Source organism: Prionailurus bengalensis, chromosome B2 (genome assembly GCF_016509475.1).
Source record: "Prionailurus bengalensis isolate Pbe53 chromosome B2, Fcat_Pben_1.1_paternal_pri, whole genome shotgun sequence".
NCBI lineage: Eukaryota > Metazoa > Chordata > Mammalia > Carnivora > Felidae > Prionailurus > Prionailurus bengalensis.
Window position 1 is genome coordinate 127,709,827 of NC_057349.1, and position 72,089 is coordinate 127,781,915.

General features: G+C 35.1%; 1 pseudogene; it reads right to left on the reverse strand.

The window, feature by feature from the left end:
* Window positions 1–36,427: 36,427 nt before the first annotated feature.
* LOC122490548 lies at window positions 36,428–37,226 on the reverse strand (annotated as a pseudogene).
* Window positions 37,227–72,089: the final 34,863 nt, after the last annotated feature.

Sequence of the window (72,089 nt, forward strand, 5' to 3'; positions counted from 1 at the left end):
GAGGCCGAGCAAAACAATTAGAGGGCTGGTGTCCCAGTTTAAAGTCAGACGAATGTTGGCTCAAAGTGTAAAAATAGAAAATGCTTTAGGACAGCAATGAAAGCATCCAAACACTGTCTCTCAAGGTGACTAGGAACTCTGTTTCTAAATACAGGATCCTATGAGAGAAGAATCATCTAAATGAGCTATGTGGATGAGAAATTTATCTCTCATGCTCATGACTCATTCAGTCCCTTTTTCAATTTCAAAGGGAACACCAGGCATCAGTTAACCTTTACCGGTGATACAAGGTTATCATTAATAAATAGCCACAGTGTAATAAATAATTACAATGCAGAATAACAGGGTTCAGAGCAAAGTATTTTGTACTCACTGGTTAAATTCTACCCATTCACAATTATAGAAAAAAATTGGAAGTTCTATTTTAATCTTCATTTATCTTCCCAGGATCTATAAAACACCCGATTCTTCTTTTTTTTTTCTTACTTGTCCTATAAGTAATTTTAATGTTATTAATGTGTCAATTTAGCCTAATGCTGTAATTTTTTAAGACAATTCATGAACACACACATATAAAAATCATGAAGCTCATACATGCAAAGAGCTGTAAAAAGTGCTGTCTTTACACTTTAACAAGTAGAACCTGGAGAAACTGCAAATGAATGACATATTAAAACTCACCAAAGAACTGAAGTGTCAGGGCAACCATGTAATCATAAATTTGAAGAAAGACAGCTACCTGCAGGGAGAAACAGGACCTGAACAGGAGTTTAAATGAGGAAGACCTCACTGGACTTCATATAAGCCAATGAAAGATACAGCTGAATCTTCTGAATTGAGCACTGAATGTGAAGCCCCTAGAAGGCTTTACAGAAGGGAATCTGCACTGTTGCAAGCTTTTTCCACATGAACCCCACCTATACTCACAGGGAACACGAGTGAGAATCTTTAGGGAGCTGCTTTTGTGGTGTTAGTTGAGAGGGAAGAACAGAAATCAGTAATGGTATCCCCAACAGATAGACCTTGCCCTATTTTGCCTGTGAACCAAATGCCTTCATCTGTAGGAGAAGGAAAAAAATGCCACTTTTGGACACTAGCAGAAATCAATTGCAGTGAGAGAAGGAAAGTGACCAAAAAAAAAAAAAAAATCACTAACCTGGGAGAGAAGCAGGAATACTTACTATGTCCAGCATTGCAGCTGGAGGAGAGCATGAGTGAATGTGTCCTGAGATCCAAAAACACAGTGCTTAACCAGGATTAAGCCTAATTAGAACACAGGAGTACATTCTGCACTGGCCCCCACCATTAGGCTAATAAGCATTGAGTAAAAATAATGACAGAATACAGCTAAGAGAGGTTAAAGATGCAGATTGTTTTTGGAGACCAGCACAAACAGAAGACCAAACCCAGGAGAGCAGACATTGGGAAAAGGACCTCTGGAAAACAAGGTCCCAAACGAAACACAAGTTATCAATAGAGGAACTTGAATCCTGTGGTACACTGAGGCTAAACATAGCAACAACACACTTCAATTCAGCCCAGCCACTAAAGGCCTGGCAGAAAGAATGAAATACTCATGTCTAGGCATAAAATTACATAATATCTCCAGCTTTCAACTGGAAGTTATGAGGCATAAAATTGCTAAGAAAAAGCACATGCTAAATAGATAAAGCAGTCATCAGAACCAGACTCAGATATGATCAAAAGGCAATTTAAAATAATTATGACTGTGAATATATATTACTTATAAATGTATACTGAAAACTCTAGGACAACCACTTAATTTTTTTTCAAGTACTACTATTATTCTAATAAAGGAGAGAAAGTATAATCATATAAAATACTCAAAACCCCAAAAGGCAGAAAAATGGTGGAATACAAGTTTTTTTTTAAATGAACAAGGGCAATAAATAAAAAACACTATGGGGCACCTGGGTGGTTCAGTTGGTCGAGTGTCCGACTTCGGCTCAGGTCATGATCTCACAGCTTGTGAGTTCGAGCCCTGCGTTGGGCTCTGTGCTGACAGCTCAGAGCCTAGAGCCTGCTTCTGCTTCTGTGTTTCCCTCTCCCTCTGCCCCTAACCCACTTGCATTTTGTCTCTGTCTCTCTCATAAAGAGATAAATAAATAAACAACATACAAACATTAAAAAAAATAATAAAGAAATAAAAATTAAAAACACTAAAAAATATGGTGGATGCTAATCCAACTATACCATTAAGCACTTCCAACATCAATGGTCAAAATACACTAATTAAAAGAAATTGTCACAGTTTGTCAACAACAACACCTGAATATATGTTGTCTACAAAGACTCACTTTAAATATAAAGACACCATGTAGATTAAAGGTAAATGGATGTAGAAAAATATACCATGTTAACACCAATAAAAAAAGAGCAGGAGTAGCTATACTAATTTCAGACTGAAGCAAGGAAAGTTATCAGGGATAAAGAAGAGCATTACATAATGATATAGGGCTCAATTCCCCAATAATATATGACAATCTTTAACGTGTCTGCCGAATAACACAAGATCAAACTATTTGAGGCAGAAATAAATAGAACTCCAAGGAAAAATAGATGAATTCACTATCATAGTTGGAGACGTCAACACTATTTTCTCAAAAATAGAACAACACAGTAGGCAGAAAATTAGTAAGGATAAAATTGAACTCACGGTCACCACAAATCAATTGGATATAATTGGCATCTATAGACTACTTCATCCAATGACAGGGAATACACATTCTACTCAAGTTCACATGGAGCATTTGCTGAGACATACCACATTCTGGGTCACAAAACATACCTTAACCAATATAAAAGAAGAGAAATAATTTGGATTTTCCTATTAAGTAGCGTGGTACCCACTGTAAGGTCTGGCCTACACAGAAGAGTGATCATGGAGCTCTTCAACTACACGGAGGCTTTCTCACAAATTTATTTCTCAAGTATGATGAGAAGTATGTCTAATGGGTCCTTCCAGTGTGGCTGAGTAGGTCTTAAATAACAAACTTACTCTTGTATTTCAATCTCCTTAAGCCTCTGAATCTCTTTAAGTTAAACCAAACGAGGCTGAGCATTTCTGGTTCACTCATGATAAGCCATCTGTTGGTCCATGTTTCAACGAACCAAATAAACTGTTAGAACCTTTTTGAACTACTCAAGTGGCAAGTTTAAATGAAGGATCTCTGCTTATTGGTCTCATATCAATAAATCTGACCTGATCCAACTTTATGTTCCTTCCACCATTATCTCAAACCCACCGATTCTCATACATGTTTCCCAGATTTTTGGTTATACAAATTAGAAAACTCAAGTAGTTCTTTGGAGTATAGAACACTTCAAGGGTCACACTTTGTACCTCATATTCAAGGGTCTGTTGTGACTTACCTCTAGCTACAGGTTTAGAAGCAAAGATACGTAAGTGTGGGTCTGGCTAGAGGCAGCATTATCTTACATGGCAACTGCCTCAGGGGAGGCCATTAACATCTCCTCAGGAAATTCAGGATTATCTCATCCAATGAGATGGAAAGTTCTTTCAATTGCATACATTCATACAATGTTTGCTCTAAGGCCACAACGGAATTAAATTAGAAATCAATAACAAAAGATAACAAGAAAATCCAAAAAATATTTGGTGATTTAACAAACACTTCTAAATAATAATGGATGAGTCAAAGAAGAAATTTCCAGAGCAATTAAAAAATATTTTAAACTGGGGCACCTGGGTGGCTCAGTCAGTTAAGCATCCTACTCTTGATGTAGGCTCAGGTCAGGATCTTGCAGTTCTTGGGATCAAGCTCCTCATCAAGCCCTGCATCAGGATCCATGCTATCAGCACAGAGCCTGCTTGGGATCCTCTCTCTGCCTCTCTCTCTGCCCCTTCCACGCTCATTCTCTCTCTTTCTCTCTCTCTCAAAATAAATAAACTTAAAAAAATTTAAACCAAGTGAAAATGAAAACACAATTTGTCAAAATTTCTGGTATCAGTGAAAGCAGGGCTTAGAGGAAAATCTGTAACATCAAGGCATATATTAGAAATGTCTAAAATCAGTAAGTTTCACCTTAGCAAACCAGAAAAAGAAGAGTGAAATAAATCCAAAGTAAGCAGAAGAAATGATAACAATTACATCAGAAGTCACTGAAATTAAAAACAGGAAATTGACAGAGAAAATTCAATAAAATCAAAAGCTTGTTCTTTGAAAAGTTCAGTAAGCTGATAAGCCTTTGGCCAAGCAAAGACAAAAAAAAAAAAAAACCACAAATTAGGTAAGATGGCATCACTACAGATCCCATGGACATTAAAAGAATAAAAAAAGAACACTATGAGCAACTCTATACCCACAAATTTAATAACCTAGGAGAAATGGACCAGTTCCCTGAAAGGCACAATATGTCAAAACACACAAGAAGGAAAAATGCAAATGGGCTTATAACTATTATATAGATAGAAACCGAATCTATAATTAATAACCTTCCAAAATAAATAACACGAGGCTCAGATGCATTCAATGGTGAATTCTACTAAACATTTAAGGAAGAAATGATTTTACACAATCCCCTTCACAGGATAGAAAGACTGAATGAAAGCTTCCTAATTCATAGGCCAACATTACCATAACACCAAACCCAGACAAGGACATTACAAGAAAACTATAGACCTGTATCTCTCTGGAACACATATTCAAAATTCTCAACAAAATATTAGCAAATTGAATCCAAAAATATATGAAAAGAATTGTATAGGAAGACTAAATGGGTTTTAACCCAGGTATGCAAGGCTGGTTCAGTATGTACAAACCCATTAATGGAATATATCACATCAACAGGCTAAAACTGAAAAATTAAATGATAATGTCAGTATATGCAGAAAAGGCATTTGGCAAAGTCCAATAACATTCATCGTAAAAGTTCTCAGTAAAGTAGGAACACAGGGGAAGTTGCTCAACTTGATAGAGAATATAAGCCATACCTCAAAGATACTGTGGTTTTGGTTCCAGACCGCTACAATAAAGACAATATTGCAAAAAAAGTGAGCTAAATATTTTTTTTTTCATTTCTGAGGGTTTTGTATATAAAAGTTATGTTTACTTTTACTGTAGTCTTTTAATGGTACAATTGCATTTTTTTTAAAAAATGTATATACCTTAATTTAAAACATATTATTGCTAACACATGCGAGCCATCATTTGAGATCTCAATGAGACATAATCTTTTTCTGGTCAAAGGTCTTGTCTCATTGTTGATGGCTGCTGACTGATTAGGTTGTTGGTTTCTGAAGGCTGTGGTAATTTCTCAAAGTAAGACAACAACAAAGTCTGCCACACTGATTGACAATTCCTTTCAATGATTTCTCTGCAGCATACTAAGTGTTTGATAGCATCATACCTACAATAGAACTTCTTTCAAAATTGGAGTCAATCCCAGCTATTGCCTTATCAACTAAGTTGATAAGCTATTGCCTTATCAACTAAGTTTATGTAGCATTATAAATCTTTTGTTGTCATTTCAACAATCTTCATGGCATCTTCACCAGGAGGAGACTCCAAGAAACTACTTTCTTTGCTTATCCAAGAGAAGCAACTCATCTGTTCAAGTTTAATCATGAGATCACAACAATCCAGTCACATCTTCATGCTCCACTTCTAATTCTAGTTCTTTTGCTATTTCCACCACTTCTGCACAGTTACTTCCTCCACTGAACACTTGAAACCCCCAGGGTCATCCAGGGTTGGAATCAACTTCTTCCAAATTCCTATTAATGTCGATATTCTGACCTCGTCCCATGAACCACAAATATTCTTAATGGCATGTAGAATGGTGAATCCTTTCCAGAAAGTTTTTAATTGACTTTTCTCGGATCCACCAGAGGAATCACTGTCTATGGCACTGTCTAGCTTCACAAAATGTGTTTTTCAAAAATAAGACTTGAAAGTCAAAATGAATCCTTGATACAAGGGCTTCAAAATGGATGTTGTGTTAGCAGGCATGAAAACAACATTAATCTCATTGTATATCACCACCCGAGCTCTTGGGTGACTAGGTATATTGTCAATGAACAGTAATATTTTGAAAGGAAGCTTTTTTTTTTTCCCCTAGGTCTCACAAAGGGCCACAATATTCTGTAAGCCATGTTGTAAATAGACATGCTGTCACCCAGGCTTCCTTGTTGTTCCATTTACGGAGCATGGGAAGAGTAGATTTAGCTTAATTCTTAAGAGCCCAATGATTTTGGGAATGGTAAATGAGCACTGACTTCAATTTAACATCACCATTAGCGTTAACCCCAGTAAGAGAGTCAGCCTGTCCTTTGAAGCCTTGAAGCCAGACATTGACTTCTCCTGTCTAGCTATGAGAATCCTACATAGCATCTTCTTCCAACAGAAGGTTGCTTTGTCTACATTGCAATTATGTTATTTGGTGTTGTTTAGTGAACCTTAGTTAACTGTCTTAGCTAGATCTTCTGGAAAACTTGCTGCAGCTTGGACATCAGCACTTGCTACTTCACCCTGCACTTTTATGTTGTGAAGATGGCTTCGTAAACCTCATGAACCAACCTCTGATAGCTTTAAATTTATTTCTGCAGCTTCCTCACCTCTCTAAACTTTCAAAGAATTCAAGAATTAGGGGCATTCTTTGGATGAGGTTTTGCCTTAAGGGAATGCTGTGGCTGGTTTAAGCTTTTATTTAGACCACTAAGATTTCTTCCCCATCAACAAACAGTAAGGCAGTTATGCTTATCATTTGTATGTTCACTGAAGTAGTACTTTTAATTCCCTTCAAGAACATTTCCTTTGCATTCACAACCTGGCTAACTGGTGCAAGAGGCCTAGCTTTCTGCCTGTCTCATCAATCAACATGCTCACTAAGCTTAATTATTTATAACTTCTGATTTAAACTAAGAGATGCACAACTCTTCCTTTCACTTGAACACTTAGAGTCCATTGTAGAGCTATTAACTGGCTTGATTTCAATATTGTTTTGTGTCAGGGAATATGGAGGCCTAAACAGAGGGAGAGAGACAGGGGAACAGCTAGCTGGTGGAATAGTCAGAACACACACAACATGTATGGGCTAAAAGTTTGCCATTTCATATAAGTGTGATTGGTGGTGCACCAAAACAATTACAATAGTAACACCAAAGATCATTGATCACAGATCACCATGAAAAATACAATAATGAAAACTTTGAAATATTAAGAGAATTATCAATATGCGACACAAAAACATGAAGTGACCAAATGCCATCAGAAAAACGGCACCAACAGATTTGAGAGAATTGCCACCAAACCTTTGATTTGTAAAACACGCAACTATCTATGAAGTGCGATAAAGCAAAGTGCAATAAAATGACATATGCCTGTATGTACAGAGATCCACTTGTTTTTGCAAATATTGCTGGAAGAACTATCTTATTTCTAGTTGACTTGCCATCTTTGTCAAAATTTGACTGACACAAATGTGGCTCAAGTATTGTAACAACATGGTAAATTTTGAAGCCAGACAACATATATCTTACAACTCTGGTCTTTTTATTTTTTAATATTATTATTATTTATTATTATTATTATTATTATTATTGATTTCACTATCCTAAAATATTTTCATTGTTACGTATATTTTAGAATCAGCTTATCAACTTCTACAAAGAAGTAACACCTGCTGAGATACTGATTTGGATTGTGTTGGATCTACAGATCAATCTGGATCAAATTACCATTTTAAAAATGTTGTGTCATCCAACACAGAAATATGGTAAAAATATCCATTTACTTAAGCCTTCCTTAATTGCTTTCAATATATTTTAGTTCCCATTACAAAATTATTAAACATATTTTATTAAACATATCCAAAAATGTATCAGGTTTGAGGCTTTTAATGTTATTGTTCAATTTAAATAATTGTATCTATTGCTAGTATATATACATATAATTTTTAAATATGCTCTGCTCTGTGGTTTTGCAAAAGTCAGTTATTTAGTAGCATTTATTAGATTCCATAGAATTTCTGAACATACAAATTGCTTTTTGCAAATAAAAGCAGAAAACTTTCAAGTTGTACATATATTTTTTATTTCATTACCAAAATATTGAATATAAATAATGAATAAAAATAGTGAAAGTGAAAATCCTTGCCTCTTCCTGATAATACAGGGAAGAATTAAGTTAGTTCCTCCTTGTATATTCCATTTCTCTTTCCTGTATTCATGCTTTTATTTAAATATTTATACAAAAACATAATCGTCTTTTAAAATTCTTGCTACTTCCATCATCTTTGACATTTCTGGGTGAATTTCTACTGAATGTAAAAAACTGAGTGTTTTTGAGTCACATTTTTCTGCTTCTTGGTATGGTTTGAGATTTCTGATTGGATGCTAACTCCATGAAAATTAAAATGCATATATATATATATATATATATATATATATATATATATATAAAATCTTTCTACAAAGAACATTAGGCATTGTTTTAGCAGGCAGTTATTGGTAGATTGCTTTTATTCTGTCCTGTCCAGGTCTGTTTTTAAAGCATTTCTAGGGAGGATATGGAATAGCCTCCACTATAGAAATATTTAACTCTACTACTAAGGTGTGAAGGTGTGACCCACTTGGAATCCCTTCTAAATTCTCTACCCTGGCTGACTGGAGCTACAAATGTTCCTCAACATTGTATCTTCTGAGAATAATGAACTTAAAACTCCTTGGTGGCTCCAGGCCCAAAGTGGAAAAATCATAGATCTATCTCATATGCTATCCTTCTCTTAAGGATCATAGTTCCATGTTACCTGTTTTTTTAAAATATCTGAAAATGATTTTTTCATGTATATTTTCTAATTTTAGCTTTTATGGTGGAGGTTATGTCTAGTATTTATTACTCTATCATGGCTGGGAGCAATATTCAACAGTTTGTCTTTTCTCACTAAATTTTTTAAAATATACTTTAGAGTAATTTTAGATTTACAGAAAAGTTGCAAGAATATCACAGAGAATTTGCACATATCCTACACTTAGTTTCCCCTATTGTTAACATTATAATGGCACATTTGTCACAACCAATAAGCCAATATTACTACATTCTTATTAAAGCTCATACTTTACTCAGATTTCACTAGTTTCCCTAATGTCCTTTTTCTATTCTGGGAACATGTCACATTTACGTGTCAGGTTCCCTTATGATCCTCTGGACTGACAGTTTCTCAGCTCTGTCCTGCTTTTGATGACCTCAACAATTTGCTCTTGTCTCCAATTTTCCTTAAACTTTTAAGGAAAGTTTAAAAAGTTTAAAAGTTAAAACTTTTGCATATTAATGAAATAAAGAGTACAATGTTATCCTTTTATCTACCAAACTAATGAAGTAATTTAAAAATTGTAGAATTTAATTTTGATGATTCCAGTATAAAACCACGTATACATTGTTTGACTCTTTAGAGTATCTTATATCTGTATTTTATATGCTCCATGCATAGCTTAATTTCTTTATTGTAGTATTTGCATTTATTACTATCTTATTTCATAAATATTATTGAAAAAAAAAGTTTATTTTTCAGATTTCAAAAAGAGCAGCAGTCGTCACGGATGGAGAAGAAAGGCAAAGTGGTAAAATATGCTGGAGTCATTTAGCTACAAGAGGGAAGATAATCAAGCTCAAAGGAATCTGATCATGTGGAGTTAAAGGTGTTATTGCAGCCTCAGGGCACAAGGTCCAGTCCAAAGAGCCCAATAAGCTCCATGCCTGCTAGCAATGGTACTTTACTAACAAAAGTGGTGGTGGTTAAATTTTATGTATCTATTTGGCTAGGCTATGGTGCCTAGGTGTTTCCTCAAACAGTGGTCTAGGTATGGCTGCGAAGGCCTTTTTTCTTCTTTTTTTTTTTTTTTTAGATGTGATTAACATTTACAATCAGTAGAATTTGTGTTAAAGCAGATTCCCCTCCTTAGTATGAGTGAGACTCATCCAATCAGTTGAACGCGTTAAGAGCAAAGAGTGAGAGGTCCCCTGAGGAGGAAGAAATCCTGTTTCCAGACTGCCTCTGGACTCAAGACTACAAATAAACTATTGCTAGAATTTTCAAACTGCTGTCCTTCCCTGTAGATTCTGGATTTCTAAAGCCCCACCATCATGTGGGCCAATTTCTAGAAATAAATCTTTCTCTTCCTCCCTCTTCAACCACCTCCCTTTCTCTATTCTTCCCCCTCTCTCTCTTTATAAATGTGTAAAAAACCTCCTTTGATTCTGTCTCCGATGAATCCTAATACACTATTTAACAAAATTAATTGTAGGGCAACAAATGATCCAGGTTTGGGAAGGAGATGTATTAAGACAGTGGAGAAATGTCCCTAAGAGGAAGCATATCACTTAAGATAAAAAAGTACAAACCTGTGTTCTTGAGAGAGTGTATTTTCTGCTTCCCTATGACTCCCCTCACTTATTTCACTCAAGTTATGCATAAACAACTTATATAACCAAATATCCTTATTTCTTTATTCTACTTATCATGAAATCCTGCTGGAATTCTAGCAACAGTAGCCCTGGACCTGGCCAGTGTCCAGGGTCCTGTTTCTTAGGTCAACCCTGAAGGAGGAATAAGGTATTAAATAGTGTCAACAAAAACAAAACAGAGAAGAGCTATAAATATCAAACAAAATGAATCTAAGGTTAAAAAAGATAAATCAGTAAACAGGACAAAGATGATCACTATTACTCATAAAGACTACAATCTGCATTAAAGCATTAAAGATTAATGTAATCTTGACTTTGCTCTTAATACGCTTTGAAATTATACTCTTCCAGGGCCATCTTAAGCTCTTTATATATACATTAATTTACTCCCAAGCAAACCCTTAAAGTTATGTGCTATTACAAAAACCATTTTTGTATTTAAAAAAGGAAGGCAGAAGGAGATGAAGTAATTTATTCAACTTTCAGAATTGGTAAGTAGAAGGGTTGAGTTTGAACCCAGATAATCTATATCCACAGGCCACACCCTTATTTATGATGCAGTACTGCTTACTTACTATGTTTCTTTATCATAACCTCAAATGTGTAAAGAAAAACTATAAAGACTACAAAGACAATTTGAGACAAATGTTATACTTGTTTGATATTGTTATAAACTTCATTTCTAAAAGAAACAAGAACCAAAAACAGCCAAATATACTACCTAAAGTATATAATAAGCAAAACTATATTTCTCTAGCTACCTAACCAACTAAGAGTACAAACAGATAAATTTAGACATGAGAACAAGTATATAATCAAGGCACAGAGAAAAAAATAATTACCAGATACATTATATAATCCTATACCTATAACTAAAATCTAGATAAAATAGCCGATTTTAAGAAAGTATGTAACGACAGAACTACATAAAATTGTGCTAATATAAACAGGACAATAATTGTGGAAGATATTGTTAAATTTGTAAAAAAAAAAAATACTTCCAAAAGGTCTCAGGCACACATTGTATGGCAAGCTGTTTCAACTTCAAGGGTATTAACAATTCTTTTGTCATTTAAACTTTTGTAGAGCCTAGAGAAAGAATATTTCTCATTTTGCAAAACTAGGATAACAGGATAAACGATGTAAAACCCATACGCTAGGATGCCTTAACAGAAAAAAAAAAAACTGTAGGAAAATCTTTCATATTAATATAAGCCATAAATCTTGAAAATAAAATACTAGGAAAATTAATATTGATAGGTTATACCATTTATAGGATATACCATTTATAGGATATATGATTAATAAAGGGTCATCCCAGAAATATTAGACTGTCTCAATCACATAAATCAATTAATAGTCTTTTCAAATAGCACAAAAACAAATAGTATGTAGAGTGGAAAACTTACAAAATGATATGACACATATAAGAAAGTAATCAAATTCAAAATTCATACCTGATTTTTAAAAGTAAAAACCCTCTTATTAAGAAAAACAAAAAAAATATTTTAAATGGAAAACATATCAACCCCAAATATCTCACATTTAGAAGTACAAAGTAGAACCACCATAATATCCCTACTATTTTATAACAGTGTCCTAAATGTTTTAGCCCAGTTTCCTGGGCTATATATAGGAACTACATAAGAACTACATAAGAACTACAAGTACTTGAAAGTAGGAGGCAAATCCAAAACTACTTACAGATATAATAGTGGCAGACGCCCTTTCAAGGGGCCACCTATCCCTTCTTCCTTGCACAAAACACCAGTCTTTGGAAAAGAGAGTTTCCCTTAAAGATTAGAGAAATGAACTTTGATTTGCCTAAGCCTGTCCCAGTGATGCCGTTCCTCTCACTAGTGATGAACTTAGACTTGGGCAGGTGACAGGTCCTGGATGGTATTCAGAGTGCCTCCTGTGTGTTCTTGGAGTGCTGCTAGTTCCTGGAGTTCACAGATGGGCAGTTCATTTCAGTTTAGATGCAGACGGCTTTCTTTGGCAGATTTACAGGACCAGAATCCTTGACATGTTGAGAACTGAAAGTTACCAGTCATAGGAATCTCATAGAATCATCTCTATAAATATCTCAAAAAGAAAATCTTGAGGGATAAATGTCTTCCTCCACATAAAAGGGTTATCTTTCTTTAGATTTGATTCTTTCTCTGTTTTACTGCTCTTTTCAATCCAGAGTTTCTGTTCTCAGTGTCACTGAGTAATCCTTGGGGATACTCAGTAAGCCAGTGATGTCTTTCCTCCTCTGCTCCTGCTTTCTTTAGAAGGGAAAGTAATTGTGACATAATTTCCCATATACTCTTTATTTGTCCCAAGTACAACCTTAAAACCATCAGACAATATCAATAGCAATTGACACTCAATTACAGAACTCTGATTGGCTAATTAAATCATACTTAGCCTTCTCCATTGCATATTTTATGTACACCATTTAATTATAAGCACTTCTTTCTATATTACTACATAAAATAGATAACACAGAAAAAACATAATTCCATGGCCTATCCTCGTGAGGCAACTATTCTCGTTGGTTTTTTGGTGGTGGTAGCAGGAGTGGAGGCAAAGTCTCATGTTTGTATCCATATTGCTGAAGATTATACTTATAAAGTTACTTCTTGATTTTTAAAATATAAATACTGATTATTTACATCCTACAGTGGAAAATTAGAATTTAACATTCTGAAAACTCAGTTCTCTCCAAATATTCTCTTACCTCTGACTCTAAACATATATATATATATATATATATATATATATATATATATATATATATATCCATCCCCTTCTCTCACTATGATCCATTATATATTCCTATTTTGGCATTGTTTGATTCTTCTGTATCATTGTTCTCTCTTGATTTGGTCTCCACATTTCATTTTATTTTTTTAAGTGTATTTATTTATTGAGAGAGAGAAAGAGAGAGAATCCCAAGCAGGCTCTCCACTGTCAGCACACAGCCCAATGTGGGGCTTGAACTCAGGAACCGTGAGATCATGACTTGAGCTGAAACCAAGAGTCGGACACTTAACCAACTGAGCCACCCAGGCAAACCTCCACATTTCATTTTATATCACTTCTTCAATTTTTGATGATCCTTCCCTCTTTGTTCATAGACATTAAATTACCATTTGGAACCTTACGAGCCTTATTTATTGGAAGACCTCCATAAAGGATACTTCCGCGAAGAGTTGTCCACTTCACTTACAGATTTCCAAATGGAAGAGTCTGTAAAACTTTTCTCTTTAGCCAGCTTCTCCACAGAATCCATACATTACAATTTCTTGCCTACGAGGCAAAGCCTGGGCCTAGTCAAGAAATGGAGCTAATGTTGTCACCATTCAGTATCCAGGATTCCACTTAATCCACCTATTTTCAGTAAGAATTCCTACTGTATGATGGGGGTCTGAATGTGTATGGTGCAAACTGGCTTTTATATGAAGAATGATCAGAGATGGACTCTCTGTTGTCAATCATTTCATTGTTTTATTTATTTGTTTTTAATTTTGTTAATGTTTATTTATTTTTTGAGAGACAGATTGACAGAGTATGAGCAGGGGAGAGGCAGAGAGAGAGACAGAGACACAGAATCCAAAGCAGGCTCCAGGCTCTGAGCTGTCAGCACAGAGGCTGACGCGGGGCTCAAACCCACAAACTGTGAGATCATGACCTGAGCCGAAGTCAGACGCTCAACCGACTGAGCCACCCAGGTGCCCCAATCATTTCATTATTTTAAACAGAAATAATACTTAACATAGGATACAAAGGTGATAAAAGGACAAATAAGTACAACAAATGAAAAATATTTTTTAATATTTAGCTTATTTCATCAGTCTTTAAGAAGAATAGTGGAATAGGCTCCTTGTTAAATACCAAAGCACATAATTAAAATTCCTAAAACAAACTTCCATTAAAACAGTTCTCAAAATGAATCACTCCCTTAAATAAGTTTAAGTATTGAGGAAATACCTATAATTGTTAATTTCACCAAACTACTAAATTCAAGCAAGTACATAGCCTTGCTAAGATCAGATATTTTGTTACATTGACTAAATGTTAACTCAAAACTTCCATTTCCCGAACAGATTAAAGCTTAAATCCCATGGTTACTGAATAATGACTCATTATAGTGCAATGAATTGTGTTTTAAAGATTTTTAAATTATCTGAGCAATAGTAACTAAATAAAAGTGTTGGTTTTTTTTTCAATTCTTGCTTTTTTTTTTTTGATAGGAATAGCAAGTTCATTATTTTCGGGTAGATGGAATAATTGGCTAATTAGCAGCACTTGTTATGTGATGAATATTCAATTACCAAAGTAGAAAAGATAAATGTATCATACCTCAGTAAATTAATTCCTTTTTGTAGAGTGAATTTGCATCCACCTGGCAGAAAACATAAACAGTCTCTTAGTATAAGCCTTGGACAAGTGTGCCAAAATAAAAAAAATTAAGGGGTGTTTAACTATTTCAATCTTTTTTAGAATATGATTGTCCCTCACAGATGTTTTCTTTATAACACAACTGAAATTAATCACATCTGTCTAAAATGTTCTTAGCATTACGAAATATATGGTTTTATAATGCTAAGTACATTAATTAAATCTCCTGCCATATTCAAAGATTCCTGTATTTCATGCAAAAGAGAACTGTAAGGAAATTGTAAAAACTATATAGTTGAATACATGAAGAGTAGATGATGTTTAATGTGAAACCATAATGATTTTTAAAAATATTATGAAGTCTATTACTACCCAGGGCATTTTCAATAAGTTGTCAATTTTCCTCTTTTCTTTCAACTGAATCTACTGATTTCCCTTCTTTTGATATTTTTTTCCCCATAGTTAATGAGTTCTCGAAATTTTGGGGTCGGAAAACTGAGATGTGTGTCTCCTGATGATTTACTAAGACATCTATAAAACGTATGTTGATTCAGAGAGTTCCAAACCTTCTTACAGTTGTTAGTAGGGGAACAGATTAGTAGCCCAGGATAGAATTAAGACCTTATTTAGGTTTTGGAGACATCACCATCTCTCACAGTATTCAGTAGAAAGTAAAGCAATTGTGCCACTACATCAACCAATGTTAAGCCCAACATTAAAGCAGGGACTTGCTTGGCCATGTTGAAAACAGGAACAGTAACTTCTAGGTAGTTAACGCATTAATCTAAAGAAGGTTGAATGGTGTGCTGTGAAAAGCCTAAGTTGGGAATCAGGAAATATGATTTTTGCCTCAGCTCAATTGCTAAATCTTTAATCTTAGGCAAACTACAGTATTTAGATTTCCACTTACAAAATGTGGGCATTCCACTGAGAGATTCTACGGATATCTGAAGATCTAATGTACTAGAATGATATGTTTCCTGAATAGACAATTACAAATCTCACTTTACATCCATCACAGGTCTTAAAATAAAGCAGTACCATTTAGACTGGTATTCTGATTTTCCTGAGTTGACTGATCTGTACTCATAAAACAATATTGCATCTACTTAATTGTAGTGGCAATAGCTTATTAAACCTTTCCTTTCACAATGATGTCTCTTTGCAGAGAAATTTGAACATAGAAATACTTAAATGTATCTAATGCTCATACTGAATTTCATCAGGAAACTTGGTCTCATGATACAAGTAAAAATCAGGAGTATTTAATTAGTGCCTATTTTCATTAACTAATGATCCAATTCAAGATTGATTAAGGTAGAGTGCCACTATTAAATTTAATACAACATTATTTAGAAATGATTGTTCATTCTTGTTTTACTAAAATATAATTGATTAGGGATGGCTTTCCAATATGTTTAAAATCACATGTGTTTTTTATTGCCTATCATTTGTTTTCCTAATTACTGGTGTTTTGATGGACTTACTGGAGAGGAATCATGAAAGTGCATGTGAGGGAAGACATAAATAAAATGGACTTTAAATTTACGACATACCCAACCCCCTCTCTCCACATGCAAGCATGAAGGGAAGGCAGCACGAGGCTATAATGAGAAGACAGGAAGAAGGCTCTCACCAGACATTAAATATATCCTCATGTTGATCTTGGACTTCTTAGCCTCCAGAATTGTGAGAAATGAAAGTCTCTTTTTAAGTCACCAAGTCTATGGTGTTTTATTACAGGCTAAAGCAGGGGACCCACAGATAAAACTTCCTTACAATCATGGTTTCTCTACCTCTGATAATAGATGCCGTATGACCAGGGCCATGGGACTCAGAGTAGAATTTAGAATTGATGATGAGAAATATGGCAGCTGGAGTGCTGTATTACAAAAACAGAGTAGCCTGTTGGTCTGATCAAAGGATAATGAATAAAATGGTGAATTGGAAACACTCCCAGGACAAACTCTGTCTTCTGGACTATTTTTCCAAAGGCCAATGTTCCTTAAATCTCTCTATCACTGAATTTTCTACATTGCTTTTATTACCCAATTCTGCAGCTGTCATCCCAACTAGACCACATACTCAATGGAATCATGGATTCTCTTTTATTCATTTTTTTTCTCTCTCAGACAATAACTCTTAGCACATAATAAATACTTCATAAATATTTGGTTGATTAATGTACAGTTGAATTAAGGAAAAATAAAGGTCTTGCCTTTATCTCTATATCTCTCATGGGAATCTAGAAGTTAAAATAGTATCTTGATTTCATTACTTTTTATAAATAATCATGCATTTTAGAATAATTACTGGTTTTAGAAATTAAAGATCCGTAGTTCAGACTCACCAAAGAAAAACCTATGTAGAAAATCCAAGTTCTCTTTTTATTTCAGTAGAATGCAACAAATTTTCAATTGCATATTGTGGCACATATGGAATTGACAGGGCAATTATTTAAGTCAGGTAAATAATGTACTTGTATGCCAATCACTTTATCACATTTTATAAAATAATCTATTGTTTGATTGTGTCTTACTTTTGAACGTGTAGAATCTTCTTCTTCATAGAAGTAGAATGAGAATGTAAATGGTGTTACTTACAAAGAACTGTGAGATCCTTAGACAAAGCTAAGTCAAAATTCTACCATTCTCATTTACACATATTTGAAATACATTTTTTCAATTTAAAGAAAGAAAAACATCTTTAACCCTATGATTGTTTTACCTAATTACTTCCTAATGCTACAGTATTCCAAATAATAACATTTTTCATTCAACTCTCAAACACCTTTTCACATTTTTAATTCTCACATTGTACAGCACAGAATATAGTGAGATCATCCCCCTCCCAGCTTCATTAGCATTGTAATTTCTTGGCAAGAGAAAAAATCAACCTGATGCACTTGAACTCAACTTCAATTTAAAGTGTACACTAATCTAGTTAAAGCCTCTCTACAAATTTGACATAAATTAATGAAGTTTCCAAATGTTTTGTAAAATATACATAAAATGATATAAGAGATCTAGACACATCCCTTTCCTTATGACACCACCGAATATCTCGTTACTAGCCTGAAAGATTTCATGAAATATGTAAATTTAATAGCTAAAATAGTGAATAATTGATAGCCTGCTTTATAAAATTATTTTATGACTACCAGATAGTTAATATTCATTTTCTTTTCTTAATTGTTTTAATGTTTATTTATTTTTGAGAGAATGAGAGAGAGAGAGAAGAGAGGGAGAGAGAAAGAGAGAGAGAGAGAGCACATGAGCAGGGGAGGGGTAGAGATAGAGGAGACATAGAATCTGAAGCAGGCTCAAGGCTCTGAGCTATCAGCACAGACCCGGATGTCCGGCTCAAGTTCACGAACGGTGAGATCATGACCTGAGCTGAAATTGGATACTCAACCAAACCACCCAGGTGGCCCTCATTTCATTTTTAATTATCAAGGAGAATGACCCTTTTTGTTGAGGTAAATGCACACACCCATACACCCACACATGGTCAATGAAGTGTTTATTTGTTTAAATAATATTCAGGGATGAGAAATATTTATTAGACTGGGAAAAATAATTTTCCAACAACCCTTTATAAATAAAAGGAGTATAAGGAACCGAACATATAAACCCTAGTAATTACACACCATGGTAAGTGTGTATTTAAGTGACATATTAATCTTGACAAAAACGTTAAATGAACAAAGATACCTTACACTGTGGACTTACCAGGCAATTGTAAATTTGGTTTAAAAATGTGTAGGAAATGTGAAAATAGAATAGCATATTTCCATTCCTAATTGAGACTTTCACAATGCCCTACATCAGAAATAACCTAGATTAAATCATTAGTACTTGGTTACAGGCCATCTTCTGCAATAAGATGATGCTGATTCATGAAAGAGTGTTAAAAATGTAAACTCATCCCTGAAGGAAAGAACAGATATAGTTATTCTGCCTTGCACAGTTTTATATTTTCTATCATGGAAACTATTAAATTTCCTTTTGAAAAAATACTCAGAAGGAAATATTCTCCTTTTAATTGCATTGATACCTGAATATTCCTTAAAATATTTTATCACTTATCTGAAGAATATAAGAGAGTGAAATGAAATTTCATAACAGGATAAAGAATATTTGTAAAAATTGGAACGATGGAAAACATTAGAGCTTTTAACATCCCGCGCTATCTACTTCAAGGTACCTGGACATCAAATGGGGACCCCTCAAAGTTTGAATTCCTTGTAGCGGACCATCTACAGTTTTCCAGGCTTAAAGATCCAGACTTATTTCACAATATTCCAAACTAGTTCTTCCCAGTCCTTGGTCAGTCTGGTCCCCTGACTCCTCCTACACACCACATCTTATTCTAACATTTGGGTATGGTTCATATGGTTTCTCACTCCTTATTTTCTTTCACTTTTTTTCTGCATAACAAAGCACTCATTGTTTATGAACCAACCTAATATCACTGTCTCCTCAGAATCTTCCCTACTTTAAGACGCTTTTCTATGAAGCCTATATTCTCATCACAGCAAACTAGACATATTCAGGTTTGAAAGGGACTATTTGTTTCTTAGTGCTACCATAAAAAAATATCACAAACGAGGTGGCCCAAAACAAGAGAAATTTATTCTGTGGCAGTTCTGGAGGCAATAAATCTAAAATTTATTGGATTTAGGTGTCAGCAGGGCCTTCCTCCATCCAATAGCTCTAGGAAAGAATCTATCCTTGATTCTTCCTACCTTGTGGTAATTGCTGGTAATCTTTTGCATTCCTTGGTTTGCAATGCGTCATTCCAATTTCTTCTTCCATTTTCCCATGACTGTCTGTATATCTGTGTCTCTGAGTCTCTCTCTTCCCACTACAGCACCAGTCATTGGATTTAAGGCCCTCAGTAATCAACTATGACATCATCTTAACTTAATAACTGTGAAGAATCAATTTTCAAATTAGGTCACATTCACACATAAGGAGGATTAGGACTTCAACATATCTTTTTGGAGGACACAATTCAACCTAGAATAGGAACACTCAAATGCATCTACACTAACCATTCATCATTATGACATAGAGAAACCCAAAGTAACTGTGCTTATATAATTTTGTTAACATGAGAAACTCACAATTTAGCAAGTTACAAGTTTTATCAATGGATACTACAGAATTATTGCGAACAAACAAAAAAACCTATCTTCGTAACATAAGGCCTTGTTTCGGCCTTGTTTCCCTAGTTCTTTTCTTGAGCCCATACAGAATAAAGAGCATTGGCTTGTCAATATTATAGACCATTAAAAGATTAAAGACACTTCATTCCCCCCTAAGACTTTCTCCAGGATACACATTCCTATTTTACTGATTACCTTTTCTTAATATGTCATGAACAGAGTAAAAACCATGACATGTGTCTCTCAGGAAAACTGATTTAGCTCCAATTGTCTGATTTTGACAGAATGTCTCTTAATTGCCTACTTTCATATAGAATTAGAGTTTATTGTATCATAATGGCTTTGATATCAGACAGACGTAGCTATGAATTCCAAATTTGCCACTAGGCAATTGCATTACCATTAAAATTAAATGATTTCTCTAAGCCTCAATGTCCTACTTGGCAAAATCATAATATAATATTTGCCATAAAGAGTTAAAGTAATAATTAGATAATAGATAATTAGCACAGTGCTTGGTAGATCTACTAACTGGTATCTTGTAAAAACATAATTTTTATTGGTCTAGCTAAATAGAAATCTCATTTAACACAACAGAACCTATATTATATTGAGCATGGCCTAGAGCCCTTAGTGCTAATTCATGCCCTGACAGCAACATCACAGCTAATATGGATTTGTACATTGTTTTGCAGACCTAGCTATTCTTATCTTGCTGACTATCAGAGTGTAGGAACAGAACAGTTCCAATCATATCCAGAGTTCGCATGGAGAGGTGTGCTTAAACATTCATTCTTTCACATTGGTAAATGGGGGTAATGCAACTCATCTTCACCACTGCTTACCATTTTAACTTCTCAAAGAACAACCTCTGAAAAAGCTAGAAAATTTTCTGATTTCTCTAAAGAAACAGCAACTCTTACTTGAGCTTTAACCTTTTGCAGGGTCTTAGTTTTCCAATCTGCATACATCTGCCATCAATACTTGACAAAGAGGCAGATTTCTAATTGCCACCTAATATCCATTTTCATATATATATATATATATATATATATATATATATATATATATATATTTTAAACAAACAACTTGATGTGGAGAAGTGACACAGCCATCTGAAATGCTAAATTTTGCCGCTAGAATAATCCATTTGATTAAATTCTGGCCAGTGAGATATAAGTAGAAGTGTTTTCAGGACTTCCAAGAAGGGTGTTGAAAGAGACTGGATTTATCTGGGAAACAGATTGAGAACGTAGCCTTAATTCTTAGAGCTCTTGCACATCTCTTAGAATATAAAGTGGCCCTGATGATGGATGTCAAGACGGCTTCATAGATTAGTAGGATGAAGCTAGGTTTGATATCCACAGACTCCAGTCCAGCTTTGGGCTTCTTTATATGGGAGAAAATTATAATTCTATCTTTTTGAAACCACTGCTATTTTGTGTTTTCTGCCATTTGAAGATCAACCTATTTCAGTTCTTGTCCTAAATCTAACTGGGGATGGACTTAAAATAGACATCTGGCTCACTGAAAAGATGAATTCTTGGCCTCTGGGTCTTTAGATCAATTGTCCCTTTGTTATGAGTTGAATTGTGCTCCCCACCCCACCAAATTCATATATTGAAGTACTTCAGAACATTATCTTATTTGAGGATACGGTCTTTACAGAAGTAATCAAATTAAAATGAGGTCATTAGGGTGGGCTCTAATCCAATGATTAGTATCCTCATAAAAATAGTATATCTGAAGATAGATATGCATAGAGAATACTAAAAGACACAGGGTGAACACAGTCATCTACAAGTCAAGGAGAAAGTCCTGGGACAGATTTTCCCTCACAACTCTAAGAAGGGACTAACCCTGCAGACACTTTGACATCAGACTTATGGGCCTCCACAACTGTGAAACAATACATTTCTGTTGTTTACATAACCCAGTCTGTGTTACTTTGTTATAAGGCAGCCCTCTCAAGTTAATACACCCCAGAATTCCAGAAAGACTTGTGGTTTCCACTTCATCTTAAAATTGCCAACCATTTCTCTTAGGCTTTTCAGTTTATTTCTTTGAATACCATGTATATTACATTATGACTTTTGCCCCAAACTGTCTTTTTAATATTTTAATTTTATTTAAAGACAAGTTAGTTAATATATAGTGTAATCATGATTTCAGGAGTGAGAGTTTAGGGATTCATCACTTACATGTACCACCCACTACTCATCCCAACAAATGCCCTCCTTAAAACCCATCACCCATTTACCTCATCCCCTCAATCACCTCCCCTCCAGCAACCCTCAGTTTGTTATCTGTATTTAAGAGTCTTTTACGGTTTGCCTCCCTCCCTCCTTTTATATTGTTTTTCCTTCCCTTCCCCCATGTTCATTTGTTTTGTTTCTTAAATTCCACATATGAATGAAATCATATGATATTTAACTTTCTCTGACTGACTTATTTAACTTAGCATAATACACTCTAGTTCCATCTTCATTGTTGCAAATGGCAAGATTTCATTCTTTTTGATCGCCAAGTAATATTCCAGTGTGTGTGTATGTGTGTGTGTGTGCACATGCACGCGCATACACACACACACACACACACACACACACACACACATATACACACACATACCACCTCTTCTTTATCCATTCATCAGTAAATGGACATTTGGACTCTTTCCATTATTTGGCTATTATTGATAGCACTGCTATCAACATTAGAGTGCATGTGCCCCTTCAAATCAGCATTTTTGAATCTTTTGGATAAATACCTAGTAGTGAAATTGCAGGTCATAGGGTCATTCTATTTTAGTTTTTTGAGTAACCTCCATACTATTTTCCAAGAGTGGTTGTACCAGTTTGCATTCCCACCAACAGTGCAGAAGTGCTCCCCTTTCTCTGCATCCTTGTCCACATCTGTTGTTGCCTGGGTTGATAATTTTAGCCATTCTGATAGGTATGAGGCAGTATCTCATTGTGGTTTTGATTTGTATTTCCTTGATGATAAGTGATGTTGACCATCTCTTCATGTGTCTGTTAGCCATCTGGATGTCTTCTTTGGAAAAGTGTCTGTTCACATCCTTTGCCCATTGCTTCACTGGATTATCTGATTTGGGGGCCTTGAGTTTGAGAAGTTCTTTACAGATTTTGAAAAGTAACCCTTTATCCAATATTTCATTTGCAAATAACTTCTCCCATTCTGTCAATTGCCTTTTAGTTTTGCTGATTGTTTCCTCTGCTGTGCAGCAGCTTTTTGTCTTCAGGAGGTCCCAATAGTTCATTTTTCGCTTTTATTTCTTTTGCCTCCAGAGATATGTCTGCTAAGAAGTTTCTGTGGCTGGGGTCAAAGAGGTTATTGCCTGCTTTCTCCTCGAGGATTTGATGGTTTCCTGTCTTGCATTTAGGTCTTCATTCATTTTTTAGTTTATTTTTGTGTATGGTGTAAGAAAGTGGTCCAGGTTCATTCTTCTGCATGTTGCTACCCAGTTTTCCCAACACCATTTGCTGAAGAGACTCTCTTTTTTCCATTGTACACTTTTTCCTGATTTGTCAAAGATTAGTTGGCCATACATCTGTGGGTCTGTTTCTGATTTTCGATTCTGTTCCACTGATCGATGTGTCTGTTTTTGTACCAGTATCATTCTGTCTTGATGATTACAGCTTTGTAATACAGCGTGAAGTCTGAAATTGTGATGCTTCCAGGTTTGGTTTTCCTTTTAACATTACTTTGGTTATTCTTAGTCTTTTCTGGACCCATACAAATTTTAGAATTGTTTGTTCTAGCTCTGTGAAGAATTCTGATGTTATTTTGATAGGGATTGCACTGAATATGTAGATTGGTTTGGGTAGTATAGACATTTTAATAATGTTTGTTCTTCCAATCTGTGAGCATGGAATGTCTTCCATTTCTTTGTGGCTTCTTCAATTTATTTCATAAGTTTTTTACAGTTTTCATCAATAGATCTTTTACCTCTTGGTTAAGCTTAGTCCTAGCTATATTATGGTTTTTGGTGCAATTGTAAATGAAATAGATTCCGTGATTTCTCTTTCTGCTGCTTCCTTATTGATGTATAGAAATGCCACACATTTCTGTATGTTGACTTTATACCTTGTGACTTTGCTGAATTTGCGTATCAATTCTAGCAGTTTTTTGGTGGAGTCTTTTGGGTTTTCCACGTAGAGTATCATGTCGTCTGCAACGAGTGAGTTTGACGTCTTCCTGGTTGATCTGAATGCCTTTTATTTCTTTTTGTTGTCTGACTGCTGAGGCTATGACTTTCAAACTCTCTTTTCCTAGATTTAGCCCTCTCTCATAGGCCAAGAATTCTGTACAGTGTGTGGGTTCACTGGACCACTAGATCCAACACACTATGACCTTATTTAACTCTATACTAACTTATTTAACTCTATACTAACAACACAGTAATTGTCAATAAATTATTTTTCATAGGTTGGCATTTTAAAAACATATTTCAGAAATCAAATGGTTTAGAAGTCACATATATTTAGAAGTACAAATATATTTTCTTATTTTTAAAATAAGACAAATAACACTGTTTCATATGTGAAGATATCAAAATGTTATATGCTCTTACAGTTTATGTTATTATATGCTGGTATAAACTATAGCAGATTATTACACCTAGTTACATATTAGTACTTCTCTTTAAGTTTCTGGTCTCAAGGTAGTGACTATCACATACAGAATGCTATGAAAACATCCCCAGGAATAAATTAAACAAGAACAATAATGTCTATAATTTTTCACACACTTTCAGTAAGTTTATGGACAACTTGAAGACTATTAATAAATACATTTGCTCATAATACAAAATATATTGCTTGATATTTAAAGATAGGGTATTTGTTTTGTCAATCTCTTGTACCAGTCACTTGATTCAGGGCTTATTTCAGCTAGTGAGCACAGATATGATTGGTATCATGCTGACTGACAGGCATTGATTATGTGTTACTGGTAGTACAATATTTTTAGTATTACCTCTTTGTTTTCATGCAGATCATTATAGATCCATTTACTGCCTACCAATTACTAGCATTAATTAAAGTAGACCCTATGATTAGTCTGCTGGGCTACCATAACAAAGTACCAGAGACTTAAACAACAGAGACAATTCTTAAACAACAGAAACATTTTTCTCACAATCCTACAGGCTAAAGTTTGAGATCAAGGTGTTGGCGGGATTTTTTTTTTTTCTTTTGAGGCCTCTCTCCTTGTTTTGTAGATGGCCTCTTTCCCTATGTCTTCACATGGTCTTCCTTTTTTGTGTGTGTCTGTGTCTTAGTTTCCTCTACTTATGAGGACATCAGTCATATTGGATTAGAGTCCACCCTAATGATCTTGTTTGAACTTAATAACCCCTTAAAAGACCGTATCTACAAATACAGTTACATTCTTAGTCCTGGGGCTTAGGAACTCAACATACGAACTTTTAGGGAACAAAATTCAGTCCAAAGCACCCTGCATTCCAATTCAATTTTTTATGTGTGTTGCTTTTCTAATAGGATTAGATTAATATTCAACCAACCATGATGTTGTTATTGATAACAGACTACCCGTTTTATTGTAAACAATTAAATTACTATCCAAAATATATTAAATAACTATTTTGGCACATGACTAAGAGAAGGAAGACAAATAGTAAGCCCTATAGTCACTGTTTTTCTGCCTGGAGACACTTCCCAGACTGCAGTGCAAGAAGTAGTAACTGAAGCAGAGTATAGCAGTATTACTGAGTTAAGGAGATAGAGATCAGGATTCAGGAGGTTTGCATGGCTTTAAAATTAGGACAGAGTGCAAGATAAGAGGGACTTACACAGATGAAGAGTTCCATAAATTTGCACAGTATTTCTTTGAGTCTGTGTTGAATACTAAACTGCATGAGAGTGAAACTATGAATAATGAGCAAAGAATAACTACTAGACAGAAGTACAAAGGCACTAACCATAAATAAACAAGGTTGGCTATTAGATAATCAAATTCTAGCCAGGCATGGTAGAAACTAGTTAACTACCCAAATCATACAATAGAGACCCCAGAAATGCCACACTTTAATATTAAAGCTCTTCTTATAGGTAAGCTAGGTGTGCCCTAACTACTCTTATAACAAAGTACTCTTATTAAAATCAAACTACTTTTATGATTAATCTAGATGTGTTCTAACAAAGTTAGAACTGCCCACTAGAATACATATATGTTTCAAAGGAAGACAACAAAATCCAAACTTTCATCACAATGCCTAGCATCCAATTAAAAATCACCATTTTTACACAGAGACTAGAAAATGTGATTCATGACCAGGAGAAAACTTAGTAAATATAAATAGAAGCAGAAATGACAGAGATAGTGGTAGACCAGAATTTTAAAAGAGCTGTTGTAAATATGTTCAAGTGCTTTATTTTTTAAAGAATAGACTCAATGAGGATAGAAACTATAAAAATGAATCCAATAAAAATTCTAGAGTTGAAAAAATACATTTTCTGAAATATGTACACCAAACTAGGAGTTCTCAAATGTTTTTGTAATGGGCCAGATTGTAAATATTTTAGGCTTTATGGCCCATATTGTCTGTGTCACAACAACTCAACTCTGCCATTATAGCACTAAAGCAACATCCATAGATAATATATAAACAAAAAAGTATGGCTGTGGTTCTTGAAAAACTCTATTAAAAAAGGGGGGGTGACTAACCGGATTTGGTCTGAGGGCCTTATTTGCCAACTCCTTCTCTAAACCATCCAAGCATATCTCCCAGGATACTTTTTTGGATAAGAAATTGGAGATATGAAACAAGGACAGCATTTTATGCCTGTAGAAGGATTTTTCTTTGTGTGATGGTAGCTGAGCTTCATGTACTTAAACACTTGGTCCAGGTACAATATTGAATGGCCTCAGACTTTTATTATTCTTTAAGAAAGTTTGAATTAAACCTCTTCTCACACGAATTCAGGAGGTCACTCCAAATCATTGCTTCTGCTGCTGACATCAGAAAAATTAAATTAAAAATAAAACCTCAAAAATTAGTATCATGAATGGTTTAAATTAACTAAAATTCCATGGAGAGTGATGTGGGAAACAAAAGCAAAAGGAAATTACAGATAAAATTAAATTTCTTTATAAACTGCAGCCCACTGACAAATACTTGAGGCAGGCAGAGTAAAACTTTTCTCCAGGAACTCCCTACTGTCTTAATGTTAATGCTTTGCTAGAAGGAAAAACAACCTTAGCTTGCTAAGAGCTAGGCTTCCAGTCTCCTGTATTCTTTAGCATATGAAAATCTCTTTGGAAACCTCCCCTTAACTTTACCTCCCCCAACTCCCAAGTATATATCCAGTCTCTCTTCAGGGACCCAGAGCAGCTCTTTCTGCCCATGGGTTCTGTCCCAGTGCTCTAATAAAATCACCTTTTTGCACCAAAGACATCTTTAAGAATTCTTTCTTGGCCATAAGCTCTAACCACCCCCCCCAATAACCCCAAAACCTCATCATTTGGCACTCAACGTGGGGCTGCTAGTCTTTACATATAGACTATGAGGTGGTACAAACTTGGTGAGTACTTTCTCTTCCTTACACTCATTTCAGCAACTTTTTAAGGAGTATGGTCTTACTGGAACATTTTCAGGTTGATTGCTCAGGCTGCAATACTCTAGGCTGTGGCTACTACACAGGGAGGAGAAAGACTGCCTTTTGCCTGGCTGGAATGGTAATAAGACCCAAAAACTTGATGCCTTCTCTTTATTCCTGTTCTTACACAAAGTTGTCTCTGTTGTGCATGGGACAGCCACCTAAGTGACTAGCATGGTTGCCGATCTTAAGAGTCCTATGTGAGGTTTCCTCCTCGTTGGTCTAATGTGATCCTCTTCATATCCCTGGTCTAGCCACTCCTGGTCATGAGACCTCTGCTCAGTGACAGCCAAAACTAGTACCAGATTGAATTAAAACCCAATCAGGGATCCTTCTAGGAAGTCAGATGTTAAGGAATATATGTGTTAGAATGTGGCTTAGATCATGATGGATTTCTATTTTTACTGTTTTCCATCATTGCCTTCAACTACAGAATTGTATAATTTTGTAAAATTTTTCCAGTGTTTTCCACGGGTTAAAAATGGCAGGTTCTTTGTGGTCTCCCCCACAAGGCAAGCCACAGTGCCACACAACATTGCCTTCTCTGCAAGGTGAGCCACAGCATGACACAGCAAGGCTGCCAATGGCACAGCACAGCATGGCCACCCTGGTGCAGAGCTGCATGGCCTTCTCAGCAAGGGAAACTGGGTCCATAAACCGGCACTCATTTGTAGTCTAGAATCCAATGGGGAAGTGGGGTGAGGGCCAGCCTACCTCCTACAGGGGCCTTTTTTTTTTCAATGTTTATTTATTTTTGGGACAGAGAGAGACAGAGCATGAACGGGGGAGGGGCATAGAGAGAGGGAGACACAGAATCGGAAACAGTCTCCAGGCTCTGAGCCATCAGCCCAGAGCCTGACGCGGGGCTCGAACTCACGGACCGCAAGATTGTGACCTGGCTGAAGTCGGACACTTAACCAACTGTGCCACCCAGGCGCCCCATACAGGGGCCTTTAAAGGCAGTGGTGATCAAACTGATTTTGTTCCAGGGATGCCTTGGGCTGCTCTGACACCTCAGGAATCTCTGACATGTTCTGTGCATGGAATACCACCTGAGAGTCGAGGGGGATTTTCATGGTAATGGAATTTCTCCACTTTTCTCTCTCTAGGAGGAGCATGGGAGCTGCTTCTTCCATCCCCAAGGACTCTCCCTTGGGATAACTTTTAGCCCATTAGAAACATTTTGGATTGCAAAATTTATGAAAGAACCAATCTTTAACACTGCATGGCCTCAATAGGATCTAGCAGTTAGATCTCTTCTGTAAGGTACAGGACAAATGCACAGAGGTACCCCAGGTCCAGACTTTCATTTCTCTTAATCAGGACCCAGATCTAAGGGCCTCTTATTATCTAAACAGGCCTTCCTTTCTATAAATCAAGACCCAGAGTTAAGGGCCTCTTAATCTAAACTGGTCTCCTCCCAATAAACCCAGGTTGCTGGAAGAAACATAGGCATTGCCTGATGAATGGGACACTGACCCTCTCACTGTTCCTAAGAGTGGGGGCTTCTCCCTTATTCATTTCCTGGGTAATGGTTCTAACTGGAGCCAACAGTGGTTAGTCTGCCTCAGGATAGGGATTTTAAGGAATATTCCCAAGCAGCTGTCATAACTCCCTATGTTTCAGAGAAATTCCTGGTCTTCTCCAGCCTGACCTGGACTGCATATTTCCACTTGTTGGTGGAAAAAAAATATGGCGTCTGCTCCTCTGTCAGAGCTGACATGGTTTAGAACCAGGAACCCTCTTTCTCTACATGCTGGTGGCATCTCACCTCTTCTGCCTCCTCCTGTTTCTGCATCACCTTGGATGTGGCCTACAAACTGGTTCCTGTACTATCCTCAGTATCTCAGGCCCTATTGGCTCCTCCTTCCACCCTCAATATCTGGGAGCAAAAAGCATTCCCACATGGACCCACCACTTCAGATTTCCCCACCAGTGTCCCACGTAGAAACTGACAATGGGGAACAGATTGTATTCTAAGTGGGTGCAGCTTATTCGGTGTTTAATGTAATTTGACAGTTTAATTAATATAGATATGTCTTAAGAGTTATCAGCATTAACTATGGAACTTATTCTATCTAGGTTTACTAAAGGTCAAAAAAGCTTGTGTTGTCTCTATTGCAGTTTGTTAACAAAAATGTAACTTAAAAAGATGGTTAAGGATTCGGCAGCAAGATGGCGGCTTAGGAGGACGCTGGGCTCACCGCAGGTCCTGCTTATCACTTAGATTCCATCTACACCTGCCTAAATAACCCAGAAAACCGCCAGAGGATTAGCAGAACGGAGTCGCCGGAGCCAAACGCAGACGAGAGGCCCACGGAAGAGGGTAGGAAGGGCGGCGAGGCGGTGCGCGCTCCACGGACTGGCGGCAGGGAGCCGGGGCGGAGGGGCGGCTCGCCGGCCAAGCAGAGCCCCCGAGTCGGGCTTGCAAAAGCGGAGGGGCCGGGCGGACTGTGTTCCGACAGCAAGCGCGACTTAGCGTCTGGGAGGTCAGAAATTAACAGCTCTGCTCGGAAAGCAGGAAGGCTGGAGGACAAAGGGAGGGAGAGCTGCTGAGCCCCCTGACAACAGAGCTCAGTTTGGTGGGGAACAAAGGCGCTCGCCAGCGCCATTTCCCCCGCCCATCCCCCAGCCGAAATCCCAAAGGGAACCGGTTCCTGCCAGGGAACTTGCTCGCTCCGCGCAAACACCCAACTCTGCGCTTCTGCGGAGCCAAACCTCCGGCAGCGGATCTGACTCCCTCCCGCTGCCACAGGGCCCCTCCTGAAGTGGATCACCTAAGGAGAAGCGATCTAAGCCTGCCCCTCCTGCCCCCGAGCACCTTGCCTACCCACCCCAGCTAATACGCCAGATCCCCAGCATCACAAGCCTGGCAGGGTGCAAGTAGCCCAGACGAGCCACACCACTCCACAGTGAATCCCGCCCCTAGGAGAGGGGAAGAGAAGGCACACACCAGTCTGACTGTGGCCCCAGCGGTGGGCTGGGGGCAGACATCAGGTCTGACTGCGGCCCCGCCCACCAACTCCAGGTATACACCACAGCACAGGGGAAGTGCCCTGCAGGTCCTCACCACGCCAGGGACTATCCAAAATGACCAAGCGGAAGAACTCCCCTCAGAAGAATCTCCAGGAAATAACAACAGCTAATGAGCTGATCAAAAAGGATTTAAATAATATAACAGAAAGTGAATTTAGAATAATAGTCATAAAATTAATCGCTGGGCTTGAAAACAGTATACAGGACAGCAGAGAATCTCTTGCTACAGAGATCAAGGGACTAAGGAACAGTCACGAGGAGCTGAAAAACGCTTTAAACGAAATGCATAACAAAATGGAAACCACCACAGCTCGGCTTGAAGAGGCAGAGGAGAGAATAGGTGAACTAGAAGATAAAGTTATGGAAAAAGAGGAAGCTGAGAAAAAGAGAGATAAAAAAATCCAGGAGTATGAGGGGAAAATTAGAGAATTAAGTGATACACTAAAAAGAAATAATATACGCATAATTGGTATCCCAGAGGAGGAAGAGAGAGGGAAAGGTGCTGAAGGGGTACTTGAAGAAATCATAGCTGAGAACTTCCCTGAACTGGGGAAGGAAAAAGGCATTGAAATCCAAGAGGCACAGAGAACTCCCTTCAGACGTAACTTGAATCGATCTTCTGCACGACATATCATAGTGAAACTGGCAAAATACAAGGATAAAGAGAAAATTCTGAAAGCAGCAAGGGGTAAACGTGCCCTCACATATAAAGGGAGACCTATAAGACTCGTGACTGATCTCTCTTTTGAAACTTGGCAGGCCAGAAAGAATTGGCAAGAGATTTTCAGGGTGCTAGACAGAAAAAATATGCAGCCAAGAATCCTTTATCCAGCAAGTCTGTCATTTAGAATAGAAGGAGAGATAAAGGTCTTCCCAAACAAACAAAAACTGAAGGAATTTGTCACCACTAAACCAGCCCTACAAGAGATCCTAAGGGGGACCCTGTGAGACAAAGTCCCAGAGACATCACTATAAGCATAAAACATACAGACATCACAATGACTCTAAACCCATATCTTTCTATAATAACACTGAATGTAAATGGATTAAATGCGCCAACCAAAAGACATAGGGTATCAGAATGGATAAAAAAACAAGACCCATCTATTTGCTGTCTACAAGAGACTCATTTTAGACCTGAGGACACCTTTAGATTGAGAGTGAGGGGATGGAGAACTATTTATCATGCGACTGGAAGCCAAAAGAAAGCTGGAGTAGCCATACTTATATCAGACAAACTAGACTTTAAATTAAAGGCTGTAACAAGAGATGAAGAAGGACATTATATAATAGTTACAGGGTCTATCCATCAGGAAGAGCTAACAATTATAAATGTCTATGCACCGAATACCGGAGCCCCCAAATATATAAAACAATTACTCATAAACATAAGCAACCTTATTGATAAGAATGTGGTAATTGCAGGGGACTTTAATACACCACTTACAGAAATGGATAGATCATCTAGACACACGGTCAATAAAGAAACAAGGGCCCTGAATGAGACATTGGATGAGATGGACTTGACAGATATATTTAGAACTCTGCATCCCAAAGCAACAGAATATACTTTCTTCTCGAGTGCACATGGAACATTCTCCAAGATAGATCATATACTGGGTCACAAAACAGCCCTTCATAAGTTTACAAGAATTGAAATTATACCATGCTTACTTTCAGACCACAATGCCATGAAGCTTGAAATCAACCACAGGAAAAAGTCTGGAAAACCTCCAAAAGCATGGAGGTTAAAGAACACCCTACTAACGAATGAGTGGGTCAACCAGGCAATTAGAGAAGAAATTAAAAAATATATGGAAACAAACGAAAATGAAAATACAACAATCCAAATGCTTTGGGACGCAGCAAAGGCAGTCCTGAGAGGAAAATACATTGCAATCCAGGCCTATCTCAAGAAACAAGAAAAATCCCAAATACAAAATCTAACAGCACACCTAAAGGAACTAGAAGCAGAACAGCAAAGGCAGCCTAAGCCCAGCAGAAGAAGAGAAATAATAAAGATCAGAGCAGAAATAAACAATATAGAAACTAAAAAAACTGTAGAGCAGATCAACGAAACCAAGAGTTGGTTTTTTGAAAAAATAAACACAATTGACAAACCTCTAGCCAGGCTTCTCAAAAAGAAAAGGGAGATGACCCAAATAGATAAAATCATGAATGAAAATGGAATTATTACAACCAATCCCTCAGAGATACAAACAATTATCAGGGAATACTATTAAAACTTATATGCCAACAAATTGGACAACCTGGGAAGAAATGGACAAATTCCTGAACACCCACACTCTTCCAAAACTCAATCAGGAGGAAATAGAAAGCTTGAACAGACCCATAACCAGCGAAGAAATTGAATCGGTTATCAAAAATCTCCCAACAAATAAGAGTCCAGGACCAGATGGCTTCCCAGGGGAGTTCTACCAGACGTTTAAAGCAGAGATAATACCTATCCTTCTCAAGCTATTCCAAGAAATAGAAAGGGAAGGAAAACTTCCAGACTCATTCTATGAAGCCAGTATTACTTTGATTCCTAAACCAGACAGAGACCCAGTCAAAAAAGAGAACTACAGGCCAATATCCCTGATGAATATGGATGCAAAAATTCTCAATAAGATACTAGCAAATCGAATTCAACGGCATATAAAAAGAATTATTCACCATGATCAAGTGGGATTCATTCCTGGGATGCAGGGCTGGTTCAACATTCGCAAATCAATCAACGTGATACATCACATTAACAAAAAAAGAGAGAAGAACCATATGATCCTGTCAATCGATGCAGAAAAGGCCTTCGACAAAATCCAGCACCCTTTCTTAATAAAAACCCTTGAGAAAGTCGGGATAGAAGGAACATACTTACACATCATAAAAGCCATTTATGAAAAGCCCACAGCTAACATCATCCTCAACGGGGAAAAACTGAAAGCTTTTTCCCTGAGATCAGGAACACGACAGGGATGCCCACTCTCACCGCTGCTGTTTAACATAGTGCTGGAAGTTCTAGCATCAGCAATCAGACAACAAAAGGAAATCAAAGGCATCCAAATTGGCAAAGATGAAGTCAAGCTTTCGCTTTTTGCAGATGACATGATATTATACATGGAAAATCCGATAGACTCCACCAAAAGTCTGCTAGAACTGATACAGGAATTCAGCAAAGTTGCAGGATACAAAATCAATGTACAGAAATCAGTTGCATTCTTATACACTAACAATGAAGCAACAGAAAGACAAATAAAGAAACTGATCCCATTCACAATTGCACCAAGAAGCATAAAATACCTAGGAATAAATCTAACCAAAGATGTAAAGGATCTGTATGCTGAAAACTATAGAAAGCTTCTGAAGGAAATTGAAGAAGATTTAAAGAAATGGAAAGACATTCCCTGCTCATGGATTAGAAAAATAAATATTGTCAAAATGTCAATACTACCCAAAGCTATCTACACATTCAATGCAATCCCAACCAAAATTGCACCAGCATTCTTCTCGAAACTAGAACAAGCAATCCTAAAATTCATATGGAACCACAAAAGGCCCCGAATAGCCAAAGGAATTTTGAAGAAGAAGACCAAAGCAGGAGGCATCACAATCCCAGACTTTAGCCTCTACTACAAAGCTGTCATCATCAAGACAGCATGGTATTGGCACCAAAACAGACACATAGACCAATGGAATAGAATAGAAACCCCAGAACTAGACCCACAAACGTATGGCCAACTCATCTTTGACAAAGCAGGAAACAACATCCAATGGAAAAAAGACAGCCTCTTTAACAAATGGTGCTGGGAGAACTGGACAGCAACATGCAGAAGGTTGAAACTAGACCACTTTCTCACACCATTCACAAAAATAAACTCAAAATGGATAAAGGACCTAAATGGGAGACAGGAAACCATCAAAACCTTAGAGGAGAAAGCAGGAAAAGACCTCTCTGACCTCAGCCGTAGCAATCTCTTACTCGACACATCCCCAAAGGCAAGGGAATTAAAAGCAAAAGTGAATTACTGGGACCTTATGAAGATAAAAAGCCTCTGCACAGCAAAGGAAACAACCAACAAAACTAAAAGGCAACCAACGGAATGGGAAAAGATATTCGCAAATGACATATCGGACAAAGGGCTAGTATCCAAAATCTATAAAGAGCTCACCAAACTCCACACCCAAAAAACAAATAACCCAGTGAAGAAATGGGCAGAAAACATGAATAGACACTTCTCTAAAGAAGACATCCGGATGGCCAACAGGCACATGAAAAGATGTTCAGCGTCGCTCCTTATCAGGGAAATACAAATCAAAACCACACTCAGGTATCACCTCACGCCAGTCAGAGTGGCCAAAATGAACAACTCAGGAGACTATAGATGCTGGAGAGGATGTGGAGAAACGGGAACCCTCTTGCACTGTTGGTGGGAATGCAAATTGGTGCAGCCGCTCTGGAAAGCAGTGTGGAGGTTCCTCAGAAAATTAAAAATAGACCTACCCTATGACCCAGCAATAGCACTGCTAGGAATTTATCCAAGGGATACAGGAGCACTGATGCATAGGGCCACTTGTACCCCAATGTTCATAGCAGCACTCTCAACAATAGCCAAATTATGGAAAGAGCCTAAATGTCCATCAACTGATGAATGGATAAAGAAATTGTGGTTTATATACACAATGGAATATTACGTAGCAATGAGAAAAAATGAAATATGGCCTTTTGTAGCAACGTGGATGGAACTGGAGAGTGTGATGCTAAGTGAAATAAGCCATACAGAGAAAGACAGATACCATATGGTTTCACTCTTATGTGGATCCTGAGAAACTTGGCAGGAACCCATGGGGGAGGGGAAGGAAAAAAAAAAAAAAAAAGAGGTTAGAATGGGAGAGAGCCAAAGCATAAGAGACTGTAAAAAACTGAGAACAAACTGAGGGTTGATGGGGGGTGGGAGGGAGGAGAGGGTGGGGGATGGGTATTGAGGAGGGCACCTTTTGGGATGAGCACTGGGTGTTGTATGGAAACCAATTTGTCAATAAATTTCATAAAAAAAAATTGTTATGTTACACAAACCCTCTGGAGTATAGATGGGAGGTCTGCAAACTATGGCAGATCAAATCTGACTTACCCTCTGTTTATACAAATAAAGTTTTATTGGAATACAAAAAAAAAGGAGTAAGTCACAGTAGTGAGAATTTCTGAACCAATATAAAAAAATTACTAAACATAAAGGAAAATATGAATAAATACATTAATACATTAAAGCACATTAAAAACAAATACATTAAAATACTTATTCATCACATTTCATGAGAGAAATTGGAAAGGTAGGTTGAAATGACATTTGTATAAATATGGATATTACAGTCATTTGGAAATAGCAACTTTGAATTTCCAAAGATTATTTCATTTTTATTTTTTTTAACATTTATTTATTTTTGAGAGACAGAGCATGAGTGGGGGAGAGGTAGAAAGAGAAGGAGACACAGAATCTGAAGCAGGCTCCAGGTTCTGAGCTGTCAGCACAGAGCCTGATGCAGGGCTGACCCCACAAACCTTGAGATCATGACCTGAGCCGAAGTTGGACACTTAACTGACTAAGCCACCCAAGCATCCTGAATTTCCAAGGATTCTTTTAAAAGAATTTGTACTTTTAAATCAAGTTCAAGTCTCTTCCCCAAAGTGGATTGATAACATTACTTTTTTTTTTTCATAATGAGACTTTTCATCAGCATTAAAAGTCTGAATTTTATATAAATTCTTGGACGCCTGAGTCATACCCATCAGTTTGTTAAACTTTAGAACCTGTCTCACCCTACGAAGCTTTTCAGAACTACTACCTTCACTATGAGTTCCATGAATTTTCCCAATTCAGATTTAGGCTTCTATAGCACTTTTACTTTTCTATCAAAGACATCATGGAGAAGATAAAAAAAAAAAAAATGGAAAGCCTTTCTGTATCTTCTACAATGCTCTCCATTACATTTATTGACCACTTCTTGCAAGTTATTCGTCTACAACTTTTGGATCATCAATTTCATCAACTTCTGGATTTTGCAGACCTGTGGTCCTGAACGTAAGTCTTTTGAGTCTTACTGTTGCATTTTTTTTAGTAAAACCAACACAGGGTAGAAGAACCAAATAACCATCAGAATTCTTGACTTCAACATGAACCTCAATCACAGCCTGTTTGTTGTTTGTTTGTTTGTTTGGTTATCACAGAGCACAAAAGTATAATCCATCCTATGGAAGTTGGTCAGGCAGTTTTTGCCCAGAACATCCTTGGTAACTAGCATGATTTTTCTAACTTCATCATTCTGCAAATCAGCAAGTCTTCCTTCAAAAACACTACCCTTGATGCAATCAATATACACATCAGAGGCAATTTTGGTTCCTTGAATCCTTCAGATTAGCTTTTTTCCAGCTCTACTTATATAAAACATAGCTGTTGCTTTCACATCATATCAAATGTCTTTAAAAAATGGGTCAGCTACTTTCTTTTTGGCTCTCTTTTTTGCTGCCTTTTGTAAGATGCTAGTTGTTGCCATTCATCATGGTGCAGCTCTGGGAGCCAAAGCCTTACACCCTTATTTTATTTTGCAACTTTTATGGGCACTGCAAAGTTGCCAACCCCAGTCCATAATCTCAGAAGCAGGAAACTACTTAGACTTTTTAGAGCCCTTGCGTGTGTTTGTACAAAGAATTAAATAACTATCATTCCACATTATTTCCTTGCAATTGCCATTTTTTTTTAAATGAAAAGCTATTTAGGGTATATGTCTTGAGAAAATGATAAAGATTATGGTAACAAGGTACTATAGTGTGACTGTGCCATACCCCTGAAAAAAAACCCATATGTTGAAATCAATACCCAATGTGATGATATTAAGAGTTACTTAGGTCCTGAAGGTGTGGTCCTCATGAATGGGATTAGTGCTCTTGCAAAAAAAGACCCTACAGAGTTAGCTCACTCCTGACCCAGAAAAGGGTCTTTACCTAACCATGTTGGCACTGTGATCTCAGGCTACCAGCCTCAAGAACTGTAAGAAATAATTTATGCACTATTTTGTTACAGCATACAGAATAAGACACACAGCTTATTTAAGCATTATGTTATTTGAAAGTTACTAAAATCATTTTTCAATACAGTTTGGTGAATAAATATTTCAACCCTTCTTATATCAAATAAAAACCAATCTGGTTCTTTAAACTTAAATCATTAGCTTAATATGTACTTTAGACCCATTCTTTGATTTTACCTTCCCCAATTACTAGCATAAGGATTTTTTTAGGCATGTAAACACCCTTTGGAGTATAAGAATATTTTAAATGGTGAACTGCTATCACTTAATTTACAGTTACTCTTGCCAGTCATTTTATTACAATAATTAGGACTAATAAATTGGTCACGACCTTGGAAACCATAGTGTACAAATCAATATAATCTACCAGCCTGTTGGTTGTCATAGAAACTGATCATAGCAAGCATGTTTAATGCAGCACACATTTATGCATAAATTAACAACCCACTAAAGTTTAAAAGTGAGCCTAAGCAAAATCATTTTTACCACAACTTTTATCATTGGTCTCTATTTTACCTCATGTGTCATTCCTTTTAAAACTGGAACTAAAAAAATACATAATATTGAACTAAATAGGTAAAGGATATACCTTTAGAGCTAATATTCAGTAGTTTTCTCATAAGGGAAGAATTCTCTCATTTCAGATTAAATAATGTATCAATATGACTTGTCCTAGCAATCGAAATGCCCTTGCTTCCAATGTATTTAGCTTCCCCCTTCATTGCCTAACTGTACTAATCTGGGGAATAAAAAGTCTTGCAAAATATAACATTGGGATGCAGCGAACTGCATCATCTTAAGGATTTAAAATGCAATTTCTGAAGAATAAAAAGGATATAATTGGAGCCTTGAAACACATAAGCAGAGTTTTCTGTGCAAATAATGAAATATTCTTGTCATTCAAACGTTTCGTCCATAAACCATTCGGTTAAAATTATATGTCATTCTTTTACACAAAATGCATTTCTATAAATTCCTTCTTTTCATTTGTTTAAATAAATTACACCAAAACATAAAAATATAATCCAAAGAGAGCATCCCTATCTCAATACTGAATATTACCAAGTCTAACATAAAATTTAAGGTATGTTTACATTAAAGAAAATCATTAAGGAAAGAAGTTAAAAGAAATAGGAATACTTTAAGAATATCTATGTAAAACATACAATTATATATGCACACATATATGTGTAAGTAAGTATATAAGCATATATAAAAATATACATTCATATAACTGTATGTGTATGTACACATAAAAAGAGAGAAATCTAACCATGTATCATGTACCCATCATTTGGCTTCGATGAATAAAAATTCATGACCAATGTTGTTTTATTTTTATCCCCACTAATTAACCCAATCTCACATTATTTAAAGAACTATTTTATTAAATTTTTCTTTATATGTTTCATATGTGCCTCTTAAACAATCTTTCAAAAACATGATGATAATTACATCAACTGCCTTAAAGTTAGCTCCTAATTATCATCAAATACCCAGTGAGTTTTCAGACTTCTCCAGTTACCTCATATAAGAGTTTTGCAGGGGGTTTGTTGGGATCAGGGTACAAATGAGGTCTACACAATGGAATTAGCCAGTGTGTCCCTTAGATTTCTCTTTATGTATTTCTCTTTTTCTCCTTTTATTTTTTTTCTTCCCTCTGGGAATTATGTGAAAATAGGTTATTCGTCCTACATAGTTTCACACAATCTAAATTTTCCTGATCACCTCTCCATTGTGTCTTTTAACATGTTTTTCTGCCTTCTTTTTTTTTTTTAATTTTTTTTTTCAACGTTTATTTATTTTTGGGACAGAGAGAGACAGAGCATGAACGGGGGAGGGGCAGAGAGAGAGGGAGTCACAGAATCGGAAACAGGCTCCAGGCTCTGAGCCATCAGCCCAGAGCCCGTCGCGGGGCTCGAACTCACGGACCGCGAGATCGTGACCTGGCTGAAGTCGGACGCTTAACCGACTGCGCCACCCAGGCGCCCCTTTCTGCCTTCTTATTCTATGTGAATCAACAGATCCATAGATTCACTTTTCAATTTTAGAAAGAATTTTATATAGTAGATGCAAAGCACTTGCATCAGAAGTCCATAATGGCTGGTTTTTGACATTGCTCTATTAGAAACCATTGATGACAATTACCTATATATAATTAATGACTCCAGGGTTGCAAAATAGTGATACACTAATGCTAATACCCTTATTAATTTATTGGCTGAGGTATGTTTAAAAAAGAAACTTTCTCTCATGAAATCTTTGGTTACTACACAATACAGTTTATATAGGAAAATGGGAATTTAAATACTTTTTTAACAGCTTTCATAATAATAAACTATTTTCCTAGCATCTTCCAATAAATTCAATAAGATTGTATATTTATATATATGCACCAATATTTAAACCACAGCCATTATTTCTCTTTTACGCTCAACTCATATATTAATAATATCTTAGTTATCTGTAGAATCATTTGAGAACTTAAAAGAGTACTTATTTATAAATACAGTCCTAGGTGGGTTTTTTTGGTAGCTCACTTATAAGAAAGATCATGTGGCTTTTCCTTTACAACATACTATTATGCAGAGTTGAATATTAAGGGTTTTATAAATGATTTATATAACTTTAATTTTACTGTATCAACTAGTATTTCCTAATGTATCTTATTATAAATATATAAACTTCTGTGTTGCAAAATATGAGACCTGAAAGGGGCAGATGATGTGGTGTGAGAAGGCTGCCTGAATGCATATTATAAAGAAAAAGATATATGGTATCTGATATATATATATATTTTATTATCTACAATATTATATATAAACTACATTATATATAATATATATGGATATATATGGATAAGAATATAGATCATAATCATTAGAATTTTCTTACATTGAAAAAATATTTATATATTACATACACATAAAATAACATATTTTATCTTTATTATTTAACATCATTAAGTTCATATTTTAAAGAAACAGGGAGTTGTTTTTTGTTTGTTTGTTTTATATTTTCCCCTTATATAATTCTTAATTTAAAAACTTCAAAATTCAAAAATTTAAAAAATTCTCATGGCCACTCTAACATTGATTTCTTTCTTAATAGCTAGGATTAACAAATCTTTTAAGAATAAACAGAAAATGAACCAAAACTGAACAACAGGTTTATGATTTAACTATAACTAAATACTCAACTAACTGCAACAAATTTTAACACTATAGTTGTTTATTTACATTGTCATATTACTTCAAAGCATTTTGAAGTTAATTGTTGTAACTTATAAAGAAATAAGCACCCATCAGATTAGAATATAACCTCTATTGCTTTTAAAATCAAGTAGATTGGCTACGTGATTTCTAGGGTCATCATAACGTTTTAAAAATTAAATAGCAATAATAACATTTTTTGGATTATTTTTTAAAGATAAAAATTTACAACTTAAACGATATAAATACAAATAACAAGTTCTGAGATTTATAAGCTCTTTATGAGCTTAATCAAAAGGAGTACTATGCAGTACTCTGTGAGAATGTATTCTTAACAAAATTTTAATATAATTATTCTGCCCACATGATATACCCATCACTATATGTATATGTGATATTATTATAACATCTTTTGCCTTATATTGATTATGGGAGGTACGGTATTTTTACCAATGCATTGTACCTATCAAATCATTCTCTCAGCCCACTTATTCACAAGTGCAGGGAGATCAGTTTTGAGACATGATGAACTAATCACCAAAGAACAGATGTTTGTATTCTACACTGTACTTATTAACTTCTTCAGAAAAACTTTCAGGTTTTATAAGCTATCATCTATTTAATATACTTCCAAAATAATGAGATGTGAAGTAACTGGTCAACTATTACATTGTTATTCAAATTAAAAGGTTTATTTTCTTGATGTTGTCTTCATGTAGAATCCCCAAATAATCTATGCCAAATTATCTAACATAAGTGGAAAATAAAACTCAATAGAAATTCTGAAAAAATTTAAAATGTTTAGTGCATAATATGGCCATAGGTACCATGCAAAGTACTGATTATATATAAAAGGAATGTATAATTTATTATTTAATACAGTATAGTTTGAGAGTGAAAGGGGGTACTATTAATAATTATGCTGAAACAATGTCTGTAAAATAAGTCTGTCTATGGCAGGGTATACTGGTTACACTGAAATAATTAAAACAAATTGGTCCCCACCTCCTTAGAACTTGTTAAAGTATGATAGCCATGTTATACATAAACAAATATAAATTTTAAAATTATTTAAGAGCTGAATAAGCATAGTTGTAAGGGAACTGGGTATGGTACTAACAAGATTTTAACACCAAGCTTGCTACCCATATCAGTAGTGTTATGTGACAATCATATTTACAATTAAAACCTTTGTCTTATTACCTATATTTAGCCTTCCTCTGCTATTGCAATTTTTTTCCACCAGATGGTAGCCAATAAAAGCAGGAAAAAGAGCGATTAACAAAGTTAAAAGAAACAAGATTAAATTGAAACAAAACTTATATAGAGAATTAGATTATAGCTAGAGACGTAGCTCTGCATCTAAAAATTCCATATGTCAAATAAATTAACAATAACATTTTAACCGTTTTTTTTTTCAAAACAAATATTGCCCCAATATTGAATCTGTACAAATCCTTCGAGTTAACTTGGATTTTTAGGTCTCTCAGACGATTAAATAATATACACAGGAAAATGCTAAATTTGATCACTGGAGTCCATGGACATTTTTTCATAGGTTATTTACAAGCATGAATATAGACTTTATCACAATTTTTTTCTGGGAAGAAATTTTTATTATTATAAATAAATATTTACTTTTATTTCCAGCGTAGATAATATACACTGTTATGTTGGTCTCAAGTGTGGACAATATAGTGATTCAACAATTCTGTGCATTTACTCAGTGCGCATCACTGTAAGCGTGCTCTTAATCCCCTTCACCTATTTCACCCAGCCACTCCACCTACGTCTCCTCCAGTAACCATTGGTTTGTTCTCTAAGAATACAGGCATTTTAAAATTCCTCAATACTTTATGTAAAAGAAACACTGTGATGTTCTAACCTATAATTTTTAGAATATACATTTTCTGACAGTTGTTTTAAAAAATGCATTTATCCTTCTTATCCAGCAAAAATCAGATATGTGGTATTATTTCCTCTGTGTGGAGTCCTCTCCTCTAGCCTTGTTAGTCTTGGTTTGTACATGAAGTATTCATTATTTGCAAAAACCAATTATCATCCCTGTCTGGATACATTAAGATTTTTTCTACAAGTCTTTTCCTCTCTATCACATTTTAAGCAACAGTATACATGAATTATTCATAGTTCCCATATTGCAGGCAAGTTTTTTTTTATTAAATTTGATCATAATAATAGTTATTACCCCAGTCATGGCAGTTTTATGAGTCTTCTTCAATGCCATTACCTGGAAAGATTTCAATCAAGAAATATAAAAGATGCAAATCAATTTCCATAATAAAATTAAACTGTACCATCTACTCCTTCATTCCAGCAATAGAGCTGATTGACAGCCTCTTCCTGATAGCTGGAGCAGATAACTTTCAGATAAAGAAATGGAGAATGGCAGATTATTTGCTCTTAAGAATTTCAGTGACTTTTTCCTTATTGTTGATATTTGATGTTTGCTAATCTCACTGGAACATAATATTTAACTCAGGGTCTGTGCACAAATTTACTTTCAAGCGGAGTATTTTCCTCTCTAATACTAGTTAATTTTCTCAGGTAGTTGTGCTTATAAAAGAATAAACACAGTGTTGAGTGCTAGGATACTGTTTTCCTCCTGCTGACAAATGTAACCTCATTCTGTACAACAAAAATACTGATCTGGGGAAGAAAGAGTGACTAATTTGGTTCTGGGTATCAATTTTTTTAATTAAAAATATCATATTTTTATTGGGAGAATTTTCTCCTACTAAATATATATATCAGCTTCTGCTCTCACACAATGAGAGGTATTAAGCTGGACTCTAAGTTTGCAGATTTAGACTGCAAATTTTTATGATGAGAAGTCATGATGGCTGAGAACAGAAAAACTGTTGTGAATATATGCATTACATACCCTGGTTTAGAAGAGAGGGTCTGAAGCCCTATCACTACCCTTACTTCTTCCTCAAACCACTGAGTGACTAGATGGGCAACTGGAGTAGCACTCATCTAATCCCACTCCTCCCAAAATGTATCACAGGATTTGAGTAAAAGATGAGACAGCAACAATGATCTATTATAAGAATGTCAACATTCTTTAAGGCAATGGGACCAGAGATCTTGCAACTTAATTCTTTCCTGTTCTCTCAATAGTTCTCTCTCACCATTAATAATTAGCAGTGGATTAACATCAAAAATATCTTCAGCTTAGTATCTTTACTCTTCTCAAAACTTCTTTCATAAATACTTGTGTTGTAAGATAGTATTAAAATTTGAGTAATAGAAACAAATTATTTTTAGTGAAGATAGATAATTTAAAGTTCAGTTGGCAGCAGTAGGCATCCTCAGAAGTTCTAATCATATCAGCCCTACTTATCTTCAATGAATTAATTTAAACTTTACTTCTTATCTGATAAAACATAGGAAGATTGTCTATATTTTAATACTTATCACTATAAACAGTTCCTCTTTAATTGTTTATATCTATAACATACTATAAATACTTTCCAGCCATAAATATTGGATATATATCCCATGTCTATAACAATGACCAGTCAATGCTTACTGATTTGAATAACTGACTGATGGATATACTAGTTGCAGAGGTAAGCAGCTTCCATAATTGATATATATTTTCCAGAAAGATCTCTTCTAATCAATAAATAATTGTTCCTCTACTGCTATGTAGGTTAATTTTTGTAACCTATGGTGTGTTCACATTTATGCTGTTCATTCTCTAGTTTAATAAATGTCAATAAGTGTCTCATTCATAAAGACATGAAATTAATTTTAATTTAATTGTATCTTATGTTTACATGGTAAAAGTATTATATTTTCAAAAAAATTGTTAATACAACATAAACATAAGATTTACATGCAAATAATTTGAATATAAAATTGTATACACTTAAAACTAGCTAAGAATAATCTTAATAAAAAATTAAAAAAAAATAAATATCCTGTGACGCCTGGATGGCTCAGTCGTTTCAGTACTCGACTCTTGATTTCGGCTCAGGTCAGGATCTCATGATTCAGAGATCAAGTCCCACATGGGGTTCTGCACTGATAGCATGTAGCCTGCTTAGGAGTCTCTCTCCCTCTCTCTCTGCCCCTTCCCTGCTCTCACTCTCTCAAAATAAATAAATAAAGTTAAACTAAATTTCTTGCAAAGTTGTGGAATGTGGGTCACAAAATTAGATGCCATATTCCCTAGTATATAATGAAAGTAAAATATCAAAATAAATTATGCCATTTGTATTACTCATGAACTACAGCCATAAAAGAGGTGACTAAGTTGAGAGATGATTCAGCCATAAGGAGATTTTTGCTATGAATACTGTCCTTAATGGAATCCAAATAATAATAAAAAAGATAATAATAAATTTTACTACAAAGCTATGGTAATTAACACATGTGGTACTGGCATAAAGATACACAAATAGGTTGATGAAAAATATTTTAAAGTCTAGAAAAAAACCCTCACATTCATGTCCAATTAAATTTTCACAAAGGTGCCAAGACAATTCAATAGTGAAAAAGAAAGTCTTTTCAACAAACGGTGTTCAGACAACACAATATCCACACACAAAAGACCTCATATCCTGTAACTCACATCATATATAACAATGAACTTATATCCACCAAGAAGACCTAACAATTGTAAACATTTATACTCCAAATGTGAGAGCACCCAAATATATAAATCAATTAATCACAAAATAAAGAAACTCATTGATAATAATACCATAATAGTAGGGGACCTCAACACCCCACTTACAACAATGGACAGATCATTTAAACAGAAAATCAACAAGGAAACAATGGCTTTGAATGACACACTGGACCAGATGGACTTAACAGATATATTCAGAATATTTCAAGCTAACGCAGCAAAATACACATTCTTCTCCAGTGCACATGGAACATTCTCCAGAATAGACCACATACTGGGACACAAGTCAGTCCTCAAAAAATACGAAAAGATCAAGGTCATACCGTGCATTTTTCAGACCACAATGCTATGAAACTCGAAATCAACAAGAAAAAATTTGGAAAGATAACAAATACTTGGAGACTAAACAACATCCTACTAAAGAATGAATGACCTAACCAAGAAGTTAAAGAGGAAATTAAAAAGTACATGGAAGCCAATGAAAATGATAACACCACAACCCAAAACCACTGGGACGCAGCAATGGCGGTATTAACAGGGAAGTATATAGCAATCCAAGCTTTCCTAAAGAAGGAAGAAAGATCTCAGATACACAACCTGACCTTACACCTTAAATAGCTGGAAAAAGAACAGCAAATAAAACCAAAAACCAGCAGAAGACAGGAAATAATAAAGATTAGAGCAGAAATCAATGCTATCCAAATGAAAAAAAAAACAAAAAACAAAAAACAAAAACAACAACAACAAAAAAAAACAGATCAATGAAACCAGAAGCTGGTTCTTTGTAAGAATGATCAAAATTGATAAACCACTAACCAGTTTGATCAAAAAGAAAAAGGACCCAAATAAATAAAGAATGAAAGAGAAGTGATCACAACCAACAAAGTAGAAATAAAAACAATAATAAGAGAATATTATGAGCAATGATATACCAATAAATTCAGCAATCTGGAAGACATGGACAAATTCTTAGAAACATATAAACTACCAAGACTGAAACAGGAAGAAATAGAAAACTTGAACAGACCTATAAACAGTAAAGAAATCGAATTAGTAATCAAAAATCTCTCTCTCAAAAAAAAAAAAAAAAAGTCCAGGGCCAGATGGCTTTTCAGGGGAATTCTACCAAACATTTAAGGAAGAGTTAATACCTACTCTCTTGAAGCTGTTCCAAAAAATAGAAATGGAAGAAAAACTTCTAAGCTCTTCCTATAAAGCCAGCATTACCTTGATTCCAAAACCAAAGACCCCACTAAAAAGTACTATACCCCAATTTCCCTGATGAACATGGATTCAAAAATCTTCAACAAGGGAATAGACAACTGGATCCAGCAATACATTAAAAAAATTATTCACCATGACCAAGCAGGATTTATACCTGGGATGGAAGGCTGGTTCAATATCTGCACAACAATGTGATTCATTACATCAATAAAAGAAAGGACAAGAATCATATGATCTTCTCAACAGATGTAGAGAAAACATTGGACAAAATATAGCATCCTTTCTTGTATAAACCTTCAAAGAAGTAGGGATAGAAGGGTCATACCTCAAGATCAAAGCCATGTATGAAAAGACTCAACACTAATATCATCCTCAATGGGGAAAAACTGACAGCTTTCCCCCTAAGGTCAGGAACAAGACAGGGATGTCCACTCTCGCCACTGTTATTCAACATGGTATTGGAAGTCTTAGCCTCAGCAATCAGACAACACAAAGAAATAAAAGGCATCCAAATCAGCCAGGAAGAGGTCAGACTTTCACTCTTCACAGATGATAATCTGTATGGAAAACCCAAAAGATTCCATGAAAAAACTGCAAGAACTGATCCACGAATTCAGCAAAGTTGCAGGATATAAAATCAATGCGCAGAAATCAGTTGCATTCCTATACACCAACAATGAAGCAACAGAAAGAGAAATCAAGGAATCATTCCCATTTACAATTGCACCAAAAACCATAAAATACCTAGGAATAAATCTAACCAAAGAGGTGAAAAATCTATACACTGAAAACTATAGAAAGCTTATGAAAGAAATTGAACAAAAAAAATGGAAAAAGATTCCATGCTCCTGGATAAGAAGAACAAATATTGTTAAAATGCCAATACTACCCAAAGCAATCAACATATTCAATGCAATACCTATGAAAATAACACCAGCATTCTTCACAGAACTAGAACAAACAATCCTAAAATTTGTATGGAACCAGAAAAGATCCCAAATAGCCAAAGCAATCTTGAAAAAGAAAACCAAAGCAGGAGGCATCACAATCCCAGACTTCAAGCTGTATTACAAAGCTGTAATCATCAAGACAGTATGGTGCTGGCACAAAAACAGACACATAGATCAGCGGAACAGAATACAGAACCCAGAAATGGACCCACAAACGTATGGCCAACTAATCTTTGACAAAGCAGGAAAGAATATCCAATAGAATAAAGACAGTCTCTTCAGCAATGGTGCTGGGAAAAATGGACAACGACATGCAGAAAAATGAACCTGGACCACTTCCTTACACCATACACAAAAATAAACTCAAAATGCATGAAAGACCTAAATGTAAGACAGGAAGCTATCAAAATCTTCGAGGAGAAAGCAGGAAAAAAAACTCTTTGACCTTGGCCGCAGCAACTTCTTACTCAACATGTCTCCAGAGTCAAGGGAAACAAAAGCAAAAATGAACTATTGGGACCTCCTCAAAATAAAAAACTTCTGCACAGGGAAGAAAACAATCAGTAAAACTGAAAGGCAACTGACAGAATAGGAGAAGATATTTGCAGATGACATATCAGATAAAAGGTTGGTATCCAAAATCTATAAAGAACTTATCAAACTCAACACCCAAAAAACAAATAATCCAGTGAAGAAATGAGTAAAAGACATGAATAGACACTTCTCCAAGTAAGATATCCAGATAGCCAACAGACACGTGAAAAGATGGTCAACATCACTCATCATCAGGGAAATAGAAATCAAAACCACAATGAGATACCATCTCACACCTGTCAGAATGGCTAAGAGGATCTCATTTGCACTGCTATTGGGAATACAAACTGGTACAGCCACTCTGGAAAACAGTATGGAGGTTCCTCAAAAAATTAAAAATAGAACCCACGACCCAGAAAGTGCACTGCAAGGTATTTATCCAAGGGATACAGGTATGCTATTTCGAAGGGGCATATGCATCCCAATGTTTATAGCAGCAATATCAACAATGGCCAGACTATGGAAAGAGCCCAGAGTATGGAAAGAGTCCATTGATGGATGAATGGATAAGAAGAAGTGGTGCATATATATACACAATAGAGTATTACTCGGCAATCAAAAAGAATGAAATCTTGCTATTTGCAACTACATGGATGGAACTAGAGAGTATAATGCTAAGTGAAATCAGTCAGAGAGAGACAAATATCATATGACTTCACTCATACAAGAACTTTAAGATACAAAACAGATGAACACAAGGGAAGGGAAGCAAAATAATATGAAAACAGGGAGGAAGACAAAACATCAGAGACTCTTAAATACAGAGAACAAACAGAGTTACTGGAGGAGTTGTGGGAGGGGGGGTGGGCTAAATGGGTAAGGGACATTAAGGAATCTACTCCTGAAATCATTGTTGCACTATATGCTAACTACCTTGGAAGTAAATTAAAAAGACAAATTAAATTAAAAATAAATAAACAAACTTGGGGCACCCGGGTGGCTCAGTCAGTTGCGCATCTGACTTCGGCTCAGGTCATTAGCTTCCGGTTCCTGAGTTCGAGCCCCGCATCAGGCTCTATGCTACAGCTCAGAGCCCAGAGTCTGCTTCAGATTCTTTGTCTCCCTCTTTCTCTACCCCTTCCCTATTCATGCTCTGTCTCTCCATCTCTCTCAAAGATAAATATTTCAAAAATTAATAGAAATAAATAATTAAACAAACTTAATAAAAATCATAAATCCAAAAGTAAGAGGTAAACTATAAAATTCTTAGAAGAAAATAGGAGTAAATCTCAATGACCTTCGATTCAATCGGCAATAGGCAATAATTGAATAAGCAATAATTTCTTACATGTGAAATATATAATTAAATTGGCAATAATTCAATAGGGAATAATTTCTTATATATGAAATCAAATATCACAAGCAATAAAAGGAAAAGAAAAAAAGGTAAATTAGACTTCACATTTAGAAACCTTTGTTAGCACAATAAACTGAAAAATGGGGACAATATTTCCCACTTGTATCTATGATAAGGGATGTGCTTCCAGAATAAAGACCTCTTACAACTCAACAGTAACCAAATAAACTAATTAAAATGGGAATGGATTTGTATAGGCTTTTCGCAAAAGAAGGTACACAGTAGGCCAATATGCACAGGAAAGATGCTCAAAATCATTAGATATTAGAGAAATGTAAACCAAAACCACAATGAATACCATTTCACACTCACTAGGATGGTCACAATAAAAAAGATAAGCAATAACTAGTGTTGGTAAAAACCTGGGAAAATTGGAATCCTCATATATTCTTGGTGAGAATGTAAAATGGTATGGTGCCTTTGGAAAACAGCTTGGCAGTTCCTCACCAAGTTAAACATAGAGAGTGACCATATGACCAGCAATGCCATTGGTATATATTATCTAAGAGATCAGAAAACATTCTCATAAAAAATATGAAAATATTCACAGCAGCATTCTTAAGAGCAGAAATATGGAATAATTTAAACATCCATCAACTAATGAATGGATAAATAAAATATATCCATACAATGAAATACTACTATTCAGCATTAAGAAGCAATGAAGACATATACATACTACAGCATAGATGAATCTGGTATCATTATGTTAATTAAAAGAAGTCAGTGAAAAATTACCATATATTGTAACATTCTATTTATAGGAAAAGTCCAGGAAAAAACAAAGAGCAAACGGAACAAAAGAAAACAGCAAACACTGTGATAGATTTTAATACAACCATATCAATAATCACTTTAAATGTGAATGATGTAAAGATATCTCTTACAAGACTGTGATTATCAGACCAAATTAGATGCTGTCTAGAAAAACCTCACTTTAAATATAAAAATACAGATAGGTTAATAGTATTTTTACTTAGAAGACCTTAAAAATGTAAAAATTTAGAAACATGTACTAAATTATGTTTCTACAAAATGGTATAACTACAATGTCTTAATGGGATCAATAAATTAAATATACACCCTGGGTCACTTTTGTTCCATTTTTAAAATTTTGTATATTTTAGTTCAAAAGAACAGAGGATAATATTAACCAGTATTAGGGAAAGCCTAATTTGGGATGATACATTTTAGGACCTCTTTATGTCAATTTGTTGCTACTCTCAGGTATTTTTTTAATTGCTTTCCTCTTTCCTCAGAAATCTGAGAGTGATCCAACTGCTTCATTGTCTGCAAAGTGCATTTCAAAGCTTCTTCTCCCTTGTAGCAGCAAGAACAGAGTACCCAAAATATGAGGATTTTTGAATTACTATCCTCAATGTAAGTCATTATGAGCAATTTATTCTAATACATATCATTGAGCTCTAATATAAAAAATATTCATTATAACCATTATCAGCTAATACTATTACTCCAGGCAATAGAAAATTTACTCACATTGTTAATGTTTGTTTTAATATGTTTTAAACCTTAAGAAAGATATTCAGAAAAAATAAATAAAGATTTCTCAAATGGAAATTGAATCCTCTTCTGCTTATTGTTAGAATTTTTGTTTTGTTTTCAAATAAGATCTGGTACTGAAAATTTCTGACAGATAGTAAAATAAGCTCCTGAATCTTCCCTTTACCTGGCATTTCCGTTTGAGGATGTTTCTAAATGAGAAATAAAATGAACCACAAATAAACAGTAGCTATTTTCTAGACCAATCCAGTTTTGAAAATCTCTAATAGTTGATGTATGCTTTGTGTTTGTTCATCTTGAAAACTCACCTTAGTTTACTCTATGTATTTCACTTTCCCAGATATAAAAAGAACCTCCGATGGTCTGTTCAATACATGCTACTTGATGGAGTGATTAGCTAGAACTGGAGAAACATTTTGTGTCTGGCTGTTTTACTGAAAATGCTTTTCCTTTCCTACAGGCAAAAATAAGTTAAAACAAGTCAACCTTGGCCAAATATATTTTTATTCAAGAATCTCTGCAGTTGACTTTATTTATTTTTAATATGTATAGAATTACAGATGACAAACACATTTGAGGTTCAACTTTGCAAAGACTTACTCAAGTGAAACACTTGTTTTAGAAGGAAAAAACTAGGGGATAGAATCCCTAAATCTCTGTGAACCCCATTAGTCATGAAACAATGCTATCATTTATTCACTAAAGTCAAAGTATAGACACATAACAATTTGCTGACAAAACAAAAAAGTAAATATGTAAAGATTTCCTTAGGAAGCTTCTGAAAATGTAAATATGTTCCCAGCAGAATGTCTAAAGTACCTAGCAGCTTACCATAATTACAACCAAATAAAATCCCTCAATACTGTGTTGCTTCCAACCTGGATCATTAATAAACTAAATATTCTAGAGCTTTGTCAGAATAGCTTGGCTGAACACTTGTTGACACAGTTGTTTTGTTTTTCTATTGTGTTTGCTTGTTTAACTAACAAAGCAGTGCAAGTGAAATTCATTTACATAAGTTAGAATTTTTTTTATTTTCAAAAACCAGGGAATGACTATGTGCTAATTAATATTAAGCAAAAGTATTACTGAATCTTATACTATTTTAAAGGCAAATAGTTCAAAGGTGTGATGTTTGTGTTTATGTGTGCATACTGACACAGCATCAATCAGTTCTGGGAAACAGGTAAAGATTGAGGAAGTGTAAAATCTGCCTCTATGGTCACTGGAAGTATTCAGATGATAGGACTTTAGAATCCACTATTCACTCTCCTTGATCAATCATAAATTTAATATACTGTTACCATGAAACTACTGACAAAACCAACCCATTTTATTATTTTACATAGTTAGGGGCTATAAACAGGCAACTAATAAGATATATGAAATACATATTTTAACCAAATCAAATTTTAATTAGAAATGTTAAGGGGTGCCTGGGTGGTTCAGTCAGTGAAGCATCCAACTCTTGATTCTGGCTCAGGTCATGATCTCATGATGCTGGGATGGAGCCCCATATAGGGCTCCATGCTCAGGATTGCTTGGGATTCTCTCTCTCCCCCCCGCCCCCACCTCCTCTTTCCTTTCCCTACTCTCCCTCATGCTCTCTCTCAAAATAAATAAAGATTTTAAAAAATGTTAAAATTTTTCCAACAAGTGCTGATTTTTATTGAAAATTTACTGGGATATGTTCTTTAGAAAACACATGAACCTAAGTGACTTGGAAAGGAAGATGGAAAGTCACTGGAAATGACAAATGATTCAGTGTTGACCATATATGTTACAAAATATTATAATAAAATAAATATTAACATAATATATCACATAATATCACATAATATATAATTACCATATAAATATAATTCTGCATTAGAATGGAGAACCTTGTATAAAGATAAATTATGACCCTCAATACTTTCTTTTTTTTAGAGACGTGTCCCAATAGTAAGAAGGAGAATATTAGTATTATGAATACTTTTAAATATTAAGAATCTTAGTATCTTAGCATTCATTAGGAAAAGCAGATTTCCAATACGGGAATTTTAGAAGAAACTCTGGCTCATCTAGTCAGAAAAATATTCAAAAATGAAGTATTTGATTTCTGACCTTTATTAATATGTAATCCCTCTGATATGAATAATAGCTAATTAGCAGTACTTAGTTTATATTATTATTCTACTTCCATGAATATCCCCAACAGAGATAAGGAAAGCATTCCTATATTATACCAACACCATATTTTGTGGAACTTAAATACCCATTTCAGTTAGGACACATATTTATTATGCATTAGGGGTCTTGGAGCCTTCATCAGCACTTACTCTTAAATATGATTTCAAAATAAGCCACAATACTGCAAAACAAAGAATAAATACATTGCATATCTTTGCACCATTAGAGGCTACATGTCTAATATTCTGGTTTGTGTAGTTCCTTTATACCATAATGAAACAGACAGTGGCATTCACTAATTGTTTGGAGTCAGTGTATGGGTTATATGTTGTATATTTGGGAGATAACATCTTTAGAAACGCAATATATGTAGGGACCAAAATTGATGGGTACTTTGTATATGTGGATATAATAAATATTAGTGGTAAAAACGAGGTATGGCAGGAAGGACTGAGATAGTCTTTGTGGACTGGAGTTATAGTAATGTGTCCTCTCCTCATTGTAAAACATTATTAATTTAGTGTCAATCAACCATCTCCTCATACATGGGGTTTCAATAATGTTAACAAAACAGGCCAATATAGGATAATAACATGACAATGTTTAACTCTCACCAAAAAAACTGAAAGAACCAGCCTGTAAGAAATTAGATCAAGGTGAAGGGTTTCATATTAACATAATACATGAAAAAAGATGCCAATTTAATAATTGTTGTCTTTGATTTGAATCACATAGAAGATATAATCAAGTCTTATATCCTGAGACAAAATCTGCAAAGTCTACCACTCTAAAACATTTTCTTTTTTCTTCTGGGTTTTGTAACATCACTTTAATCCTAGGAAAAGTATTAGAAACAGCATAGAGGTAACAAAAAAAAAATGAGAATTAAGCTCATGATGTTTACATTTTAAAAATGATATATGTAAATAATACTATTTATTTATCAATACACTGATTTTGAGATCTTTTTTACATTTTTTACATATTCAAAATATTTTAATGTTAAAAATATGGTTTGACATTAAAATGTATGAATTAACAATGCTTACTAAAATTTATTAATTTGTGATCCATGTTTCACTTGAGATAAGTCATTTATGGAAAGTAAATCTTTTACTTTTCTACCTATGTGATGAGTATACATTTTAGAAATGTATAGAATTTCTAGAATTAAATTAATAGAATAGCATCTAGTAAAGGAATGTTAAATAAATTAACAAGAAAATGTGTTGAATATTATTTTCCACATGAATAAAATTTCCCTGGTATACTTTAAAACATTAAAAACAATATGTAACATTGAAGAGATCAAAAATAAACCATTATGTACACATACACATATTGGGACTGAGCAAACATCTGATTCAAGGATAAGTAAATATTTTTATAAAAATAATGAAAATGTTGCCTTGATGATGTTAGGAACAATGTGGTTTCAGAAAGAATTATGACATACATATTTAAGAAGCATTTGTTCTAAATTCACAATTCAAGAAAGAAATTTATAAAACCAAAGGTAAAACACAAGAACACAATAATAAAGCCACTCAAACAAATATAAAAAGAGAACTGGTAAGTAAGGATATGTCATGACTCAAGTAATGAAAATAAAGAAAGAAAAACAATGAGATATTTCAAGTCATATTAGATTCAAACTGTATAATCATCATTTTTAAAATACCATTATTATGTACAAAGGCAAAAATCAGGAAAGCCTTCAGATTACAATGAAATCATCAAAAGTAAGATAAAATGAAAGGAAATTATTCAAATGTAGGAAAGGTAATATAAATTCAAATTATGGATTATTGGTATTTTGGAATAAATTCATAGAAGTAATAATAATATTTAATAAAAGCAATCATCTCCTGCATTAAATAAATTCCTAAATTTACTTATTTGCAAGTGTCAAAACAGGGAAGATTAGTGGTTACTCACAAATCTGTTGGCCTTCATTTTATTTATAATAACAAATGACAGAAAAAAAAAAGTACATATCTCTGAGAGATAGTTTCAGCAGTTCAAGATTTTATGCTATTTTTATTTATGACAAAAATCAAATATGGTATGCAAGAGTCAGAATCCTTTTTAAAAGATCTCAAAGGGCACCTGGGTGGCTCAGTCGGGTGAGCATCCAGTATCCAACTCTTGATTTCAGCTCAGGTCATGATCTCAAGGTTCATAGGATTGAGCCCTGCTTCGGGCTCTGCACTGTCAGAGTTTAGGATTCTTTCTCTCTCTCTCTCTCTCTCTCTCTCTCTCTCTCTCTCTCTCTCTCTCTCCTGCCCACTCATGTGCCCCCTTGTGCACTCTCTCTCACAAAATAAAATTAAAAAAAAAAAAAAAACTAGGGTGCCTAGATGGCTCAGTCAGTTAAGCGTCTGACTTCAGGTCATGTCATGATCTCATGGTTCATGAGTTTGAGCTCCACATTGGGCTCTGTGCTGACAGCTCAGAGCCTGGAGCCTGCTTCGGATTCTGAGTCTCCCTGTCTCTGTCCCTCCCCCACTCATGCTCTGTCTCTGTCTCTCTCTCAAAAATAAATATTAATATTTTTTAAATAATAAAAAAATATTTAAAAGATCACAAAAATAAAAGACATAACAAAAAATTAACTCTGATTTTTAAAAATCATGGTTGAGGAAACATTAAGTTGCAGGTGATCTAGAATTTAACACTTTCCAGCAAAAAGAAAAAGGCCTCAAAAGTCTGACTACCTTGAAGCATCTATCAAGCTCAGAATAAGTATAAAAGAGTATATATGAAATAAACACCACCTATGTTATATGGTAAACGAGGGCATATTAGCCAATTAACCATATTGATTCAAAAACACTCTTTGCCTATAAAAATTTTGTAGGATAACAGAGGTGTTGAATTCCTCCAATGGGTGGCCAGGTAAAAATGTATTGTGTCTAGGGGCGCCTGGGTGGCACAGTCGGTTAAGCGTCCGACTTCAGCCAGGTCACGATCTCGCGGTCCGTGAGTTCGAGCCCCGCATTGGGCTCTGGGCTGATGGCTCAGAGCCTGGAGCCTGTTTCCGATTCTGTGTCTCCCTCTCTCTCTGCCCATCCCCCGTTCATGCTCTGTCTCTCTCTGTCCCAAAAATAAAAAATGAAAGTTGAAAAAAAAATGTATTGTGTCTGTAAAGGTGAAGATAAAATGAGTCTCAGAGGCTGTTGAAATAGATAATGAACAGATTAGGTAAATCCATAATAGAAAATATTGACTGGATGGGAACTAGATGGAGTCAGTAACTTCAATAATTTGGGGTATGGGGGTCATAATGGGTAGGACCACAGCAGAATGGTCATGGTAATTCACTATGAGGCAACAGTCATTGTTTCTAGGTTTAAGACCTGGGCAAATTGGGCTGTTAGGAATAAAAGCAGTGAATTAATGGGGACATTAACCCCTTCAATAATGCTTATATAAAATCTCTCAATCCCTAAAGGCCTTATTTTACTTTACATTGGACTGTATTAACTATTTTAATTTTTTTTAACGTTTATTTATTTTTGGGACAGAGAGAGACAGAGCATGAACGGGGGAGGGGCAGAGAGAGAGGGAGACACAGAATCAGAAACAGGCTCCAGGCTCTGAGCCATCAGCCCAGAGCCTGACGCGGGGCTCGAACTCACGGACCGCGAGATCGTGACCTGGCTGAAGTCCCACGCCTAACCGACTGTGCCACCCAGACGCCCCTGTATTAACTATTTTAATAGAGGGCAGCATGTGGGGAAGGTGAGGGTAGAGAAGCTTCATGGGGTCCCATTTTGTCAAGGCAATTGGTAAGTATCACAGGACTTAATTTCACTTTGTCACTTAATAAATATGTCAGAGTATCCATGCCAACTTTGAGGTTGTCTTAAAATTAGGTGCTAAGATTATCAACAAGGCAATACTCTAGATGGTTACAACAAGGCATATATATTTATTTGTCTTTTTTTAAATAATAAGTAACTCCCCTAAGATATAGTGAACACATATAAATTTAATGAAATCCTAGGGTATAATTCTAATTTGAGTTCCAGAAGTGGTTAAGGCCATGAAAATTTGACAGTTGGTACATTTCAACAGATGTTAAAGTTAATCCAGAACCTATAGGGATCCAAAAACCAACCAATACCTTTTTATCTATTTGTTATATAAATAATTTTAGTAAATTTTGGATTTCCATTTGGGTTAAATTGTGAAGCATTTTTCAATTTAATTGTTTGTTTTGTCTTCTTGTATCCAGATTTCTCTCTTACTTTTATTCATTTTTTTCTTCTTTTTGCTCACTGGATAATCTTAGATGAGAGGGATTGTATTCTACTAATATTTATAACTACTTGCTTCAAAGAGCCTCAACTAAGTATCCTAAGGGTTGGGAAACTCCCCAGCTTAATGGTTGTTATATGGTGTTTGAAGACTCCAAAGTTAACTCAGGCTTGAATTAAGCCATTGACTGTGCCACAGTGGTGCCATAGTTTCTTGTTTGTTTCTAATAAACCTAAGGATTAGGTTCTTTATTTCAACAGAGGCAAAGACAGGAGAATGGTCCATTAGAAGAGTTCTGGGCACACAACCCTGAGTCTGGCAGACTGCTGATGGAGGAGTTTTGAAGTCTCCAACTATGAATGTTTCTGTTTCTCCTTTCAGTTACATCAGGTTTTGATCCTTGTGTTTTATTAGGTGTATAGACAATTACAATTGTTATATCTTTTTAAAAAATCAACTCCATCAACATTAGGTAATGTCCCCCACTTTCCCTGTTTCTAGTTCTTATTCTGAACTCTACTTGGTATAATATAAATACCACACTAGATTTCTTTTGTCGATCGTTTGTATGCATTTCTTTTTCCATCCTTTAGCTTTTGTCCTCTCAATGTCTTTATATTATGACTTTTCTATTAATCACATATACCTAAGAATGAATTTCATATTAAATTGCCATTTTTGCCTTTTAATTGATGTTCTTAGACCATTTATATTTAAAATAATCTTATATAGCTAATTTAAAACATACCATCTTGTTAACTGTTCACTTTTAAATTTTTTAATCATTTTTGTTTTCTTCCTACATTTGTACTCATTTGTATTTTTCATGAATCCATGTTATCTCTAAAATTGGCTCTTACTCATAACTATTTTAAAACTTGTAGCAGCTGTCTTAAGATTTATAATGCGCAGTTTTCCTTCATCAGTCTACCAATAATAGCATTCAACAACAGTATTCCAATAAGAATATCCCACTTCACACATAGCACAAAAAATAAAAGCAAATAACTAGAAATTTCAAAATATTATTAAAAAGAGGAATATAGTCAAGAGACACACCATATGATTTCAAGTCATTTAAAGCAAAGTCATAGTAATTGAAGGAGTATAACACTGATAAAAAGGTGTATAAAGAAATCAATGAAACAGAACTGAGTCAAAAAATATATATATACAGATGACTCCAAATAATTGTGGATTTGTCTACATGCCTATTAATAAATATGAAATAAAAAACTGTAATAATCATGAATTCATTAAATGAATTGAAATTAAAATTATATCAACAGGGGCACCTGGGTGGCTCAGTCGGTTGGGCGTCTGACTTCAGCTCAGGTCATGTTCTCACCATCTGTAGGTTTGAGCCCCACATCAGGCTCTGGGTAACAGCTCAGAGCCTGGAGCCTGCTTTGGATTCTGTGTCTCCCTCCCTCTCTGCCCCTTCCCCACTCAAGCTCTGTCTCTGTCTCTCTTAAAAATAAATAAACATTAAAAAAGTTGAAAAAATATATATGTCAATAAAAATTTTAGTTTTGTATGTTTCACAGGTAATTGCTGACAAGTACTCAAAGAAGAAAAAATGACAATAAATATTTTCAAAATGTGGAAATGCAGAAATGCTTCATAGATATGTCTGTATACAGTATAACCAAAATCTCACCCCAGTATAAGAAGCATAAGAATCCTACAAAAATAAATGTAAAATCCAGTAACAGGTAACATTATCATTCAGTATAGGTCTCAAAGGAATCTAGCCTTAGTAGAAAGTGAAAAGCAGCTAAAATCTACCCTGGTGTAGCATAAAACATGAATCAGAGGTATCAGATTGACCCACACATGCTTGTCAAAACAAAACTGAACACTTTTTAAAGGACATAAAAGTCCAGACATTTTTATTTCAATATCTACTATCTCCAACATCAAATACAAATCACTAGATATACAAACAAGCAGGAAATTCAATCCAAAAAATGTCAACAGAAAAAGTCACTGAACACATAGATAATGGAATTACAAAAATGTTAAAATAGCTATTATAAATGCATATACTTATTTGAAAGGAAACAGAAATGTAATGCCAAGAAAAAGTAGGAAAAAAAAGAACGAAGTGGAACTTCCATATCAAAAATATAATATCTGAAGTTATTAGATTATTGTAAAATAAAATATCCATAAAACATTACAGAGAATAAACCTGAAAAAAAGTGGTGTAACATACACATCATTGAGGGACAAGAGGAAGTTAAAAGAGAAAGTTAAAAGTTAAAAGGTTTGTGGGGCGCCTGGGTGGCACAGTCGGTTAAGCGTCCAACTTCAGCCAGGTCACGATCTCGCGGTCCATGAGTTCGAGCCCCGCGTCAGGCTCTGGGCTGATGGCTCAGAGCCTGGAGCCTGTTTCCGATTCTGTGTCTCCCTCTCTCTCTGCCCCTCCCCCGTTCATGCTCTGTCTCTCTCTGTCCCCCAAAACATAAATAAACGTTGAAAAAAATTTTTAAAAAAAAGTTAAAAGGTTTGTTTTGTTTTTCTAAATAGTGGACAAAATTTTCCCAAATTTGAAGAAAATATACATCAACTGAGTCAAAAAAACAACTAAGTCCTAAACAAGATAAATGTCCACACAAAAATTAGCCTCCTTCTCTGCTGCAACAAAAGCACATCATAACTAAATTGCTGAAAACATGTGAGAAGAAAAATCTTAAAAATAGCTGAAGGAAAAGAAAATATCACCTACAAAGGGACATAAATAAAACTCATTGCAAGCTTTCCATCAGAAACTGTGCAAACCAAAAATACAATGGAATGGCATCTTGAAAGAAAATATTATTCAAAGATGAAGATAAAGTAAAAATTGATTTTCAGACAAACAAAAGCATGATAATTCATTGGCGATGTCCATGCACCAAAAGCGCTATTGACAGGCCTTCACCAGAAGGAAACAATAACAGATGGGAACTTGTACTAACAGTAAGGAGTAAAGAGGGTCAGAAAAGGTAAATATGGGGTAGATACATGAAATTTTGTTTTCTTGCTTATATTTTCTATAGAAGATAACTGATTTTTAAGCAAAAGTAACAGCATTATATGTTGATGTTTATAAACATGTAGAAGAAAAAGGTAAGACAGCAATAGCATGAAGGAGAATAGAAAGGAAATGAAACGATACTATTGTAAGGATCTTGTGTTATAGGTGAGATACTAATAATAATTTGAAGATAAACTTTGAAAAGCTGCAAAATGTATACGGAGATTAACCAATAATAAAAAAATGTAAATCTAGTTAGATAATGGAGGAAATGAAAACGGAACACAAACAAATGTTCAATGATATAAATGGAACATCAAAAAGAACAAAGAGTAAAGAATATAATGGACATTTAGAATATACAAAGCAGTATAATGTATTTAAATCCAACCAATTTAGAAGAGACTACTGGAATAGATAAGATTGTCAGACTAGTCTAAAACATCTAATTATATACTGTTTACAAGAAATGCACTTTAAATACACCACTGGCTACAATTAAGCCAAATTAAAAAGCTATGTGAGCCCTAAGATTTAAAATCCTGAAAAATAAATAAAAATCCAAGAGTGGCTATATTAATAAGAGACATAATAATTTTCAGAACAAGCAACATCATTGGTGATAAAGAGAAATACTTCCTAATAAAAAGGCGCCAATTCATCAAGAAGTCACAACGGACCTAGGTATGCCTTAACAGAACCTCATTTATATGAGACAAAGACTGATGGAATATAAAGGAGAAATGCATAAATCCCAACTACAGTGAAATTTTTTGACATTTCAATAGAGCTGACAGAACAAGTGGGTAGAAAAGGCAATAAAAGGAAACTCTGAAAACAAAAATTGCATTATTGGGCCAACTGGCATTTATAAACTACCCCACCCAACAAGAGCAGCACCCAGATTATTTTCAAGTACTTGTGGAACACTAAACAATTTAGACCATGTTCTGTTTAAATCAATACATTGGAAGGGATAAAAGTAATACAAAGTATGTGCTCTGAATATAATAGAACGGTTTGCAGAGAATCAGAAATCCAAAACTGAATTCTATCTGAACTACAGACAAACATATCTCTAAATAACCTTCGGATCAAAGAACAAATCATTAGGCAAATTATAAAATATTTTGAATTGAGTAAAAATAAAAACACAACATATCAAAATGGGTAAGATGATGCAAAAGTTATTAAAAAGGAATTTATAGCTTTGAGTTATACAAATTACATTAAGGATGATCTAAAATCAATGATCTAAGCTTCACGATAAAATAAAAACGCCAAAGTAGAAAATTAAAACCAAAATAAAAAAACATAAAAAATAATAAAGACAAAAGTACAAATCAACAACAAAAAAGGAAACAACAGAGAAATCAATGAAAACAAAGTTTTTCTTCTGAAAAATCCATAAAAAGTTGATAACACAAAAAAGAAAAGTTAATAATATCAGTAATTAAAGATGGGTTATAACTACAGATCCCATAGGCAACAAAATATTAACAAGAGAATATTACAAAAATATTTATAACAATATATTTGACTTTATTGAAATGAATAAGAAATAAATTTATATTTTATTAAATTTATTAAAACAATTCATTAAATGTATAAATCTACTGAAATAAATTCCCAAACAACAATGAAGAAACATCGTCTAAATGGCCCATTTCTATTAGATAACTTGAATTCTCAATTACAAATCTTCCCATAAAAATATCTTCCAGGCCACAATGGCTTATTTGAAAAATTCTATCAAACATTTAAGATAGAAATAACGTCAGTCACAGAAAAAAGAATATTCCTATTTCACTGCATATGAAAATATTACAGCATTAAAATTTCAGCATCTGTAATTTAAGTGAAGCTCAGCCACATTTTTTGCTTATTAATGTATTATCCGTGATGATTTTCACACCACAGTGGGAGAATTGAGTAGCTGCAAAGAGATCATACATATGTAGTGCTTATCATTGCTTATCACTGTTGCTAGGTACATACCACCAATCATAGTGATGCAGTAATAACACGATCCCTTTCAAAAAAGTTTTCTATGCTTTGATTTATAAGAAAAATTGAAACTTGACTTCTCTCGCATATAATGGATAAAAACAAATTACAATTGAATATATGTGAAAATTCATACACATACAAACAAAAGCACACACACACAAAGTACTGGCAATTTTTACTATATGAAATTTGAGATATTCTAGTCATCAAAACCCAGTTAACAATATGAAAAAGTAAATGAAAGAATAACACTTGCAACTTGTATCCAGTAAATACATAAAGAACTCTTCAAATAAGACATATTATCCCAAAGAAATAGATACACAAAAATTGAGAATGCAGTTCACAAAAAATATTAAGCAGATAGCCAACAAATTGTGAAAAGGTATTCAACTTCATTAAAAATGAAAATATCATTAAAATAAAATTGAGGGGCGCCTGGGTGGCTCAGTTGGTTAAGCATCAGACTTCAGCTCACGTCATGATCTCACGGTTCGTGAGTTTGAACCCCATGTCGGGCTCTGTGCTGACATCTCAGAGCCTGGAGCCTGTTTCAGATTCTGTGTCTCCCTCTCTCTCTGCCCTTTCCCCACTCACACTCTGTCTCTGCCCCTCCCTCAAAAATAAATACACATTTTAAAAAATTTTTAATAAAATAAAATAAAATTGAAACATAAGCTAACACTAGCCTCCTACTAGAACATCTAATATTAAATAGACTGAAAAATGCAAATGGTGATTAGAATGGAAAGCAATAAATACTTTCATGTTTTTCTAGTTGCAATGTGTTTTAGTTAAATCACTTTAAAAAAAATTAGTGTTTTCTACTAAATTTGTTGAACAAGCATTTCCACTCCTGAGCCAACAGAAACATGTATGCATGTGCACCAAAAGATGTGTACAAGCATATTCATAGTAACATTATCCATAATACCTCTATATTGGAAGCAACCTACATGTCTACTAGAAAAGATAAACTGGTATATTTTTACTAGGTAACTCTATCTAACAATGAAAATAAATGAACAATTGTAGCATGCCACAGCATGGGAAAGTCTCACAAAAATAATGATTAAGAAATGAATCCAGGCACACAAAAGTACCTTGTAGGATTGCATTAAAATAAGTCTTAATGATAGGCCAAAAATAGTTTGTTAGAATAACTGGAAAAACAGACATGCAAGATTAGGCACTGGGAAGCAATGTGAAATGAGCTTCTCAAGTATTCATAAAATTCTGGTTCATGCCTATGTGGAAGTCGCACAAATTATTTTACATTGCGATTATTAACCAGCTGTATTGAAATTTGTGTACTTTTCTGTGTGTTATATTTCTAAACTATTTTTAATTACAAAAAAGTATAGTGATTTGAAATAATAGGACTCTTGGAGGTATGGTAGATAGCTGTGGGTTGTAAATAATATTAACTATATCACTATTTATACAATTTTACTTCTACCCTTATATTCATAAGTTAGGTCCACATATATCAAATGGTTTCCTCAAAGCATAATGCAGCTAATCATATTTGCTATATTTGATATGGAATACTCTTATTGAACCATATGATAAAGAAATAATTTACATTCCATAGAAGGACAACTACTTAAGAGCAGTAAGCTTTGTAATTTCCTTTCTCTAGAATGAGTAGTTTCCCTCTTCTACCCTCTCAAGAGGAAAATTTGTGTGCCTAATTCACCAGTAAATTTTCTGCTTGTTATACTGGCCAAGTATTTCCTTCCACATCAACACACATCTATGATCCTAAATATGTGAGCACAGAGCCGGCATGGCATTATTATAGACAAGATATCTGGAAATCGCTTTCAGAACTCATAGCTTGTGCAATCCAAAAACACCCATTGACTTTGTTACATAATAGTATACAAACCTACCAATGATAGAAATCCAAACATACTAGAATACTCTCAGGTGTATCCTTTCAAAAACCAGAAAATTCATGCATGTAATGATATTAATATCAAATCATGTAATATATATGTATTCTTTCTTAAATGATACCACATTTACCCTTACCTCAATAAAGCTTACTTTTTGTTTTTAAATGGTCATTATACATTAATCTTTTGGGTTGAGATATTAAAAGTGTTCCTTTTGTAAGTAAAAATATATAAAGCAACTTATTAGCTAAGGGCAAGCATTTATTTTGGTGTTTTTGCAAAGTGAAAATAACAACAACATATTTGTTGTGTTATCCAATAAAGAACCATATGTTAAGTATATGGCAGACTATATATATGAACTTCCTTGTATGAAATGGATTACTGCTGAAAGGCACATGAATTGCTACAATGTAGTTATTGTAAACTAATCCTGATTTCACACTATTCCAATCATGATCTTTAGCCATCATATTATCACGCCTGAGTCCAAATATGCAATAATAAGCTCTCTAAATAACTAAAAGACTTAATTTAGTCACAGTAAATCTATATCTACATAATAAGAGAAAATCTAAATCTCAATAGTTAGAGAAAGTCTATTTCTACTAATAACTCAATTATTCAGTAGAATAGAAAACATATAATTCACAAGGACAATATCATAAAAATAGTCATAATTACACCTCTCTCAGAGATTCAATGACATTGCTTCACAGGTAAAGCTGCACCAAAGTTTGCTTGTGAAGACCAAGAGGAACTCTGGTAAGGACCTATATTTTGGGGTTCCCAGTTATAATCAATCCATCAATAAACTAAGAAACAGCCATCATACTTTGTATAACATGATACTCCTCGTGATAAAACATTTCTTCACACCAAGACAATCAGATTGACTTTAAGCAAATTGAATTTTTTATAATATCCAGTTTTTTTGGCTTCTATACATATTAATGGAAATATTTAAAATGATCCAAATTCCATTTTTCATAATATCTCAAAAGGATAGCCCTTAGGTGGTTTGCTCTCTTGTGTATTTTCAATTTTCCCTTCCTTACTCAATTACACATGCCAGTATGCCAGTACACTAACATGCTTTGTCCTGAAAAAAACTAAATAAATAAAACCGAAAACCAAAACATATCTCCCAAATTCTTTATTTTTTTTTACATTTTATTTATTTTTGATAGAGCCAGAGCACAAGTGGAGGAGGGGCAGAGAGAGACAGAGACAGAATCTGAAGCGGGCTCCAGGCTCCAAGCTGTCAGCACAGAGCCCTACATAGGGCTCAAGCTCACAAACTACAAGATCATGACCTGGGCTGAAGTCAGACACTTAACCAACTGAGCCACCCAGGCGCCCCTCCCCAAATTCTCTTACTTTCACCCTCTTTAATCCCACATCTCTCTCTTGCTTCACTATTAAAACTCTCAAAAATATGGTTAACATACTCATTTTCCACTTCCACCTTGCTTTTCTGGTCTACTTTTACGAAGAAAATGATAGCATCTTCCCCTTTCTTTCCACTTCTCCACACTTTTTCATTTTCAAATTTCTTTTAGTTATTACTTTATATTTTGTGAGATTAATAACATTTACATTTTGTGATCATAATCAATTCTCCTGTACTCTATTGATGGCTTTGATCTAAAAGTTGAAAATAAATAAGTTATATTTACATTATTAGTAAAAAAATATTGTTCAACACAGAGCTAACTCATTTCATTTGCTAATTTTCCAATGATGTAACATATAGTCTCTCAAAGAAAATGTTCTAGGGACGCTTGGGTGGCTCAGTCCGTTAAGCGTCCAACTTCAGCTCAGGTCATGATCTTGCAGTTCAGGAGTTGGAACCCCACATCGGGCTCTGTACCGACAGCTCAGAGCCTAAAGCCTGCTTCAGATTCTGTGTCTCCCTCTCTTTCTGCCTCTCTCTCACTCATACTCTTTCTCTCACACACAAATAAGAATTTTTAAAAATGTTCTCTTCGAGTCTGCCTTTGCTCAAAATTTGTATTTTTACTTTACATTTGCACCTTGGCTTTTTTCAAGTCCCTGTGCCAAGCTCCAAAGATTGTCTGCTACCTTCCATTTTAATGCTGAAAAAATATTATATACAATAAAACCTTGGTTTGTGAGCATAATTCCTTCTGGAAACATGCTTGTAATCCAAAGCACTTACATATCAAAGCAAATTTCCCCATAAAAAATAATGGAGACTCAGATGATTCGTTCTACAACCCAAAAATATTCATAAAAATTATTATAATACTGTAATATAATACAAAATAATAAAGAAAATACAAAATATAAAGAAAAATATTTAAATTAACCTGCATTTGCCTTTGAAATCTTTATGGCTGGTTTTTGGGAGACAAGAGAGAGGAAGGTTATTGTGCAGGATGACTTTCACTATTACTAACAGATATTGACTATACTATAGTACACTATCAGTAAACTCTTGTCATATACTGTATTTAATGTAACTGGCAATAAAGCGGCAGAGGAAAGGGTCTGTATCTTCAGGCAACCTAACCTAGAATGAAGCAAAGCATTCCTAAGCTCACCTGGTATGGAAAAGCAAAGGACTGTCCATAGGTGCTTTGAAGTGACAAAAAATACACTGAGCCAGTTGGGGGCACTTTCTACTGTTCTGAAAAATAACTGATTTCTGCCAAACACCGTGGCCTGAGACCAAGCATCCATGCATGGGAGACAATCACCCACAATCCCTCCTCAGTCAGAGAGAGAAGAAGAACTGATTCAGGTGTGATCATATGACATTCAGCGTAATGTACTGTTAGTATTGAAAGACACTGCTCATTTATCAAGTTAAAATTTATTAGAAATGTTTGCTTATCTTGCAGAACAAGTTTCTCACAGTCCAAGGTTTTACTGTACTTCCTTTCCTATGTCACCAACAATTTCTAGTACTTACTTATCTTCTTTGTGGATTGAAATTCATAATGATCTTTTTAAATACATCATTTTTGAAAACTCATAGATTTTGTGCTCCAAAGTGTACCTCTTGCTTTCTAGGTCTACTGCCTAATATCATCTTGACATTTTTTTTCTATTAAACTTTTTTTTTTCATTTTCAACTTTGTTCTGTTCCCAGCTTACCGAAGAAACTTCCCAAGGAAGATGAATGTCCAAAACTTTGAGTCTCTAGAAGTCTGAGAAAAACTGATTGGAAGCCTGTTCGCATAATTTTAATCTTAAAGATTTTAATCATTTTTCCTGAGTATACCTAAAAATACTGCAGCATCCACTGTATTCTAGCATCAATACTGCTGATAAGCAATCAGATTCCAGTTTAATTCTTATAATTACCCAGTTTTTTTACATTCCCCAGTTCCCCCTTCCCCGGGAAACTTTTGCTTGTCTTGACTATTTATCTGAAAACCCTACCTTTCCATTAGCCAAATCTAAAGTACATAATTTATACTATTATTTAATCTATCACAACTATTTCCCAGAATTAAGCATGCCATTCTTCTTCAAACATTCTAATCTGTTGGCTTTTAAATTGACATATGCCACTGAAATAATGAACTAACAACTCCACAAATCCTTACACATATATGCTTCTCCCTTTTTTTTCAAATATAATGCATTTTATTTTTTTGTTCAATATATGAAATTAATTGTCAACTGCTTTCCCTACAACACCCAGTGCTCATCCCAAAAGATGTCCTCCTCAATACCCATCACCCACCCTCTCCTCCCTCCCACCCACGCCCTCCCTTCCACTCCCCATCAACCCTGTTTGTCTCAGTTTTGAAGAGTCTCTTATGCTTTTTGGTTCTCTTCCACTCTAACCTCTTTTTTTTTTCCTTCCCCTCCCCCATGGGTTTCTGTTAAGTTTCTCAGAATCTACAGAAGCGTGAAAACATATGGTATCTGTCTTTCTCTGTATGGCTTATTTCACTTAGCATAACACTATCCAGTTCCATCCACGTTACCACAAAGGGCCATATTTCATTCTTTCTCATTGCTACGTAGTACTCCATTGAGTATATAAACCACAATTTCTTTATCCATTCATTAGTTGAGGGACATTTAGGCTCTTTCCATAATTTGGCTATTGTTGAGAGTGCTGCTAGAAATATTGGGGTTCAAGTGCCCCTATGCATCAGTACTCCTGTATCCCTTGGGTAAATTCCTAGCAGTGCTATTGCTGGGTCATAGGGTAGGTCTATTTTTAATTTTCTGAGGAACCTCCACACTGTTTTCCAGAGTGGCTGCACCTATTTGCATTCCCATCAACAGTGCAAGAGGGTTCCCGTTTCTCCACATCCTCTCCAGCATCTATAGTCTCCTAGATTTGTTCATTTTGGCCACTCTGACTGGCGTGAGGTGATACCTGAGTGTGGTTTTGACTTGTATTTCCCTGATGAGGAGTAACGTTGAGCATATTTTCATGTGCCTGTTGGCCATCCGGATGTCTTCTTTAGAGAAGCATCTATTCACGTTTTCTGCCCATTTCTTCACTGGGTTATTTGTTTTTTGGGTGTGGAGTTTTGTGGGATCTTTATAGATTTTGGATACTAGGCCTTTGTCCGATATGTCATTTGCAAATATCTTTTCCCATGCTGTTGGTTGCCTTTTAGTTTTGTTGGTTGTTTCCTTTGCTGTGCAGAAGCTTTTTATCCTCATAAGGTCCCAGTAGTTCATTTTTGCTTTTAATTCCCTTGCCTTTGGGGATGTGTCAAGTAAGAAATTGCTACGACTGAGGTCAGAGAGGTCTTTTCCTGCTTTCTCCTCTAGGGTTTTGATGGTTTCCTGTCTCGCATTCAGGTCCTTTATCCATTTTGAGTTTATTTTTGTGAATGGTATGAGAAAGTGGTCTAGTTTCAACCTTCTGCATGTTGCTGTCCAGTTCTCCCCGCACCATTTGTTAAAGAGACTGTCTTTTTTCCATTGGATGTCCTTTCCTGCTTTGTCAAAGATGAGTTGGCCATACATTCGTGGGTCTAATTCTGGGGTTTCTATTCTATTCCATTGGTCTATGTGTCTGTTTTTGTGCCAATACCATGCTGTCTTGATGATGACAGCTTTGTAGTAGAGGCTAAAGTCTGGGATTGTAATGCCTCCCACTTTGGTCTTCTTCAAAATTACTTTGGCTATTCGGGGCCTTTTGTGGTTCCATATGAATTTTAGGATTGCTTGTTCTAGCTTCGAGAAGAATGCTGGTGCAATTTTGACTGGGATTGCATTGAATGTGTAGATAGCTTTGGGTAGTATTGACATTTTGAAAATGTTTATTCTTCCAATCCATGAGCATGGAATGTTTTCCATTTCTTTGTATCTTCTTCAATTTCCTTCATAAGCTTTCTATAGTTTTCAGCATACAGATATTTTACATCTTTGGTTAGATTTATCCATAGGTATTTTATGCTTCTTGGTGCTATTGTGAATGGGATCGGTTTCTTTATTTGTCTTTCTGTTGCTTCATTCTTAGTGTATAAGAATGCAACTGATTTCTATACATTGATTTTGTATCCTGCGACTTTGCTTAATTCATGTATCAGTTCTAGCAGACTTTTGGTGGAGTCTATCGGATTTTCCATGTATAAAATCATGTCATCTACAAAAAGTGAAAGCTTAACTTCATCTTTGCCAACTGGGATGTCTTTGATTTCCTTTTGTTGCCTGATTGCTGATGCTAGAACTTCCAACACTATGTTAAACATCAGCGGTGAGAGTGGACATCCCTGTCGTGTTCCTGATCTCAGGGATAAAGCTCTCAGTTTTTCCCCATTGAGGATGATGTTACCTGTGGGCTTTTCATAAATGGGTTTTATGATGTTTAAGTATGTTCCTTCTATCAAAACTTTCTTGAGAGTTTTTATTAAGAAACGTTGCTGAATTTTGTCAAATGCCTTTTCTGCATCGATTGACAGGACCATATGGTTCTTATCTTTTCTTTTATTAATGTGATGTATCACATTGATTGATTTGCAAATGTTGAACCAGCCCTGGATCCCAGGAATACCACTTGATCGTGGTGAATAATTCTTTTTATATGCTGTTGAATTCGATTTGCTAGTATCTAATTGAGAATTTTTGCATCCATATTCATCAGGGATATTGGCCTGTTGTTCTCTTTTTTTACTGGGTCTCGGTCTGGTTTAGGAATCAAAGTAATACTGGCTTCATAGAATGAGTCTGGAAGTTTTCCTTCCCTTTCTATTTCTTGGAATAGCTTGAGAAGGATAGGTATTATCTCTGCTTTAAACGTCTGGTAGAACTCCCCTGGGAAGCCATCTGGTCGTGATCTCTTATTTGTTGGGAGATTTTTGATGACAGATTCAGTTTCTTCGCTGGTTATGGGTCTGTTCAAGCTTTCTATTTCCTCCTGTTTGAGTTTTGGAAGAGTGTGGTGTTTAGGAATTTGTTCATTTCTTCCAGGTTGTCCAGTTTGTTGGCATATAATTTTTCATAGTATTCCCTGATAATTGCTTGTATCTCTGAGGGATTGGTTGTAATAATTCCATTTTCATTCATGATTTTATCTATTTGAGTCATCTCCCTTTTCTTTTTGAGAAGACTGGCTAGAGGTTTATCAATTTTGTTCATTTTTTCAGAAAACCAACTCTTGGTTTCATTGATCTGCTCTACAGATTTTTTAGATTCTATATTGTTTATTTCTGCTCTGATCTTCATTATTTCTCTTCTGCTGGGTTTAGGCTGTCTTTGCTGTTCTGCTTCTAGTTCCTTTAGGTGTGCTGTTAGATTTTGTATTTGGGATTTTTCTTGTTTCTTGAGATAGGCCTGGATTGCAATGTATTTTCCTCTCGGGACTGCATCCACTGCATCCCAAAGCATTTGGATTGTTGTATTTTCATTTTCGTTTGTTTCCATATATTTTTTAATTTCTTCTCTAATTGCCTGGTTGACCCATTCATTCGTTAGTAGGGTGTTCTTTAACCTCCATGCTTTTGGAGGTTTTCCAGACTTTTTCCTGTGGTTGATTTCAAGCTTCATAGCATTGTGGTCTGAAAGTATGCATGATATGATCTCAATTCTTGTATACTTATGAAGGGCTGTTTTGTGACCCAGTATGTGATCTATCTTGGAGAATGTTCCATGTGCACTCGAGAAGAAAGTATATTCTGTTGCTTTGGGATGCAGAGTTCTAAATATATCTGTCAAGTCCATCTGATCCAATGTATCATTCAGGGCCCTTGTTTCTTTATTGACCGTGTGTCTAGATGATCTATCCATTGCTGTCAGTGGGGTGTTAAAGTCCCCTGCAATTACCACATTCTTATCAATAAGGTTGTTTATGTTTGTGAGTAATTGTTTTATATATTTGGGGGCTCCTGTATTCGGCTCATCGACATTTATAACTGATAGCTCTTCCTGATGTATAGACCCTGTAATTATTATATAATGCCCTTCATCTCTTGTTACAGCCTTTAATTTAAAGTCTAGTTT